The sequence below is a fragment of the Muntiacus reevesi genome, chromosome 20 (assembly GCF_963930625.1).
Source record: "Muntiacus reevesi chromosome 20, mMunRee1.1, whole genome shotgun sequence".
Classification (NCBI taxonomy): Eukaryota; Metazoa; Chordata; class Mammalia; order Artiodactyla; family Cervidae; genus Muntiacus; species Muntiacus reevesi.
Genome location: NC_089268.1, coordinates 19,329,634 through 19,390,581, shown reverse-complemented (window position 1 = coordinate 19,390,581; position 60,948 = coordinate 19,329,634). Strand labels below are relative to the sequence as shown.

Genomic DNA, 60,948 nt, shown 5'->3' with positions numbered 1-60,948 from the left:
GAGTATGTGTGCATGTATATGTGTGTGCATCTGTGGAGTACGTGTGTATGTTTATGTGTGTGTACCTGTGTGTGCACATGTAGCATGTGTGTGCATCTGTGGAGTATGTGTGTATGTATATGAGTGTGTATCTGTGTGTGCACATGTAGCATGTGTGTGCATCTGTGGAGTATGTGTATGTGTGTGTCTGTCTCCATGGAGAATGTATGTGTGTATGTCTATGTAGAGTGTGTCTGTGTGTCTACGTAGTGTGTGTGTGTCTCTGTGTGTAAAGAGTTATGTGTGTATCTGTGGAGTATGTGTGTGGGAGGAGCATGTGTTTTTTCTTTTGCCCAGAGATGAAGAGGGTCCTGAGAGGAAGGATGAACCCAGAATTTGTGCTTGTTTCACTGCCAGGCCGGTCCTCACCCAGTGTCGCCATCGCTGGCAGGAGAGGCTGTTCCTGACTGGGGTGGGTGGAGCCCAGGACCCCCCCGGAGAAGGTAAGTCAGCTCTCCTCGCCGAGGGGCGGGGGGTGGTCAGTCCCAGGGAACAGCGCCGTCAAGAGATGCTTTGGCTGCCTTAACTGGGGAGCAGGGTGCAGGGGCTGCTGGCGTCCCGTGGGTAAAGGCCAGGGATGCTGCTAAACAGCCACAGTGCACGGGACAGGTCTTATGACAAAAAATTATCCTGTCTCCGAACGTCCAAAGGGTGGAGGGTGAGGAACCTGGGTTAAGTGAAAGGCCTAAGGCCCCCCATAGTGAGGGAAGCCTCTGTGCCCTTCCTCCAACGAGGCTCTCCAGAGGCCTCTGCCCGGCTGCCCCCAGGAGTGGGTGTGCCGAGCTCTTGGGATGGGGGGCGGTTTGGGAGGACCACAGAAGGTGCTGGTGTCCCAGAAAACTGGAGAACATCAGAGAGGAAACCAAGGCGATGAGTCTCCCTAATCTCCCCGGAGCCCTCCCTCCGGCTCATCACCCAGCCGAGAGGTCATGGCTCACTGTCCTCACTCCAAACCTGCCTAAGGTCCTCGATCCTCAGTCCACCGGGTCTGCGCTCCTGACGCAGCAGCTGGGCTGGCAGGGAGGGCTCACACACAAACACACACACACACACTCCACCACAGTTATTCCCCAAATGTCTCAGGGCCAGGCATGGGCGAGCTCAGACAGACAGACAGACAAGGCTGGCTGGAGGAAGGCGAGGCGGGTGGCCAGAGCAATATGTGAAAGCAAGGCATGAATAGATAGGTTGATTTTTGTCCTGGGTGCATGTCTTATTTCTCCCATCAGATTGGGGACTTGTAGATTTAGGGGCTAGGTCATGTCCGGCTCTTTGCGACCTCATGGACTGTAGCACGCCAGGCTCCTCGGACCTCCACTATCTCCCGGAGTTTGCTCAGATTCATGTCCACTGAGTTGGTGACGCTGTCTAACCATCTTATCCTTTGCCGCCCCCTTCTCCCTTTGCCTTCAATTTCGGGAAGGGACCCCGATGCTGGGAAAGACTGAAGATTTAGGGACACCACCTTAATTCCCAGAGCAGAGAGTAAATGAAGTAAATGAAGATGTTGTCTAGATTGGGCTTGGGTCGCCCCTCGGCCTACACTTCCCGAGAAGCCTGGAGACTGAGTCTAGGGTGCCTTTTATTTCCCTATTGGCCACGGCCAAGGGGGCTGTCCTCACACAAGCCCACTCTCCAGATGGCTTTGAGAGCAGAGTGGCTGGTCCCTCTCCTCTCCCCAACCCAGTGGAGACAAGGAAGTTGTTCTCCTGAGGGTCTGACCATCCGTGGCCTATTCTTTCCCAGACTGGCTGAGGAAGAGGCCCAACTCCTGAGCCTCGGGAGCGTCCAGTCTGATGGAGGAATCACCCCCAAGGACACACAGCCCCTTCCCGGGGGGAGGCCCTCATCGGCCAGGCACCCGAGTGGGACAAACCCATCAGCGCCTACCTGGAGAGTGCAGCATGCTGGTAGCCTGCATGGTGCTTGACAGTTGAAGGTTCTGGGGGTGGGGCGTTCGCAGAGGACCCCTCCCCCCAGAACTCTCCCAGAATCCCCTGGGATTCCTAAGTAAGTGGCGCGTTTTTAACAGTTGCCTCCTTCCCACGTGTCCCCCGCAGGCTGGTGCTGGTACTAATGGCCCCTTTCTATCTGCCTGGTCCCCACCCACCAGTCCAAGGGCCATCTCCCTGCGGGGACGGAGACTCAGCACTGCCACTCTGGGGGCCACCACCAGTCTGGCTGTCCTCTCTCCATCATTTCAGGATAAGTCTGAGTCCCTCTTTTTTCATCCAAGACTGCCAGGTAGGGGCTGTCCCTGACACTCCAATGGGATCTCTTTTATCTTGAAAGCCTCCTCGATTCCAAAAGCCACTGACATGGCGTTCACCCTCTGCATCTCTGACTTCACATGGCCTTCGCTGTGCCTCTCTCCTGTTCTTATAAAGACATCAGTTGTATTGAATTAGGGACCCATCCTTTTCTAGCATGACCCCATCTTATCTAATTGTTTCTGCAATGACCCTATTTCTACATAAAGTCACATACTGAGGTATTGGGGATTAGGACTTCAATATATCTTTTCAGGGGATGACATTCAACCCATAACATTCTTCTTGGCATGGTTAGGCCACTGGCATGCCTCAGAGCAGGCGAGGGGGAGTTCCTGGCTTAACTCCTTGACCCCTGGGGAAAGGGTCTGTTACCACGCCAGTCATTTTGGCCTATTTTGGGGTCTTTGACTAATTCCTCTCCTTTCCATGTCAGTTTTCTCAGCTGAACTGTACAAAGTTTGAATGAGGCAAGATGTCCTGTCTTTAAGCTCCTATAGCATCCTAGGGTTTTTTCCATCCTGCCTTAGCTCCACTGTGTCCAGGCTGTGTTAGCTGGGGCAAGGGACATCCTGGCCATGGGCCTCACGCTTCTCATCTATCAATTGGAATTGATAGATGGGCTCCTCTGAGGACTCAATGACAGGTCCATCTCATTTCACTGAACGCTGAAGATACTGCATTTTTACAAACTGAAGGTTTGTGGCAACCTTGCTCTGGTCAAGCAAGTCTACCGGGGCCATTTTTCCAACAGCATTTACTCCTTTTGTGACTCTGTCATATTTTGGTATTTTGAACTTTCCACTAGCAAAAACATTACAACTTGTTGAAGGCTCACGTGATGCCTAACATTTTTTAGCAATAAAGTATTTTTAAATTAAGGTATGTGGATTTACTTTTTTTAGAAATAGTGCTGTTGCACACTTAATAGACTACAGTGTAAACATAAGTTTTCTGTGCGCTCAGTTCAGTGGTTCAGTCATGGCCGACTCTCTGCGACCCCATGGACTGCAACACGCCAGGCGTCCCTGCCTATCACTAACTCTTGGAGCTTGCTCAAACTCATGTCCATTGAGTCACTGATGCCATCCAACCATCTCATCCTCCGTCATCCTCTTGTCCTCCTACCTTCAATCTTTCCCAATATCAGGGTCTTTTCCAATGAGTCAGTTCTTCGCATCAGATGGCCAAAGCATTGGAGTTTCAGCTTCAGCATCAGTCCTTCCAATGAGTATTCAAGCCTTATTTCCTTTAGGATTGACTGCTTTGATCTCCTTGTAGTCCAAGGGACTCTGAAGAGTCTTCTCCAACACCACAGCTCAACAGCATCAATTCATCAGCGCTCAGCTTTCTTTATGGTCCAGCTCTCACATCTGTACATGACAACTGGAAAAACCATATCTTTGACTAGATGGACCTTTGTTGGCAAAGTAATGTCTCTGCTTTTTAATATGCTGTCTAGGCTGGTCATAGCTTTTCTTCCAAGGAGCAAGTGTCTTTTAATTTTATGGCTGCAGTGATTTTGGAGCCCAAGAAAAGAAAGTCTGTCTCTGTTTCCGTTGTTTCCCCATCTACTTGCCATGAGGTGATGGGACTGGATGCCATGATCTTAGTTTTTTGAATGGTGAGTTTTAAGCCAGTTTTTTCACTCTCCTCTTTCACTTTCATCAAGAGGCTCTTCAGTTCCTCTTCTGTTTCTGGCACAAGGGTGGTGTCCTCTGCATATCTGAGGTTATTGATATTTCTCACGGCAATCTTGATTCCAGCTTGGGCATCATCCAGCCTGGAATTTCTCATGTTGTACTCTTCATATAAGTTAAATAAGCAGGGTGACAATATACAGCCTGTGCACTGGGAACCCAAATTTGTGACTTGATTTACTGTGATATTTGCTTTTTTGTGGTGGCCTGGAACGGAACCCAGTTATCTCTGAGGTGACTCATAGAAAGTGCTAAAACAGTGCTAGACCTACTGAGCACTCCCCTCTCTGTCTGTCTTGTCCTCTGGGTTGTGGATGCCCAGAAGGCAGCCTTACCCCTTACTGTGCATAGTAGGTCCTCAGGATGATTTGATGGAAGGATCAAGGGTGAGATGCCCTTTGCAGCCTCAGGGGACCGCTGGAAACTGCGCCCCTGCTGGAAACTCAGTGAATCTCTGCTCATCCAGCAACTGGCTGGTTGGTTTCCTCAAACCCTTGGCCCAGCAGCAATTCCAGCCTCAGGACTTTGGGATATCCCTGGGGTACACATTTCCCAAGTTTGCGGATCTGACATACAGGACACACAGGCAATCTTTATCAGGCTTTCCGCTGTTTGCTGTCCTCACTGTTGGCCACTTCTTGGTGACAGTCTGCAGGCCCTTGGGGGTACTCATTTCTTCCTCCTTCTCCGTCTCCTCTGAGATCTCCTCTCCCCTCTGGGAGTTCTTTGACTTGCTTTCTTGCTTTCTGGGTCCTGTTGGTGGGCAGTGGCTGGCAGGTGTATAGGAGGATGCTTCAGGGCCTTAGGGGTCACCTGGTCATGCTCCCTGAGTTTACTGACGAGGAAACAGATTCAGAGAGGAGAGGCAGGTCCCCTGGGGACACACAGCGAGTGAGTGACAGGACCAGGACTGGAGTCCAAGTCCTCTGGAGGGGGTGTGGAGCAGAATGCTCACGGGAAATTTGATAGAGAAGGTGAATTTGAGTTGGATCTTAGAGAATGGATCAGCTTTTAACTGGAGGTTCTCTCTGGGGGTACTACTGAGGCAGGGACAGATGGGCTGGGGGCCAGTTCACTGAGATGCTCAGGAGAACATTTCCAAAATCCCTCCCAGGCTGGCGTCCCTGGGCAAACCCCACACCCTCTCTGAGCCTGCATCCTTTCCCATAAAACAAGGAAAACCACACCTGCTTTGTAGGTCCTATTCATGAGCATAGTATTAATTACAGTTGACATTTATGGGGTGTTTACCTTGTGCTAGGCGCTGGGCCAAGTGGGCACCTGACATATATTATCTTATACAGATCTCAGAGCAAACCCACGCCTGACCTCACAGCAAGCTCTGAATAAATGCTTTAAGAAGCACAGAAGTCACTTAGTGTAATTTCAGGCACATTAACAACCACTCGGTAAACATCAACAATGACAAGTAAGAATGACAGTATTTGGTCCCTTCTTGTGGCCCTATTTTCTTACTCTTCCTCCTCCAGAGCAGCCCGCTAAGAATCTCTTTTTGGAAGCAGCTGTCCTGGAATCTTCCTCCTCCAGGAAGCCTTCCTGGACCAGCGTGGAATCTGTGGCTCTCCCTGGCCTTTCTCCCCTAAATCTCTGTCTTATTTGTGTGACTCTTGGTGATTCAGAGTGTGGGCCTTGGGTCCCTGTTCCCTGGTCTTAAAGGTTCCACAATTTCCTCAGGGCAGGTGGCAGGGGCGGGGTGGGGGGGTGGACATGGGTGCAAGGGGAGGGTGCTGAGGAGGTTGGCATGGTGAATACAGCATGCCTCTGCCACTACCCTCTCTCCCTGATGGAGACTACACACAGGAAGTCTCTTGCCCAGGTCACGTGGGGATGCTGATCTTGCAGGTCCTCCAGACCAAGAGAAGGTGGTTGGACCCCAGCCATGAGGCCAGGGCAGCAACACAAATCAGACAACTGCCTCGGAGCTTTTCATTTTTATTTTAAAGGAAAAAAAAAAAAAAAAAACAACAGTGCAAAATCCCATTTTCCAGTGTCAGCCATGCCCACCCCCTACCCCCAGGTCAGCCCCCTGGCTCAGGGCTGGTCTCTTTTCTCCCACTCAGCACGCTCTCCCCTCTCATGCCACCCCGTAGGGGTTGGAGGCCCCACTTCCCTGGGGCGCTAGATCCCAGCGGGACTTGGGGGGAGGGGAGGTAAGAGCTGGGGGGGCAGTCCCTGGTCCGCTGCCCCCACCAGGTCTCCAGCCATGGCACAGGTACCCCTCTTGGCTCTCATTAACCCTGTCCTGATCATACTCCTAGCCCAGGGGGGTACTGATCTGGGGGAACCCTGTCCACACCCCTCGTTGCCCCGGGGCCGGCTCGGGGCTCTCCTCGCTGAGGTTGGGGGGGAGTTCCCACCCACCCTCCCTCCGTGGTGGGGGAGAGAGCGGTGAAGTCCCCAGGTTTAAATACCTTAATGAAAGCAGGGGATGGGGAAGGAAGGGGCTTTAGATCTAATAAATTATTAGCGTTTTGTTTTTAGTGTCCGTGGGGGGCCGGGCGGGCGGGGGCAGGGCGAGGCCGCCAGGGCCCTCCCTTCCCTTACTGGCGGATCTCGTTCTCTATGAGGCTGTCCTCACAAGACTGGAAGTCTGTGTCCGTGAGGCCGTCAGGCTGCATCAGCAGCTCCTCGTCTTGGGAGGAGGACGACGGAGGCTCGTCCCCCGAGCTCCCGGGACCCCCGTCCCCGTCAGCTTCTGAGTCCTGCAGCACCTGAGCGATGTATTTCTGAAGGGGGACGAGGGGGCGGTGTGAGCGTGGACAGCGGGGGGCCCTTGTGGGGAAGGCGGGGGGGGGGGGGGGGGTCCTCCCGGCCTGTGGGGGAGGGGCAGCAACTCTCCTTCTGGGGGGACATGGAGCAGAGCCCCCACCTGGTAGAACCAGATCCCCTCCCTGCCCCCGGGCTCTGGGACAGGCTGCCCCTTTCCTGGATGACTGACAGGACACCCAGCTTCCTGGGGAAGCCATGCTTCCCACCCCCCACCCCCCGCGCTTGGCCGTGGGGGGGCGGGGCACTCACCGCAGATTTGGGGACAGCGGCAGCATTGGGGGGCCGTCCATTGCTTCTGGGGTCCACGGAATCTGTCTCCGTGTGCTCGATCTTGAGGGCCCGGGAACGAGTCAGCGGGTGAGGGGGGAGGCCCTTGCCCTCAGCTCCCCACCCGCAGCCCGCAGATTCCGCCCTGGGCCGCCTCCCGGCCCCCTGGCTCCCACCTTGTAGTTGTGGGCACTGAGGTATTTGAAGTGTCCGAAGCAGACGTGGCAGAGACAGACGACAATGGTGATCACCAGGACGACGAACGTGAACATGGACGTCGGGGCCAGAAACCCTGGAGGGGCGGGAGGGCAGAGAAAGGGCTGCGACCTCTCCCCCGGGGCCCCCTCCCGGGGGCCTCTGCTCCCTTCTGAACGCAGGCCCACTCCCCTGTGCCGCGGCTTCTCCCAGGCCCCCAGCCTGCGGCCGCCCTCCCCGGCCCCGTGGTCTGCCCGGCCTGGACCCTGGCGGGAGTCTCCTCTGCCCCGCGCCCCAGCCAGCCCCCGAGGGTGCAGGCGGCCCTCACCCGTGCGCATGGTGGAGAAGAACAACAGCCAGAAGAGGCAGAGGATGGGCGCGGCCACCACCTGGTTGACAGCCCCCGAGTGGATCTTCTTGTCCAGCTTGGCCGGCAGGTAGGCGTAGTAGAGATTGTACCTGTCTACCAGGTGCTTCAGCAGCATGTACATGAGCCCTGGGGGAAGCCACACGGGCCCAGTGCTGTCGGGCCTGAGTGTGTCTGTCACGGCTTGTCCCGGGCCTTGCAAGGTCACTGGAGGGCTGGCCCCCCGCTTCTTCTGCCCCAGGCCCAGTAGAGAACTGAGCCCCAAGCCCCTCGCAGGACCACGGAACCTCAGCTTCCCCTGCTTCAACCCCCTCACTCTGCAGCCCCTCACCAGGAATTCACTGTTAGAAATCTACTGGCTTGGGTCAGCAAGCACCCTCCTGCGTGTTGTTTTTTTCCTATTCCTGACCCTAAACAGAGGAGGATAAGGCGGTAAGGTCTCTCTTCCTGGAGGTTGAGGGAACGGGACGTTGCAAATGGGGACAAGGTGGTTAGTTTGGGAGTCTGGAGCCTTCAATAACCAGGGAGGGTAGTGAATGGATTAGGGTGTTAGTGGGGGGGGGGGGGGAAGGACAGATGGGGGGAAGGATGGGGGTGAAGAGAAACTTTGCTTAATTTTTTCAGAAGGAAGAAGGACTTGCCGAGGTCACATGGTGCAGTGACAGCAGGGTATTTCCAGGAGTGGTAAGGACCCAAACCCTCCCTGAAACCCAAAGGTCTTTCACGAGTGTACGGGGCTGTGTACAAGTGTGCCCATGGATCCTGTGTACGACTGTGTGTGTGTGTGTGTAGACTCCTCAGTGGGCAGGTGATCTGTGTCCAAATATACCCACTTGAGTGAAGGCTCTGGTGTGAAGGAATACGGCCGTGTTGGGGAGATGTGGCTCAGGGACCCGCACACGGGCTGAAGCCAGCCTGAGCTGAGATGGCTTTACCCTCCTCCCTCCCAGGCCGAGCCCCAGACTGAGACAGGGACCAGGCGGGAGGCCCGAGGGGCCGGTCTCCCAGCCGGAGCCCTGTCCACTCGGGTGGCCTGCCTTGCTAGAGTGGAGCGGGAGAGGTCCTGGGTCCCCCCGAGCAGGGCCCAGGTCCCGGCGCGGCGGTGCCTACCGAAGGGCACGATGATGGGGCAGGTGATACTGTAGGTCATGACCACCGTGAAGACGCACATCATCCAAGCGTAGGCTGCGCCAAACTGGAACTCGTAGGCCTGATGCTGGGGGGGAGATGGGCAGGAGGGTTGCTCAGGGAGGGGAGGGGAGGGGAGGGGGAGACTGGAGGGGCTCAGGCAGGTGGGAGGAGGGAAAGGGACAGGAACTCTGGGGCCAGGAAAGAAGCCGAGGGTGGGAAAGGAACCCGGTGTCCAGGGCAGGGCAGGGCGAAGCTGATGGAGAGGGGGGCTGTGGCTGAGTTGGAGGTTGGGGGGGTATGGTGATGGGGCCTGGGGAGGGGCCTTCCAGGGGTAAGGGGCTGGCTGGGTGGTGGGTTTGGGAATTGGATGCCCAGAGCCCTCTGTGTAGGATTAGGGCAGAGGGACCCTGGGTCTAGACCCAGACCTCCCCCAGTTCCCATCACAGAACACTAGACTATCAGAACTAGAGGGGCCTTCAGGGTTAGCTACGCTATGTCACTGTACACACGGGAAAACTGAGGCCCCAGACGGGAAGGGGGTGACTGAGGGCCTTGGAACAAGGCTCCCCAGGTCCCGGCCCCCTGGGGCCCCCACGCTCTAGCACGGCTGCTGCAGTTTTTGATTGGGCCACCAGGGGGTGCTGTGCGGGCCGCGGCAGCCCCGGGCGGCCCTACCCGCTTCACGTTGCGCCTCTCGGCGGCCGAGCGCGCCAGGCAGAGCCGGATCATGTACATGAGCAGGCCCGGGATGCGCAGCAGGTCCATGGCGTTGCCGATAAAGGCGGAGGCAATGACGTAGTTCACGAAGAAGGCGCCGTTGTCGGGCAGGAACACGCACCTGCGGGCACCAGGTGCTCCAGCTCTGCACTCTTGGGGGACCCAGAGGCCCCCTGCCCACTGCCAGCGTGCCAGCACCCCCAAGGTGCCCTTTTCCACGTGGACCCTCCAGCTGAGCCCTCAAAGCACCCATGACTCAGGGACCCCTGAATGTGAAAGCCCAGATGCCTCCAAAGTAAGCCGAAGATAACCTCAGTGTGTGTGAGCCCAGAGGCACCGCTAGAACTTGTGCCACATAAAGACCCCTGGAGAGAGTGGAGAGACCCCTAAGGAGACCAGTGTTCAGGGTATGATTCTGGAGATCTCCACGGCCACCCCTCTCCCTGCGAGACCTGAAGGGTGTGAGCCCCAGAAACACCCTGAAGGCTCCCTGCCTTAGATCTTAATTTAACCAAGAGTAACCCCCAGGGTATGAGCCTCTGACACCTCCAGAACTCAAGCTCCAGAGACCCTCCCCCAGAAATCTTCAGAGTGGGGGAGCCCAGAGACCTTTGTCAGTACCCATGATACCTCAAATGTGAGCCCAAGGTGACTACAGATGGCCTAGAGCAAGACCCCTATAGCCTGCTCCCACATAAACAGCCATGGCATGTGTCCCCCAAGACCCCCCTCACAGAGATTCCCAGGGAAGGGGCCCCATAGAGAATTGCACATTCACACCTCTGGGTGATAGCCTGAGACTTCAGTGGTGTTCTCAGAGCTTGTGCCCCAGAAACACCCCAAGGTGTGACCCCCAGAGTCCCCCATGGTCATTGTGAGTGAGGTGTAAGCCCAAGAGCCTTCCAGAGAGACTCAAAGGGGTGGCACCTGAGACCTTCAGGGAGCGCCCTAGGAACCCTCACGTCACTCCCACAGCACAACCAAGATCCCACTATAGACCTTTCTAACACCCCCCAGTGAAGCTCCCAGTTAGTCCCACGATACAAGCCCCAGAGCCCACCATAGAAACCCCCCCGAGTGTAAGCCCCAAAGCCCCAAATATACCCTAAGGGTGACCTCAGATTCCAGAGAGATTCCCAACACAGACCCTGGGACATCCTATGTATGCACCCAAGACAGCCTGTGGGGGCAACCTTTGGGCTGACCATGATATAAGCACCTCCTCCTCCCCACTGCAGGGGTGGGTGCTTTGCTGCACCCTCCCATGGGGGAATACTACCCCCCCAAATCTGGTCTCCTTCCCTGGGGACCCTGGTCACTCACTCAAACCGGATAGCTGCCTCAGCCAAGAATTTCTTGTCAAAGAGCCAGCGGAAGAAGAGGTCCAGGCTGGGGAGGAGAAGAGAGGGGATGGAGGTGTCGGGTGCTGGAGTAGCCAGAACACCAGAGGGGAGAGCATCCCATCCATGAGCTCTGAGGATGCGCCCCAGACCTGGGGCCCCTGTCTGCTCCCCTTCTCGCAGTCCCCCACCCCAGCTCCCTTCCTCCGAAACCCACCTGCTCAGTCCCAGCGAGGGCAGGAGCAGCACCATGAAGATGAGGAAGGTGTAGCACTTGTGCATGGTGGTCCTGTTCTCACCGGAGCTGGGGTGGGAGCAGAGATCAGGCGAGCCAGCCCCGTGCCTGCTCCCCCGAGCTCCTGCAGTCCCAGGAGGGTCCCCTGGGAAGGAGGGGGCCTTCCCAAGGTGAGGATCCCAGTCACCATCCCTCCCCTGCTGGCTCTGGGACTGCCCGGGGCGTGGGGGGTCTGAAGGTGGAGGGTGTGAGCCCAGGAGTGTCAGTGTGTGTGTAGGGGGGTGTCTCACCGTGTCCAGTGGGCTTCAAAGAAGGCAGAGTAGTAGACGATGGTGGGGAGCAGGGCCGAGAAGCACCACAGCAGCAGGGTGGGGAAGAACTGGGTGATGATGGGGTTCTGCAGAGGGCAGCAGGGAGGATGTGTCAGGCAGGGCCGGTTTAGTGGGCCCAGCTGGTGTGGCTTACCTGCCCCCCTCCTCCACTGAGCCCTGGGGCCCCCCAGCTCCCAGGGCCTCATCGGAAGTCCAGAACATTGGGACTTCCCTGGTGGGAAGTCCCACCATGCCCTGCAGTGCAGGGGTAGCAAGTTCAATCCCTGACCGGCGAACTAAGATCCCACATGCCTCAGAGGAACGAAAAGCCTGCATGCTTTGTGGCATGTGCCACAACTAGAGTCCACATCCTGCAACTACTGAGTCTTTTGTGCCACAATGAGAGAATCTGCACACTGCAACGAAGGACCCCGCATGACCCAATGAAGGTCCAGCGTGCCACAACTAAGACCCGATGCAGCCAAGTGAATAAATAAGCCCAGATGCTCTGGGGGCCAGGGCCATCTGTACAATCCCTGTGCGAATTGTATTGGTAGTTAGCATGTATGAACACCTACTATGTGCCAAGCACTGATGATGGACTTTTTTTGGATCATGTACTTTTCATGTATTAATTCTTACAATAATGATATTACCCCGTTTTAAAAATGAGTAAACTGAGGCAAAATAAGTTTCAATAAATGAGACAGTGAGAAGTAGGAGTGGGGGGGGATTTGAACCCAGGCAGCCTGGGTCTTATCTATTATGCTATTACCACCCAGTGATTTTCAAAGTGCCTGCTCATGAACTTTGAGGTTCCCAGGAGGCTTGTAGGGGGAGTGAGGACAGAGGAGCAAAAGCTCCCCCCTACCATGACTACTGCCATCTGAGCAACCTTGCTTTTCCACACTGAGTTTCACGTGAGATTTCCTTGGATAAAGGGCATCAGAATCCAAGTTTGGAGGCTAAGGATCTGGTCTGGCCCTTTACACTTTGGTTGGAGAGATTGAGTGGTTTGGAGGAGGGCCTGGTTCGAGGTTAGTTAGGGATGGACCCAGGCGCTCCCTTCCTGGGGAGCCGCTCTAGGTGAGTGTGAACCGAGGGAGGCCTCTCCCGGGGCAAGGTGGCAGGGGGGGCAAGGTGGCAGGGAGCCCGAGGGAAGAGCACAGAGTGGGTCTGCAGCCCACGGTGGTGTGGGACCTTCTCAGCGGGGCTGGGCTGGAAAAGCAGGACAAAAGCTTGACTAGACAGCAGGGAGCCTGGCTCCACGCCCCTCACATGCCCTTGGCCAGCGAGTATCGGGGGCCTGGGGTCTGTGTCTTGGTGCACAGTGTGGAGGGTTGGGGTGTGGGCCTTACGTTGAGGTACTCCACAGGCTTGGTGACGTTGAACTTGTCCATGGTGGTGATGATGATGGCCGGGGTGGTGAGGAAGAAGAGCAAGATGAAGAGGACGACATTGATGACCAGGCAGCGGAGCCACCAGATGAAGCCTCGGATGGAGAGGTGCTCCCTGGGAGGGCGGAGGCGTCACCCCGGGGCTGGACGCCTGACCCGATCCCAGAGACACCTAGGACCTCTGTCTCCTCCCGTGCCCCACTGGGGCCCCTACTGGCCCCATGGAACCACCCCAGCGTCATCCCCCTCTGCTCACCAGTAGATGTTCTGGGGGTCGGGGGCGTAGGACACGGTCCAGTTGGAGATGTGTAGGGACTCGCTGCAGGACGAGGAGCGGGGCTCCCCGCGGCAGGTGCAGCCCTGGCACTTACACACGTTGAAGTCCTTCAGGATGCTGGGGGAGGAGGGCACGGTTACCGGGGACCCAGAGCCCCGGCCGGTCCCCCGGGGCTGGGGCGGGCGGGCAGGGCTCACATGGCCGTGATGGTCTCGTTGTGGAAGGTGACAAAGGCCATGCCGAGGGGCTTCTCGTTCACTTTCTCCTTCTCCCGCTTGTAGTCTTCCTTCAGCTTCTGCTCCAGCTTCGTGTAGTACTCGATGGCCTCCACCTGCCAGGACGGACGGGGAGGTGGGGACTTGGTCAAGCCGCCGGTCCCCTCCCTTCACCCAGCTGGCCCCGCCCGGGGCCGACTGCAGCCTGGGCACTGCCTTAAACTCTCCGTTCACCCGCTGCTCCTCACAAGCACCCTGAGAGGTGGGTACAAGCAGCCCTGTGTTACAGATGAGGAAATCGAGGCATGCAGCGGTCCAGAAACTTGCCGAAAGCCACAGAGCTACTAAATTCAGCAAGCTGGCCTCTTGGCTGACCTCTTCTGATATGGGTTTTGAAAACTTGCTGTAGGTGTAGGAAACAGACCCAACAGTGGGACTAGGGCTTCCAGGACGTAGGAACAGATGGGAGGGGCTGCCCCTGCCTGTGGTCCTCAGCCCAGCTCTGCTTCCTCGGGGGACCCCTCGACTTTGGGGTATTTATGTGCAAGGCCTGCTTGTGTGTGTTGGGGGTGTTCCTGAGGTTGTGGGACAGGCTCAGCTGGGGGGTGCATCCGTCTCCACTGTGACCTGTCTCCCCAGGACCCCCCATTCCCCCCCCCCAGCCACCCGGAGCCGGGGGGCCCTGAGGCCTGAGCCGAGCCCAGGACGCCCCATACCTGCTCACAGCCGCGTACCACGCAGCAGCACAGATGACCACAGGGCTTGGGGTTGATCATGGTGGGGACATTGTCCTTGCTCTGGAGGTTTGTGAAGTAGAGTTTTCCCCGCTCGGCCTTCTTTCTGTGGGAACCAGGCGCCTGGTCACCCACCCCCCAGCTGGGTCTGCTGAAGGATGGGTAGGTGACCCAGCTCGGGGGTTATGGAGTCCACTCCCCAAGGACAAGAGCCACTGTGCTCTTGGGTTTGCTTAGGGTGCATGGTTCAGACATGTCCCCAGTCCAGGGTCTCCCCATCATCCCCTGAGGGCCAGAAGTTCTTCCCATAGCCTAAATTTCTCACACTGTAGCAGAGGAAGGGTACATCTTCAAATGGGGTGTGGGAGGGACAGTGGAACCCCTTCCTCTAACCTCCAGGACTTGCTCTTTCCAGAGCTGAACTGACAGGCGCTCCGGGGGTGAATTAAAATCAAACGCCCTGGGAAACAACTGGAAGGGGAGCCAGACTCCTGAGTGGCAGCCAAGATGCCCCCCACAGTGGGCAGGGGGCCCTCCCACCCCCAGCCCCACTACCTCTCTGCATCGAGGAACATCAGACGAGCCACGTTGTAACATGGGCGGGCTTCCAGAACCGTGCAGTTGGGGTAGGCCTCCCTGAAACACAGTCCACCATCACCCTTGGCAGGGACCCTGTCCCTCCCTTGTCCCCAGCTTTCCTCCGTGACCCCATCACCTTTCAAGACACACAGCCCCAGTTCAAGCTCCCTCTTTCTGAGTCTGCAAAGACGACAGTTCCCAAGAATAAAACTTTGAAATTGCTCCTCCTGTTTATCCGTGTCGGAGGGGAGTGTGCACAGGTTAGCCTGGGCACAGACCCAGATGAGAGCGCGTACTCACAGGGTGCTGGGGACATCACAGCTGTGGTCTGATGCCTGAATGAGGCTGGGGATTTTACGTGCAGAGAAACTGCCTTTAGTTAGGTTGTTCTCTTAACCCTGCTCCCAGGAGACCTGGTGACCCTGAGTTCAGCACTGAGCCGTGACCATCGACTGATCCTAACTAATCCATAGCCCTGGGCTACAGAATGGTCTCTGGCGCAAGAATGACCAGAGGTTGATCCTGAAACCTCACCTGAGACTGACCTCTCAACACTGACCAGAGACTGATCCTTTATCCTGACCCAACTGACCCATAACCCAGACCCAAGACTGACCTCTAACCATGAGCCAAGGTTGACTCCACCTTGACTTGAGACTGACCAGACAGACTCTCAGTAGCTGGTACCCAGCAGGGCTTGAGGGAGGCTTACAGCCTGCATGGAGGAACACTTCCGTTTTCATCCTGATCACATACTGCTCCCTGATCCTAATTCCTAATCTAGATAGAGGTCCTGCCTTTTTTTGGTTTGTTTAATATTTAAAGAAGGAAATAACAAGTGTTAAAGATGTGCAGACATGATTCTAAAGTAACAAGATGGACCTCACAAACCCATGAGAATTTGGGAACTTAAATCTGGGATGGTGTCCTTGAAAGGCACTTCCCAGGAGGCTCCGGACTCTTCCCCTGACACAGGATGTAGGATACGAATAGTGGGTGCGTGCTCAGTTGTGTCCAGCACACTGCAACCCCACGGACTACAGCATGTCAGGCTGCTCTGTCCATGGCATTTCCCGGGCAAGAACACTGGAGTGGGTTGCCATTCCCTACTCCAGGGGATCGTCCCCACCCAGGCATTGAAACCAAGTCTCTTGCATCTCCTGCACTGGCAGGCAGATTCTTTACCACTGCGCCACCCGGGAAGCCCCCTGGTACTGCCGAGGCTCAAACCATTTCAGGTTCCTCTTCGGAAGGGCTGTCAGCCCTGTGGCAGCCTAAATCCTCATTTTCACCCAGCTAATCTCTAATCCCCTAATCCCTACCACATAGGTTCCCTGATTTTGGACACAGGTCATCCCCTGATTCTTCTGGGTTAGTCCTCCAATCCAGATAGACCCCAGGCCTGGAACCCAGACCCTGGTGGGTAATGACAACTAGCAGGGGCTCCACAAGGACGAGGGCTGCCTCCTGCTTAGCACCACGTATCCAGGTGCTGGGTCAACAGCCCTCACATAATCAACAGTCTTCCCATAGTGGGTGCTCAGCAAACACCCACTGTGCTGTGCTGAATGGATGGGTCAATGAAATAATGCTCACCATGACGCTAAAAACGCCAGTGAGGACTGTAGTCTCCCCAACCCCTGCTTATAGGCTGATTGCTAGATTTTTTTTACATTATTTTTATTTATATTTATTTGGCTGCATCGAGTCTTTGTTGCAGTGTAGTATGAGGGCTCTCCAGTTATGGTGTATGGGCTTAATTGCCCCATAGCACGTGGAATCTTAATTCCCCAAGTGAGGGATTGAACCTCCGTCCCCTGAACTTGAAGGCGGATTCTTAACCTCTGGACCACCAGGGAAGTCCCCCTGACCGTTAGTTTTATTTTATTTTTAAAAATAAATTTATTTATTTTAATGGGAGGATAATTAACTTTGCAATATTGATTGGGATGGTTTTTGCCAATGACCACCAATTTTAGTCGGGCTGTCTCCTAAACAATACCACAGACGGACCCCTGAAACAGACATCTTGGACTGTGAGTTCCTCACGGACACGACTCAAGCCTGGCTCTTTTTTGTCTCCCCGGGACGAAGCACATAGTAGGTGTAGGACAAACGTGTGCTGGATCCATGGATGCTCGACTCACAGGGCTCATTCCCTCACTGCGCACAGGGCTCTGCTCTGAGGCCACCCTGTCAGAGCCCCTGCTGCCCACCCCATCGGAAACAGCAACCCTCCATGACCCCTCGCTCTGCCCCTCTGCCTGCTCTGGTTTTCTTCTGGGTACCCACCCCTACCTGCCAAGGTCATTTCTTTGCCATCTGGTTCTCCTTGTTAGAATATAAGCAGATGAGGGCAGGTTTCCTGCCATACCCCCAGGTTCCTGCTCCAGTGTAACGCAAGATGCTCAAAAGTTACCTGTTACTGGGACTTCCCTGGTGATCCAGTAGCTAAGACTCTGCGCTCCCAATGCATGGGGCCTGGGTTCCATCCCTGGTCAGAGAACTAGATTCCACATACCACAACTAAGACCCCGTGCAACCAAATAAATACATAAATAAAAGAAAGGGTCAATTAAAAAAAAAAAAAAGAGCTATTTCCTTGAAAAAAAAAAAGATACTTGTATAGACTTGTATAGACAAGTTACTAAAGGACTTGTCTGTACAAGCTGACAGCTGACTCCATTTGGACAGTAACATTAAGATGTCACTTAATTCTCAGCACACACTGTCCTTAATCTTGACCCAGCCTGCCCCCTAACGCCGAGTACAGCTTGAACTCCAGATGGGACCCCAAATTGTTCTCTCATACTGACCAATGATTGATGAGCTAATTATAGCTGTTGTTCTGTAAACTATGGGAGGGCAGGACCTGTTTCTAATTGATTTATGCCTGGTACACAGAAGGGGACCAATAAATGCACGTTGAATATAAAAGAGGATTCACTCAAAAACCCTGGTCACAAACCAGTCATTCTGTAACACAGAGGCCTGGGATCCAACCACAATTCCATCCTAACAGCTGACTGCTCATCCAGGCCAACCGACCTCACTAAGTCCTGATCCTCACTAAGTCCTGATCCTCACTAGAGACCAAGCCCTGATCCAGACCGCCAATGGCCCTCGTCAGGACCACTGGCCAACTCCTAATACTGTCCCCAGACCAATCTCTAAGGAGACCGTGGACTGGCCCCTAAAGCTGGCCTCTGCACTGCTAAGCCCTGAGAACTCGATGGTCTTGCATTCATTTCTGTAGTCCCCAGGCCACCACATGGACCTCATTGTGCCTGAGAACATCCGCTGAGTGGACAGATGGACAGATGCTGTATACAGACTGTTCTGGCCACTGGAGGTGGATTTCCTTCCCTTTACTAAGACAGACTTCTGGCTGAAAAGCACCTCGGAGAACATGCAGCCCAGCTCTCCTGGGCTCCCTGAAGATGCACTGTAGGCTGAGGCCCTTCTCCCTGCCAGTCCGCGTGCACACAGTCTCTAGAACAGCACGCACAATTCTGAGAAGGCCACAACCTCAAGGGCCCGTGGACCCGGGGTCCACAAACCATGACCTGGTTCAAGCCAGGAGGAGGAAAGGCCCAGGGACTCACTTTTCAAGTATTTCTCCAGCTCTTTGAGGGACCTGAAGTCCAGCCCGACTGCTAGACCACCTTGGAGTCAGAGAATTCTTCCTTAGCATAACTCCTTACCCTGCACCACAGCCCCCTGAACCCCCCCGGAGAGAGAGGCCTCTGATGATGCTCTTGGAGCTGGAAGAAGGCAAAGAAGGGTCCACAGGTCCTGGGGTTGGGCAGGGGGGAGGAGCTACTCACTCAAAATGCTTCTTGATCTTCTCTGACTCTGCATATTTGGAGATTCCATTGATGAAGAGAGTCCGCTTCACCTGGGGAGTGAAGGGGGCCAGTTTGCCTTCCTGAGGCTTGACCCTCAGAGAGAGGGTGGGGAACGGGGGAGCAGAGAGGGGCAGGTGGGTGGGAGCAGACCTCGGGATAAGCCAGGGGTGGTGTTTCTAATAGAAATCAGACAGTGAGCAGAGTGAAAGCCCCCTGGCCTCTTGCCCCCTGAGGGCTTCTGGGGGCGCGGAGCGGGTGCCACTCGCAGATCCTCAGGGAGGCCCCAGCACGGGTGGCATGGAGTGGGTGTTCAGTACTGGTTTGGGGAATAAATATAGGAGAAGAGGGACAATCCCTCCCACAGTCATTTCCTGCCCCGGGGCCTTCCATGCACTGCCTCACCTCACCCCACCCACCTTGGGAGAGGGACTGTTCTCTCCTCCTACAGAGGAGGGGACTGAGCCTGGAGGAGGTGACTTAACTGGCAGGATGGGGGCTCCTGGGCTGCTGAGCCAGGATTCAAAGCCAGCTGGCCTCACCCAGGGGCTGACCACACCTCAGACAGGAAGAGTCCCTGGAGGGTGGGCTGGGGGGCGGGCCTGGCTCCGCTGCACTCACCAGGTCGTCCTCCTTGTAGCGCATCTTCGAAGTGTGTCTGCGCATGCTGTAGACGGTGAGCAGCAGGTACAGGAAGGCGAAGGAGGTGTGCAGCCATAGCAGGTTGTTCCTGGCGGGACAGAGGGGTGAGTGGGGTCACCGGGGCTGGAACACTCTCAAACACCCCCAACCTGCCAGTGTTCATGAAACCCTGGTGGACTCCCCTGGTGGTCCAGTGGTGCAGAATCCGTCTGCCAGTGCAGGGGACACGGTTCGATCCCCGCTCTTGGAAGATTTCACATGCTGTGGGCGCTGCAGGGCAATTAAGCCCGTGCGCCACACCTACTGAGCCCACATTCTAGAGCCCGCGCTCCTCAACAAGGGATACCACCGCAGAGCAACTAGAGTAGCCCTTGCTCGCGGCCATCAGAAAAAGCCCACAGGCAGCAATGAAGACCCAGCACAGGCAAAAATAAATAAGTATTAAAAACAACAACCCTGGTACAGGGCGCCTTTAGAGACTCGGGTCTTCTGACACCCTCCCAAGGCAGGCCCCACACCCCACATCCTCTAGACCCCGAGACTGTCCCATTCCAACCGCACTGTCCCCGAGAGGTCATCTCTTCACGCCTTCCCTGCTGGGTACACTGCCCTCCAGCCACCACCAGCCAGTCCTCCCTGGGATCTTCTCCTTCTGACTCCATCCCAAGCTCTCAAGGCCCCACCGTCATCTCTGCAGCCTCAGTACCTCGCCCCCGAACGCCCCCCTTTTCCTTGCTCCCCATTCCTGCCCAGACTCTGCCCGCAGACCCAGGCCTCGCTTGACCAGCTTCCCACTCTTACCCTGATTTCAAGTTGGCAATGGTGGTTCTCCCGAAGCTGTAGGCATTGTTCTCTGCGGGGGTGGGACGAGGGAGAGGATGACGGAGGGGTCAGGGCACGTCCCCTTCCGTCCCCTCCTCTTCCCGCTGCGCCCATCCTGGCCCTCACTGACCCAGCAGGTCCCCTGAGAAGTTGACGGGCAGCACGATGCCTACAGAGAGGACACCCACAGCCACCAGCAGCCCGATGATGTGCCGCTGGAAGGACAGGTAGTGCACGGCGTCGCCTCCACACTTATCCCGGATCTCGTCATCCCTGTGGGCACGGGGACAGGGGGATGCGGTGAGGACCAGCATGCCGGAGGGGCCATGGCTCGTCTGCCCTGGCCCACCTCAGCCCACATCCACCCTAACCCTGGCTGATCCGGCAGCAGGATGGGGTTGAAAGAGGGGAGGGGGGCTCTGGGTCCCCCATGTCCTAGGAGGGGATAGAGGAGGGAAAGGGAAGGGGAGGAAGAAGAAGGAAGGATGCAGGGAGAAGGGGAGGGAAAGAGAAAAGAGAGGAGAAGAGAGGGATTGGGGGAGAGAGACAGAGAGAAGAAAAAGAAGGCAGACTGCAGAGAGGAAGAGCAGCAAGGGGTGGGGAGAAATGAAACGGAGAGGACCACCCGAGAAGGGTGGATGAGGACAGAGGCAGGAGGGCGGAGGGAGGTCTGGGAAGCAGTGGTGCCTTAGTGGTGCTCCCCCTCAGATTTGGGGAGCCCTGGGGGCCCATGAGCCAGGGCGGTGGTGGTGCTGACCTGTCCCGGCTTCCTGCCTCTCTCAAGGCTCACTGCCTGCCTGCCGCACTCTGGCTCCATCTCCTGACTTCTGCCTGCAGGAGTACTGGCTCCTGCCTGCAGCTGGCTGGCTGCCCCCAGCCTGCCTGTTGCCCCCACCTGCTGGCAGCACATGGCTCTGGGGTGGCAGCGCCAGCCCCTGCTTGCACAGGGCGGCAGGGGCGGGGAGAGCTGAGGGCAGAGCAGGCCCTCCAGGCAGGGGCGGGGGGCACAGGAGACTGTTGGGGGGTAAAGTGAGGCCAGCTCAGAGGAACAGCAGGGGCCTGGGCCCCCGGAGCAGGGAGGGGAGTGCTGGCTTGGCTAGGATTGCTAAGGCCCTCAGAGATGCCGGCCTCTGGACTTGGTAGGGAGATGACAGGTCTGTTGTTTCTCTCTTTCTTTAGAGCTTGAAGACCGTTCACTTACTTTATCCTGAAGATGGCTGTCAGCCAGGAGCAGAAACCCTGGGGGGTGCAGAGGGCTATCAGCTGCTGTCCCCACCCCACCATCCCCCACCACCCCCGAGCCTCCCTTCCCCCTTCTAGCCTCCCTCCTTCCCCGACCCCAACCTCATGACCACCTCCAGGCTGTGGCTCACCTTCTCAGAGCTCCCACAGCCCCCATGGAAACCAGCTCATCCCAGAGAGGGGCGAGGAGAGTCGCCCAATCTCAGGGAGGAAGAAGGACCAAGGCCACATGGGGTCACCTGTGGACTCTTGGGTTCTGATTGCAGGTCCCCGCAAATACCCAAGGGCAGCGGAACCAGAGAAAAGGTCCTGCAGTTGTGTGGGCCAGGGTGGGGATGGGTGGGGATCGGGGTCCGAGGAAGGGACCTCAAGACCTGCAGCTTCTGCGAAGTGGAGAGTCTGCAACGTGGCTGCCAAGAGCAGAGGAGTGGGCCACGCTGCCCACGGTCCTTCCACCTACCTTCCATGTGCTCAGTCGCTCAGTCATGTCTGACTCTCTGGGACCCCATGGACAGTAGCCCATTGGGCTCCTCTGTCCATGGAATTTTCCAGGCAAGGATACTGGAGTGGGTTGCCATTTCCTTCTCCAGAGGATCTTCCCGACCCATGGATCGAACCTGCATCTTTTGTGAATCCTGCATTGGCAGGCAGGTTCTTTACCACTAGCAGCACCTGGGAAACCCCAAGAATACCCCAGAGGGACCATCCCAGGGTCACTGCGAGCTGTGATCTCCTGCTCTCCAGCCCCCAGGCTTGTCTTCAGACAGAGACCCCGCTCAGGGCAGGGTGGGGCTATGTGGGGAAAGGCTAGGCAGAGAGACCCTGACCCAACTTCTTACTGGGAGACTTCCAGCCAAGATACAGGACCGTGCTATCTGTTGCCAACATCACCTAAGTCTGGGGACCATCTGGACAGCTCTGGCTGGGAGGGGTGATACCTCTGCTTTGCCACTTACCAGTATGAGTCCAACTCAGGAAGCTGACAGGCTTCTTCTGCTACGGGGGCCACAGGAGCTGCTGCTCCCAGGGCCCCCAGCCTAAGCTGGACTGATCAGGGCCACCCTACAGCCTGAGGATTAGAGTTCTGACCAGGGTTAGAGTTCTCACCCTGGCAGAATGACAGGGGGCCAGACAGGTAATGCCAGAGTGTTGGGTCTGATCTAAAGGGGCCTGGGGTCTGCTATGCCTCCCCAAGTACATGCCTTGTCTACAGGGGCCCCGCCCCTCAGCTCCAATCTACAAGCAGGTCAGCTGGCCCCAGATTGCCAGGGGCCACCAGCCTGCAACCTCTGAGCAGCACAATGGATTCTGCATGTTTTGCTAAGCAGGCCTGGAAGGTTCATGATTACTTCCATGTCTAAGGAAAAAAAAGTGTCTAAGGAAAAAGAGGTCCCTAGGATTGATCACTGGAGAGGGGCACAGAACTCTACTAGGGAAAATGACATTTAGAAACCACAGATGTTCAACTTCTGCTGGTTTGGAGGCTGCCGTGGAAGACAGAGCCCCGAGTTCTGGGTCTGGGGGCTACCTTGTGGCTCTCAGATGAGCATCACCCTTGCTGGGCAGAAGGCCCCACTACATAGACCCCTGACTCCATATCACCTGAAGCCAAGGCTGCTGAGCCCACGTGCCCTGGAGGAGGGGGTGCTGAGAAGCTGGGGGGAGGACACTCACATTGTCCCTTTGGTCAAAGTCGACGGAGCTGGAGACAGACGTGAGACGCTCATACCGGTCGTGACTGTCCCCGTGCATAGCCGAGGCCACACTGGGGGTGGGGAGGCGAGAGATCAGAGAGGGGGGTGAGTCTGAGTTCCTGAGGAGCCGGGGGGAGTGGGTGGGCTCCCACTCCAGAGCGCCAGACAAGGCACAGAACGCTCAGAGGCAGAAGCGAGCAAGAGTGACTGCCCTCTCTCTGCCTCCCTTGAACCCGCACCTTACCCTCAGGGGCCCTGGGGGTATGTGGGGGGCACTGATGCAGGGATGGGGGAAGGGTGGGAGGGGGAGTCTTCATCAGCACCCCATGATTGCTGAACGAAGGAAGTCAGCAGGGCCCTGCAGTTCTGGAGCTGACCAGTGGGGGCCGGGGGAGCAGAGCCCACCCTGGGCATAGGGCAATGGTGACGGGGGGGGTGGCACGTGGTGATGGGGAAGGACAGGCTGGACCAAGAGAACCCCAGAAGGGCCGGGGGCTAGGGAGGCTGGGAGGTGTCCCCCAGCCTCCCCCTTCCCCAGCCCCAGCAGCTGCCGCAACTCCAATGCCAGGCCTATAGACAGAGACGGTGACGGACACAGAGGGCCACGCTCAGAGCTTCTCTGGCCGCCCCCCTCCCAGGCCTCCAGAGCAGGTGAGCGGGGAACCCTGGAATAGGAAGAACTAGCTGTTAGGGGATGAGAAGCCACTGGAGACACCCAATCTTGTCTCTGCAACCAACAGGGTGACTGTCGGGTGGGTTCCCAAGGAAGATGGTTCCTCCGCCCCAGCCAACCGGGGCGGTGGACGCCCGCGTGTGCGGGGCACACAGGGAGCCGCTTCTCCCAGGCTGGGAGCCGGAGGGAGAGACGGGGGAGAGTGGCAGAGACAAGCTGGGGAGCCCCCTGCTCTGCGAAGCACACCACCTGCGTTAATCCGAACACGAGCCTGCAGAGGGGAAAACGGAAAAGAGACACCGGCAACGTGGCAGGAAGAGAAGCATGAAAGAGAAGAAAAAGGAAAGCTGGTTTAGTGGGGGCGAGGGGGCTGCTGCCCCACATACTATTCCTGTTCCACTCGGTCTCTCTCCTGCCGCCGGCGCCTGGGGACAGAGAACAGACAGGGTTAGCGGGGGCCGGGATGGGTCTCCAGGGACTGGCGAGGGACCGAGGCCCAGCTGTGGGCCCTGGTGCCCGCATGCCCGCTCTGGGACCGGTCCCTCTTCATCCCCCCCGCCCCCACCAAAGAGGATGAGAGTGGGCTGACTCTCCTCCTATCCCTGAGGAGCGTGGACAAGGTGTGTGTGCATGTGTGTGTGTGGGCATGCGAGTGCGCACACCAGCCTGTGTGTAGGGGTAAGGGGAGGGTCCCAGAGCTTTACCTGTCTGCATCTGTCACCAAGGCCAGCCGCCCGTAGTCCCAGGCCACCTTCCGGAGGATGGAGAACAGGAACAGCAGTGCCTGAGGAAGGAGGGGGTGGTTGGCAGGAGGGGAGGCCATTCCGCCCCTGGACTAGCTAGGAGGGCAGGGCAGAGGGGCAGGAGTTTTGTCCGAGAAAAGGATGACTCTGGGTGGGATGAAGGTCCGAGGCTGAACTTGGGCTGGGTGATGGGGACTCCCACCTGCAGTCACAGGTGGGGAGTCGGGGGCAGGTGGGGGAGTGGTCAGAGTGGCAGGTGTTAGCCAGCTGAGACACGGGGTGTGGTGCCAAGGGTGGAGGGGGCATGTGGGCACTCACAAGAAAGCACATGAAGTCCAGAGCCAGCACGGTGGGGACGCCCCCGAACGGCAGGCCCTGGAGGACGGTGCTGCGGATGCGGGCGCTGTAGCAGTAGTCCTTGGGGTTGCTGTTGTTGAGGGCCATGGTGCCGAGCGTGGCCAGCAGGAAGGGCAGCATGGCTGCTACTGCCTCATGGTTCTCCTGGGCAGAGGGCGGAGCGGTCAGCCGGGCTCAGCCCCGCTCCCCTTCATGGTTCTGCCCGGGGCTTCAGCAGGGTGGGCGTAGGGAGGGGACAGGGAGGACAGATCACCGGGCTGCCTGGGTGGGTGGAAGCTCTGGCCTCTGGAGATAAGGGCCCAGGAAGGGAGGGTTGAGTCACACGGACTTACTTTCCCTGGCTTTGGGGCTCTGGGTCTGGGGAACTCAGCCTGGATCTGGACTGCGGCGACTGGTTCTTCTAAGCTGGAAGATGTCTCTGAGTCTCTAGCAACTTACCTCCCACCACCTCCATGTACACACATACACACACACACCCATTCTCTCCAAACACAAACTGGCTCTCTCTGTCTCTGTATCTCTGTCTGTCTCAGGCAGGGGGCAGAGCTGAATCTTAGGGAAGATGGAGAGGGGTCTTAGGTCTGAAGATTCAAGACTGAGTGGAAGGGTCTCCAGGCCAGGGGAGCATGGGTCAGGAGCCAGTTACCTGACCCTGATCGTCTCTTCCTACCCCTGTTAGAACAGTGGCATGGTTTCATCTGCTCAGTTTTCAACTCAGTTAGCCACCTTCCCGGTATAACTGGCTTCAAAGTGAGATGTTTAACTTGAAAGGTGACCCTCTGTCCTCAGAGTAGGGGTCTGAGGATGGGGTCGGTGGGAAGTCTGTTGAAAAGCAGGACTTCTGCACTTGTGCCACCTGTCTCACTCAGCCCAGCCACACCTGTTTACCCTCATTCTTCTTCCTGGTCCATGGCATCAGCTACACCTTTCTCCCCTCCAGTTTCCTCATCTCTTTCCAATGTTCTCTGCACCTGAGTTGTAAGGACTACAATTCCCAGCGTGCCCTGCTCCTGCCCCCAGAGCAGGGCAGGCTGGGAATGCCGTGCCCTGCAGCGAGCTATTCCACTGATTGGCAAAGGAAGGAAGAATGAGCCGGGGGGCCTCTTAACCAGCCCAAGCTCCCTGCAGCCAGGGGAGTGCCCTCTGGCCTGCTTCCCTGACACTGCCAGGCTTTCAAGCCTCCAACGGTCCCAGTGGACGGGTGGGGAGGAGGGAAGGGGCAGCTAGTCCTGATGCCTGGGTTCTGGAAGTGCCTGGGGACCAGCTGGGCAGCGCTCTCGGGAGGCTCCCGGGGTGGAGGAGATGTGTGGGCGTGGCTTCGTGGCCCCACCCCCCCGTCCTACAGGAGGGCCCCTGGGGGCCCCTTCTGCTGACAACACAAGCTCTGCTTTGTTGGGGGGGGTCCCCAGGGAAGAAAGGAAACCAGACAAAGAAAGAGAACAACAAATCTGGGATGGGTGACTGCAACTCTGGGAGCAAGCATCTCCCAAGCCCCCTGGGTGGCTCAGAAAGTTTCCCCTGCCCACCCACCAATCCCAGATTTTCAGCTGCCCCTTCCTAACATTTCAACTGCAGGGCAAGAGGCACCAGAGGAGAAGCTGGGGTTGTCTGTGTGTCTCACTTGGTTCCAGGGAGTCTCTGAAAAGCCTGGGTTAAGAACGCTAAGGGAATAACTGCCCTGTGTTCTATGTCCGCCCTCTTCCTTTCCAGCCAGCCCATGTTGCCTTAAAAAAAAAAAATTTAATTCAGTAACTGTAGCAGGTGCCATGTATAGAGTGCCCAATGTTTCAAGAAGACATACATTTTTCATTTAATCATTAACTCTTTGGAGTTGGAATGTCATTCCCATTTTAAGATGAGGGCATAGGACTCAGAGAAGTTAAGTAAGTTTCCCAAAGTCACACTGCTCATAAAATAATGGACCTGGGCATCAAACCTAGGTCAACTTCTTTTTTAAAGCCTGAACACTTTTCAGGGCACCTTGATGCTTTTCTGACATGCCTAGAATAGGATGCTGCAGAAGCTTTGTGAATGCTCATTATGTGTTCTCTGGCTAGGGAACACGAGAGCAGTGAGAGAATGTGTGTTTAGGTGTGTAAACTTGTGTTGATATGTGTATCTGTGTGTGTGGAGGTGGGGAGCTGGGTGACTACACAGCTGTCCTTGGAAATGAAGAGAGTTGTTAGTGTCTAAGTGGAGGTGTGTATGCGGGTGTGTCTGGGAGCCTGGGTATGTAAATATAAAAAGCCCCAGGAAAGGTTAAAAGTAGGTATAGGTATCTTAGGGCTGTAATAATTGGGGGGGTGGGCCTCTATACTAGCCTCCCCACCTCTAACTCCCAACTCAAACACATTTCAAAAATTGATCCAGCCCACACATACTCCTTGCCCGTTTGTCTCTGAAATTCCAAGGCTCCCCCAGGTCAGAGTGTAATGGGTACAAACCCCTAGAGTTACATGCCCCCCCTTCTATCCTCTCCACTCGGAGGAAGGTGGAACATTCTGGGAGCTCCTACATAAGGGAACCCAGGAGAGTAGCGAGGGTCAAGGTGTGTGCTTTAGTAACCGAAGTCACCACGTCCATCTGCCACCTCCCTCTTTACAGTCACAAATCACTCCCTCCTCAGTTGCACTGCTCTTCCCACCTGCACCCTGAAGTAAGCAGGGCTCACTCCCCATCGGCAGGGAGGAGAAGCCACTCACAGGGAGGTCACAGGGCAGGAAAGGGTGGAGCCAGGGCTGGTGGCTCAGCTTGCCAGCTTGCCGACTGGGTTACTCCAAGCTCTTAATTGTGGAGGCGGGGTTGCTGGGCTGAATTTCACCCTGGGCAGCTGCTCTCAAAGCCTTCACAGAGAGCAGCTGAGAGAAGGGAAGAGACTGAGGCAGAACATTTGGGGGAGAGAGGGACATTTCATCCACTCTACAGGGTTGTCTGAGCCAGTGGTATCCCAGAATTTCTCTGGTCTGACACTGAGGCTTTAGCTGGAAAGGTGTAGGGAGAATGATGGAGGATTTTATTTCTAGCTCACTGAAGGTTATTTTATCATCAAGAAGTGTGTGCATGTTGCTGGTAGGGGGGAGCGGTTAGGAAGCTATAAATTAAAAGTTTTTTTCTTAAAGAGTTACTAGGGAAGATTTAATTTAGGACTTGGGATCATTGGAAGGCAGTGTGGTCTGTTGGGAGGAGATAAAGATGGAGAATAGTTTTGTTACTATGTAACCTGGGCCTCAGTCTTTCACTCTGTAACAAATAGATATTAATATCCTCACTCCATCCCTACCAACTTCTGAGATAGGGGTAAAAATGTATCCACAAGTGAGGATAAAAGTAGTAGGAAAAGAATGCATTTATCAAATACCTGTTTAATTCCTATTTTATGCAAGCACTGTTCCAAGTGCTTTACAAACATCATCTCATTTACTCCTCATCACAACCTTGGGAGGACGATGAGGTTCAGAGAGGGTATATCACTTTCCCAATGACACACAGCTAGTCTGTGATAGATCTGGATATGGACTTAGGCAACCTGGCTCAAGTCTATGCTTTTAACTACAGCACTTTGCGGCCTCAGCTAACAGAGGAGTCACTTCCATCAGGAGGCTGGGGGTTGGGGATTGTCAGTTACAGCTCTGGAGAAATGCCACACCCTATTTCTACCTGTTTGCCTTCCCTCTTGCTTCTAGCTCCCTGGGTTTGTGATTTTGAGTTCTGAGGCAGGTGGAGGGGACAGGCAACAGAGCCTGGTGGCTAAGAGCATGGGCTCTAGGATGAGATAGATAATGGCTTCTGACCTGAGCACATTACCTCACCACCCTGGGCCTTGGTTCCCTCATCTATAAATGGGGATAATAATTCAGTCACGTGGTTGTTTTGCGAATTACACAAGATGATTTAGGTGAAGCTCTTAGTACAGTTAAAGGCGTAAGTGGATTCTAAAAAAAAATTAGCTATTGTTATCAATAAAGTGTAGAATGAAAGGGATTGGTTTAGTGGAGAACTGGTACAAATCAAAATAAAACAGAACTTTGTATGCTAGAACTCCTCAGTCTAGTTGGGCTTCTTGTCCAGACTTAAGAGCTTAGACTGCTTTCAGGACTCAGCCAGTGAGTGACAGGGGAATGTTTCTAAACTCTTCAAACAAACTGATCCATCCCCAGCAGGCTGGCTGGGGTTGGGGGTAGGGGGAGCATGGGAGGGTGATGATACACCAGGATGGGTCAGAAGTTCAGAGAGGAGAGCTCGTTATTGATCAACTACCAGGCAGGGTGCCAGGCTCTTTACCTGTACTATCTAGATTGATCCCCATAATTAATCTTGTAAGGAGGTGGTAGTGAGCATACTTTTTATTTATTTATTTATTTTGTGAGTATACTTTTTAAATTGACACTAAGGTTCAGAGAAGTTAAGTAACTTGTCAAGGTCACACAGCTAAAGAATGGCAGAGCTGGAATTTGAACCCACATCTCCAAGACTGTTATAATTGGAGGGAACTTGTAAGATGTCTAAAAGGGGCTTCTTCCCTACTCACCATCTGCCTTCTGCCTTGCCACATCCCTCTCCACCCAACCAGAGGCCAAGACCCAACCGGGTGAGCCAACAGCAGGTCCCAGCATGTGCCGCCTGGGGCATGCCAGGGCCTGGACCCTCTGGTACCCTGGAGGACAGTCATGCCGCCAGTACATCCCTGCTGGTAGACCCCGCTGGGTGGGCCACTCCCCTCCTCACACGTGCCTGGGAGGCAGGACTGGGGGCTCCTCCTCAGGAGGGGCTGGGGATGCAGACCCAGGGAGAGGCTGGAGAGTGGTCTTAGGTACGGAAGTTCTGGTCCTCCCCATTGTGCGCCCCCCAACCCCCTCGCCCCCTTCCAGGAAAGTGGAGTGCGGAGCGGCCAGTCCTCCACCCAAGGGACCCAGGCAGGTGGCAGCACAGAGCCGCAAGGGCAGCCGGCCCTCTGACCTCTCCTCTCCACTTCCCAAGGGTCCTTATCTTTTGGGGGAAGAAGGTGCCAAAGCTTTGGGACTGTCCTCCCTAGGAGGTTAAGGAGGGTTAGGGACAAAGCACGCCCCCTCCCCCCAACAGGGCCTTTGCCCCTCTCCGGTTCCGCGAACCAGTCCTTTCTCCACCGCACCCTCCAACGCAGGCCCGGGCGGCTCATGAATGAACTGCACTGTGTGGGGCGCAAGGAGAGGACACGCTCCCGGGGCCAGTCGCCTCCCCAGCCCTCCGACCAGTCCCCAGACCGGCCGAGGACAGCGGCCGGCCTCGCGCCAGCTCTCGCGAACCCTGCCCTTGCCCGAGCCCGAAGCCCCTGCCCCGGGCCGACTTCGGGGGTACTCGGCCCCTGGAGCCGGGGAAAAGATAAAGACGCCGAGGGCATTGGACTTGGCGACCCTGGAATCCAGAACTCGGGGGCGGGGGCGGCAGATTCCCTACCGCGGCGGCGGGCTGATCGGGCGCAGCTGGAACCCCGGAGGGGCGCGGAGAGGAGGCGCACCTGGACCGGGCAGGTAGGGAGGAGAGTGGTGCTAGGGGGCCGGGGGCGGAGGTCCCACCCCTCGGATCTCTCGAGGGGTGGGGACAGAGGGCGGTGTACCTCTGGACCCCAGGCAGGGGTCGGAGGACTCACACGATAGGCTCAGGATGGTGCCGGGGTTGGGGGCAGCGCGCGGCACCCCTGGGTCCCGCGGGCCCCGGGCACCTCTGGGTCCCGCAGGAGGTTGAAAGGGAGGGGACGCGCAGCTGAGATCGGGGTTTTTCTTTAGGGTGGTGGTGGGATCCTCAAAAGAAAAGAGACGGGACTGGGGAAGGGTCGCGTACTCACCCCCAGGCGCAGACTCGGCTCCGGCTCCGAGCCCCGGGTTGGGGCGGGGCGGGGCTGGGGGAGGGGGAGGGGGAGTCGCTGGGCGGCTGGAGCTCCGGGCTCCTGCGGCGGCCGCGGCAGTGTCTGGGGGAGGGGGAGCGGGAGGAGGGAGGGGGAGCAGGAGGAGGGGCGGGGCCGCGCAGGCCACACCCCCACGCCAGGACACGCAAGGCGCGCGCGCACCCTCAGATCGCCGCCCTCCCGGCTGGGTCCGCCGCGCAGGCGCAGAGCGCGAGGCCGCGTGGGGGGGAAGGCGGCGCCGGGCCAGTGGGGCCCGCGGCGGGATATTCCTAGGCGGCGAAGGCGGTATGGAGTGTGTCTGGGGGGAAGGGACGTCACGCTCCTGACTTTCTGCTTCCCGTCTTCCTTTCTTCCCGGCTGGAACCGTGTCGCGCTCCCCCGGGGTGGGTGAGGAAGGGCCGGAGTGCGGGGATCGTGGGCCTTCCAGGGGCAGAGGGTCCCGACGGGGAGGAGACCTCTGACCCGGACCCTGCTCCCTCCCACTCTCCGAGGGCGGCCCCGCTCTCTGGGGCCTCTGAGACCCCGCGCCCCTGGCCCGCGCTCACCTGCTTTTTCCAGGGCTGGGGCGGGTTGCCGCCAGGCTTCACGAGGTGGCCTAGGCCGATCAGTCTGGCGCGGCTCCTCTGGTTTGTCTTATTTCTCTCGTTCTCCCTTTCCTTTCCCGACTTGGGTCTTGAGATGACGTTGTGGCTCTTTTGCCAGGCGCTTCTCTGGTTTGGAAAGTGAGTCCACCGCTTTCACGGTCATGCCGATGAGTGGCTCCCCCGGCTCCAGGGGCTTCCCTGGTTTCTCATTTCACCCGAGGCTGCATCTGCCAGGGATTAAGACTGGAAAGATGAGAGAGAGAGGGGGGTGGGGGGGTGTGTGTCTGCGCGTGTGCGTAACTCCTGTATGTTACCCACAAAATAGATGACAAAGGCATGCGGAATACCAACTTGTTCGTTTAATTGTGGGCTCATGGAAGGCTTTCTTCTCTTCAAGCTTGAGAATAGACTTGCGGACAGAAGGGAAATACTGCTTTACATGGTGGGCAGTAAATGAATTTTGCCACCCTAAGAGATTGATGGACTGAATTTATAAAGAGGTTAATAAAACAGCATATGATGGAGTCACTGGGTTACCGGGGAAAACCTGGAAGGTTGGCAGATACTTGTGGGGTTGCTGGACAGAAGATGGGCACTGCCTATTTGGTTGTGGTTGGTTAGTGTGTCTGCTCTCTACTGGGTTTTTCAAGGGCTCAATAGTAGCTTGTGGAAGGCACTGGTAAGGTTTACATACAGTTCAAACTGAATTCCCATTGCAACTGTGCCATTGGTTAGTTGGAAATCAATTTAGTGGATCATGGCCATCATTTAAGAAAAAGTAAAGTAGAATAGAAAATATCAGTGCATTGTACCTAGGGAGGGTAAGTATTGTTTCTGGACATCTGCTTCAAGTATACACATGTGAAAGTGTGTGAATATATTAGGAGTTGTGATACAGTGTGTTTCTCTGTGTCACAAAAGTTTGAAGTGCGTTGATTTCCTGTGTTCTCCTGTTTGTGGTCTTGCCTTCATCAACCTGAGTTTTCAGTCATTTAAAATTGTCCGTGAGGATGCAGTCAGGACACCAGGGATGTATAGTAAGGAGCAGGGTAGGTTGGTTTTTTCAGGGAGGCTGTGCTAGAGGAAAGTTCACTCTTCACTCATGGAATTATGTACAATGGAAGAAAAAGGATTTTGTTGGAGTAGGAAATGTTACTTAGGAAGGATAGAAAGGGAGATGGGGTTAAGCTATGTTTGGCAGACTGCCTGGTGGGAGAAGTCTTTGTAGGCTTGGATTCTGGGAGCTGTTTTGGGTAGGAGCAAGCAGTTTGGATGACAAGGAATCTGTTCTCTTTGTGTTGTCGTTGTTTTTCCCGTGTGTAGAATTGTCCGTTTTACCCTTAGAGCTTCTTGGATGTGTATTTCCTATGGAACTTTTTACATATTGTGTTGATTTTATGGTAGTGTACCCTTGCCGAGTAGCACTTGTAATGGGGTATCTGGAAAGTGGGAATAGAACCCATGTTACCTGGTTTGGGGACCCCTGAGGATCACTGAAAAGTATTTCTCATGTATTACTATCTTTTTAATAATGCAGTTAGGTATGTTAACATGTGGTGGATTCCAGATCAATTTCTGCCTGTGCCTAGTTAAGGGTCACCACATATTAACAGAGGAGACATTTCAGAAAGCCTGAAGTGAGAATTGAATTGAGTACCCTATGGAATACATGAAGGGATGACGGCCACAATGTTTTCTTATTACCCCTGAATATGAATGGTGCAAACCTTCCCTGGAATTCATATTTCAGAAGGGAGCCTGTTGGGCACCGAACATAATTATTCAGACTCTCCTCAGCATTTAGCATCTTACATGATGCAAGAGTCCTTTGAAGCCTGTCTCACCCCACTCTTGTCTTGGTGTTATGACACCTGGACCCACATAAGATGGATTTTCCTGTTGTTTTTGTTACTAGAATAGTTTTTATGACCATGAAGGGGCTGGGGAGGGTCTCAGAAATCAGGTTACAATTGATCTTCTTTTTTAGAAGCTGATGGTTTGTTCTGGGTTGTGGCTCACCCTGGTGCAATTTTACACCATTGTGTGTTAACAATGACAACCAGCTTGTGTGAGAGAGCTATGATTCAGATCCCAGAAGCTGCTCTGGGATCTCTCCTTTTAAGAAAGGTGCCAGGGGACTTCCCTGGTGGTCCAGTGGTTGAGAATCTGCCTTGCAATGCATGAGACGCTGGTTTCATCCCTGGTCTGGGAACTGGGATCATGCGTGATGTGTAACAACTAAGCCCGTGTATGGTAACTATGCAGTCAGATAAATAAATTACAAAAAAAGGTGCCAGGTAGCCTATTATTCCCCAGTGAAACACAACTCAGAATGGGAAAGTCTCCCTGTCAAAAGCTTAATAAAAAAACCATCTGTGTCATTAGAAAAGAGAGAGCACTTTCCATATCTACCGGTTTTTAAAAAAATTATTAATTTATTTGGCTGTGCTGGGTCTTAGTTGCTGCACGGGCTTTCTCTAGCTGTGGTCAGCTAGCTGCTCATTGTGGTGGCTTCTTTTGTTATGGAGCACAGGTTCTAGGGTACAAAGGCTTCAGGAGTTGGGGTATGTGGGCTTTGTAGTTGTGGCTTCCAAGCACAGCCTCAGTAGTCATGGCACGGTGCATGGGCTTAGTTGCTCCGAGGCATGTGGGACCTTCCCAGACCAGGGATGGAACCTGTATCTCCTGCATTGACAAGTGGATTCTTATCCACTGCGCCACCAGCGAAGCCCTTCTGTGTCTACCTTAAGCTGAAACACACTTTCAGGACTGAGTGATCTTTGACACGCATAGTACTGCCCTGAGAATCGGGGAGTGAAGTTGTTCTCACTGGGCAGAATCCAGAGAGGGATTCCCCTACTTGAAAACAGCCCCTTCTGTGGGTGAAGCTAAAACACTTTCATTTCCATTGCTCTTCCCAATGACCCCTGCTTGACAGAGTCACTGAGCCTAGAGAAGTGGATTCCAAGGTCACGGACTTGGCAGGAGAAGAGGGGTGGTAGGGGTGGAGGAGATACCTTTTCTGTGGGCTTTTCATCCCACCCCTCCCCCCCCCCCCAGCCTTGCCTGCCCATCTGACATCTCCATAAACCTAGCTCCTTGCCACCAGCTTGATAGCGGTGATTAAGTAGAATTTAACTTTGGCTTGTACAATTTTTCTGAGATGACCATACCAAGAATGTTACAAACTTCTGGAACTATAGGTGTTTGCACATCTGTGAGGTGGGGATGGCAGGGGATCAAAGCTATAATAAATTAAAACCTACATATTGAAAAACCAACTTGAATAATCAAGAGCTGTCAGATATTTTTAAGAACCATGATTTTAAATACTCCTGTAACAAAGTGGAACAAACGAATATACAAGTTAATAAACACATACAGGTAAATAAACAGAAGAACCCTGGAAATGTTTTTTTTGTTTGTGAGTCAGCTTGAGAACTGGATGAAATTCCCTGGTGGCCCAGGGGTTAGGATGCCCAGCTCTCACTGCTGAGGGCCCGGATTCAGTCCTTGGTCGGGGAACTAAGATCCCACAGGCTGTGCAACCTCACGGAAAAGAAGCAAACATCCAGGACTTTCCCAAAAGAAAAAAAAATGGAGAGTTGGGGTCCTCGTTGGTAGCCATGGTAGAAACAGCACATTGAGCTATTGAGGGATGTTTGCTTCTTTTTTAAAAACAATTTTGGTTACGCTGCATGGCATGTAGGATCTCAGTTCCCCAGCCAGGGATCAAACCTGTGGCCCCTGCAGTGCAAGTGCAGAGTCCTAACCACTGGACCCCCAGGGAAATCCTGGATGTTTGCTTCTTGATAGTAGAAACTGTGAAAACTCACACTTTTGCGGGCGTATCAAAATCAGCTTCAGAATTGGTCCTAGGCTGTGCTGTGTGTAGAGCAGATATCTATTGAAAAGATGGCTATTTTGAGTTTTAAAAGATGATGTTGCAGCTTTGAGAAAGGAGAAAGAGTACTTGGGCTGTGTGGGGTATGTTCATTTCTGTAAAGTTTATTAGTGGTTAAAGCAGCACTTTACCTGCTCAGGTATTGTGCGGGGTGTGGTAGGAACAGCTTTCTCCCCTTCTTCTGTTCTTAGGACAAGTCACTTAGCACTTCTGACTTAATTTCTCCATCTGCAAAATGGCACTCTGTTGAACCTTCAGAACTGTTCAGAAATCCTTAGTGGAATCAACCCTCCCCAAACGGTTGCTCTTTGTCATCTGCCTCTGTTTCCGTTGGGTGCTCAGAAATGAAGTCAACCAAGAAAGTGATCTGTGTGAAAATACTTTGAGAATTCTGAGATGGTGTATAAACACAAAACTACTGAAAGAGACTCCTTCCCCAGCAAAACAGTAATGAGTATTTAAGCGACAGATAAGAGTACTTTTTGGTCCAGAATGATTGGGGAGAAATCTGCAGGAGATGGGAGGAGCTGTCTGCATGACACACACGGTGAAGGGTCCAAGGAGGTCTCTCTTCCTTTTTTTTAATTTTATTTGTTGAAGCTGCTAGGCCTCAGTGTTTTCCTGCTTTAATGAAGAAGGACATTTATATCTTTATGCTAGGCAGAGTTTGTCTGTTTTGTGGCTGGACCTTGCATTTAATTTCTCTTAGTGTTTCTTTTCACTTCTGCCACTTAACAGAATCTCCTTTAAACTGTCTTTTGTGATTGTGCTGGACTCTGTTTTTTCTCTCTTCTTTAGAACCTGGACCTAAAGAGGGAAATTGTTAGGGTAGAAACAATGTATCAATGTATATGGATCTGTGATACTAAGTACAGTATTTTGCTGATCCTAAAGCTCAAGTAGGCTTCCCAGGTGGCGCTAGTGGTAAAGAACTCACCTGCCATTAAAGGAGATGGAAGAGACCATGGTTCCATCCCTGGGTCCGAAAGATCCCCTGGAGGAGGGCATAGCAACCCACTCCAGTATTCTTTCCTGGAGAATCCTATGGGCAGAAGAGCCTGATGGGCTACAGTCCATGGGGTTACAAAAAGTTGGACATGACTTAAGTGACTTAGCATGCATGCATGCAAAGCTCAAGTAATGGTACTTTCTAGCTTTCTACAAAGCATCCCTCTGCTTTTCTAGTTCAGTCTGTCTGTATTAACATTAGCTAAAAACGAGTTCTCCATGTCTAGTAAGCTCCCCCAAGCCACTGGGAGGCTGAATGAAGGGCATAAGAAAGACCACCAACCCTTTGATATTGAGTCTGTCTAGAGCCAGAGGGTTAATTGCAATTGCAGGTAAATAGTATTCATTTAACAGATACTTACTGAGCTCCATTTGTGTGCCTGGCACTGTTGTAGGTCCTGAGCAGGCAGCTCTGAACAGGGCAGGGACCGTTCCTGCCCTCACAGAGTCCAGTGGGACCCACCCTAACCTGAAGTGATGCCAAGTGAAAAACTCACCTGTGTGACCCTGAAATCTGCAGTCCTCCCTGACCTCCACAACTGAAGGGAGAGCTTAAACCAGGATGGAAAATAAGCACAATTCTTGGGTTATATTAAGTAGTTTCTGTCTGTCTCTCTCATCTTCCTCCTCTTGCCCTCCCATTCCCCCGCCACCAGAGGTTGTGATTCATGTGCTAAACCTGGAGGACAGTGCTCCACGCTGACCAGGAAGCGGCCTGAAAAGCCATATCTGGCACCATAGTCTTCCGAATACTTAGCCACCTCTGCGTGAGAGTGCGGAGGAGGAAATACCATCGGAGTTAGCTTCCTGTGCAAACACAGGACTCAGGATAACGTTGTTTGTGAAACAGAGCAGTATATATAGTCTGATCCGAAGTGGATCAGGGCCTGTGTCTACAGGATGGATTTATCCTAAGGAATAACATCAAGGTCAGTCAAAGTTGCTGTGAAGGAAATTACTGCCTCCATCACTCCTCCCTGATCTGAACCAGTGTTCAGTGGTGGGATGAGGTGTTTTTCCACAGTGGGCAGTGATGGCGCCAGGCCCAGGAGATGATTCCAGGGGCCTGTAGACGTAGCATGGGCTCATTCTCCCTCGACTAACACCATGGGTCTCCTAAAGCTTGTTTGCATGTGATGTGTGGGGTCCTGATAAACAGATAAGATTTCCCTGTGTGGAGCCATGGGTGGGGGAAACTGTCTATTGGCTACTTCATTTATTTTATTCATTAAATATTTATTGCATTCCCACTCTGTGAGGACCTGCTGGGATCTTTTGCTGGGGTGGCTGTGGAGAGCACCACAGCTTTTTTCAATATACAAGTATATTTGGTTCTTTTATGCTTTCAAGTTCATAGGAATGCTTACTGCTGTCCATTGGATGTCTTTAAGTCCTTTGGGTCTGGAGGTCACTATCAGGTCTGCCAAAGACCTAGTGAAAGTCTCTGAATTGGGCCTTGTCTTGTGAAAATGTCGGTGCTCCCTGGAGATGGGAATGTGTTACTCTTGTGTTTGAGTGCAGGACAAATGATCCTGTGTGTGTGTGAGTCCTGAATTCCTGTAGAGAGTTCAGATACCACACTGTCAAGATCTCTGTGGTCTGAGTTTTGGATAGTGAGTAGCAAGAAATGGAATGTTAAGGGATTATCAGCCTTATCTTAAAAAAAAAAAATTCCAAATTTATTCCACGTCTGAGTTTGGTGATGAAAGTGGGAGCCACGGAGTTCCTTGGCACAGACGCCCAGATGTCCTCGGAGTGCAGCAGGGGCGGCAGCGGATGCGGCAGCCTCATAGAGAGCTGCTCGGAGGAGGTGTGTTTGGAGCCAGGGCTGCTGAGTTGGGCAGAGACGAGCCCAGAGGGTGGGAGTGGCTTTGAGCAAGGCGCAGAGAGGGGGCCGGGGTGTGGTTTGTGTGCAGACCGCCCTGCAGACTCCCGGGAGACGCCTTGAATGGGTGAGTTTGTTATACCCAAGGCAGGGAAAATTCTGGGGAGCCCCTGGGCTCCTCTGCACTTGTTGGATTCCCATGAGTACCATGGAGGAAATGGTGCTGAGTGGAGAGCCTGGGTGTTGCAATCCTCGGGAGAGGGAATGTGGGTGCCGCCGGGCTCGCTTGGGGGTTCTGAGGGGCCTCTCCTCCCAGGAGAGCGAGCAGGGGCCCCAGAGTGAGATGGGGAGGCTTGGCCGAGACTGGATGTAGTGGCAACCTGGACCAGAAGGACTGCTCTTTAGAGCGCTCTCTTTTTAAAAAAAAAACAAACAAAAAAACCCCGCCAATTTTCCATTATTGTTCAGTGTGTGGAGCTCTTCTTGCCACCTGCACTACAAATTGTCTTCAAAACCTAAATTGGATAAAAGTGAATAAGTTTCACCTGCTGTTTGTCTACATTTCAGTCGACTCAGGAAGCACTGAGTTGGTGGGGGCTGAGTAAAACATGCCTGTGATAACAGTATTCCTGATGGAACAAAGATGATCTAACGATTGGAAAAACATTAACATTTAAACTGAAGTTACCACGTTTACTCCACTGAATAAGAGAAGGGAAGCCAGCTACTGCCGTTCAGAGTTCCGCTTTTGTCGCTCCTGGTTGTGCAACTTGGGCAGATCACCTAACTTCTGTGGACCTCATTTCCTCAAGTATAAAGTGGGGTGAATAATAGTGCCCATTTCATAGTTTTGGGGAAACTTAAATGAGGTGATAATGGAAAGCACTGAGACACAGTATAGCTACGCTACCGAATACCTTTTCATAAACAAAGCAAGCAGGAAAAGACCAGGTGACCCTCAAAGCTGTCCCTCACCCTGATCCCCTGTGTGAAGTGGGCTTTGTACGGCAGAGTGAGGCCACACAGAGTAGAGGGAAGACCCTTGGGCCAGAGCTGGGCCCACTTCTGGTTCTGCTTGTGCCCTTGGCTAGTTACGGGGCTTAATGCAAGTCCCCATCTCTCTCTCTCAGTTTCCTCATCTTCAAAATGGATGTGATGTGATGACGATGATGATGGAGAGGGCTGATAGGTATTGAGTGCCGGCACTGGGCTCTGTGCTTCGTGGGGTTTACCTCACGACTGCCCTGTGAGTAGGTGTTACTGGTGGGGAAACCCTCAGTTACAGTTGGGGAAGCCGAAGCTCATAGTTCTTGTCCAGGGCCACGGAGCTGTTACGGTAAAGCTGGCGTCATCCGATAGTCTTTGATTCTGTGTGTCAGTTGTTAGTGTTCCGTAAGTTGACCATCTTCTTTTGCATGTAATTTTCTGATCATTTGGGCCACTCCTCCTTGGGTTGTCTTAAGGAAACACTGGATAATAAGCTTGAGCTTTGAGGTTAAATCATAGTTAATAAGCATTTCTGGAGTGTTTAGGTATTTTCTGTGAAAGTAAATAGTGAGTTTTCCCCACCTTTGTTAAATAAAATCTTATCTAAGGTGCTTTGAACTTAGGCAAGGCAGAGCTATGTGTAAATACTACAGTGGTAGAGGCTTTCTCAGCAGAGCTCTTGAATGAGGCCCTCTGTGGCCAAACATTTGGGTGGAAAACAGGCACATTTTGCAGCTGGAATTACCAGTTGGTTGTAGGTTTTTCTTGAACATTCCCTTCGCTGACACCCAGGTATTGTGGAAACCTGGGGATGGTCCATAGTTTTTGGTGCTCGGGAGCCGCGGGGTTGAGGTTCTGCAAGCTGGAGTCACCAGTGTTGGACTGGTGTTTACTCTTTTATCTCCACCTTGTTCTCCCAAACCCCACTTTGAGCTGCCAGTGGGGTAGGTAGTTTCCCTGTGTCATGCTGTCGTTTGGGAGACTGATCCAAATAGAGACCGAGGTCACTGACTTGACAAGGGCGTCCTTTGCACTGCTTTGCCAACCCTGAGCTGTCCAGGTGTCTGGCTTTTACATTTGAGGGAAAGGTGATGTGGTGGCGGACAACCTGGGTGGTTCCTCCAGGTAATCTGCTCTCCTCCTAGGAGTGGAAGTTCTGATTTCAGGAGGCACTTGAGCGTCAACAAGGGACCAGTGTCGTCTATGGAGGATGTGGGAAGTGGTCCCTGCCTGGCTGTGTCCCACGGGATTCCTTTTTTCCTCCTGCCTGTGGAAGTGAGGTAATGGTGAAGGCACTCACTGCGCTCTTGTGTTACCCACAGCGAGAACTGCTGCGGGCCATTCCAGCGCTCTGACCCCAGTTAGAATATGAATCAGCAGAACTGTCGCTGGAGTTCATCTAATCATCTGCCTATCTTTTAACCACTAAGATTTATATTTAGTGACTAATGATCTTGTGCTCAAAGTGCCATCTCCCACACAAGTCCCCAATAGTCTTTAAAAAAAAAAAACAAAAACCAAATACACCAAACTACTGGCTCTGAATAAGGACACTGACTTAGAAATAAATCCTTGCCTCTCTCTCCCTGCAGGAGTTGCCATCTTGGGATCCCATGGCTTTCTCTAGTGGGCTCTGGGGCCCCTGCGTCCACATGAGCAGAGCCTTCAGCCAGCGCTGTTTCAGGTAACTTTTCCTAATGAGTTCTTCAGGCTGTGTCTTTGAGTAAGCCCCCATCAGGACTGGGTATTGTGGTGACTAGAGTGGCAGTGGACCCTCAGGGAGGTGGGCTTGGGGTCTGGGGAGACTAGAGGACTAGATGGAGCTGGGGTTTGGGCAGCCCAGCTGGGGGAGTAGGTAACGGGGCGATGGTGCTGTTGGGGACAGGACTGGGAATGGACCTGGAGGAAGATGAAACCTCCTTGCCTACCAGACTCTTCCAGTGAATCTGCTGTCTCTTGACCCTATTGTTCCCTCAGTGCATTAAAACCTTCTCTTTTAAGAATAAATATCTATATATTTATGTGTGTAATGAATAACTTTCTGTGCATGTGAAATTAACACATTGTACTTCAGTTTAAAACATACATACAAGTGAATGGAAGTAGAGGGCAAAACCCTTCTCTTTTAAAAATATATGTATTTTTACCTCACAGGCTTATTACCACTCAAGCATGATGAAAGTGTGGCAGCCTCCCCCTTCCCGTTTAGATGCTAAGCCAGGACTGAGTGCAGGTTGCATTCTTGTTGGCAAACATGCCTTTTGGCCCTGTTCGTGCACTCATTCTGCAAGCGTTTACTGAACCCTGTGCCTGGGTTTGGTCATAGAGAGATGAATAAGACTTGCTTCCTGCCCTGGCAGAGTTCTCACAGTTGGCCATGGGAGCAAAGTTGGAAACAAATAACTCTAAGAAAAATGTGACCAGTATAATAATAGAGGCTTGTACAGTTCTTTGGAAGGCTCAAGACAGGGGCTGCTAATAGAGGAGGAAGCGGGGGGAGGGGGAAGAGGCGGACAGAGGCCACCTTCCTGGAAGGGAAGTGGGGGCAGGCCCTGTCCCGGCCCCCAGAGAGGGCCGTGAGGCTGGGCAGGCTTGGACAGCTCCAGGGGTTCCCGGCCCCAGGGCTCAGAGTAGATGTGTGAGTGGCAGAAGGTGGAGGATCTGGGAAGACAGGTACGTTAGGACCAGGTTGTTGACAGTGTAGACAAGGGGGACCACTGAACAGTCCCGAGCAAGGGAGTAGCCTCTGTTTTATATTCTAAAAAGAGGTCTTGGTTGGCAGAGTGAGGTGCGCAGGGAGCCGGTTAGGACACAAACATAATGGTTTGGTGTAAGAGTGTGAGCTGCTGGATGAAGGAATTTGTTGATGGGGTGGAGGGGAGGGTCAGAGGTGTTCAGAAGGTGGCGCCAGTAGAGGTTGGATGGAGAGGTTTATGGTTCGTGAGCTAGAGTTTTTGGAGAAGCCACTGTTTAGGCAGAAAGCCCATCAGCCGGAGGAGGCTTGCAGGGGAGGCGATGAGGTCCCTGTGGGACCGACTGAATTTGCAGCCTCTGTAGGACACATGCGGAGAAGGCAATGGCACCCCACTCCAGTACTCTTGCCTGGAAAATCCCATGGACGGAGGAGCCTGGTAGGCTGCAGTCCTTGGGGTCGCGAAGAGTTGGACACGACTGAGTGACTTCACTTTCACTTCTCACTTTCATGCATTGGAGAAGGAAATGGCAACCCACTCCAGTGTTCTTGCCTGGAGAATCCCAGGGACAGGAGAGCCTGGTGGGCTCTGGGGTTGCACAGAGTCGGACACGACTGAAGTGACTTAGCAGCAGCAGCAGCAGTAGGACACATGAGGAGCTTGGAGTAGAACTACAGGACTGGAAGATAGGCGAGGCATGGGGCTGGAGATGGAGTTTACTAGTCAGAAATAACAGGAATAGATGACATCGCCCAGGGCAGGCATGTAGAACGAGAGAGGACCCCGGGTCGCCCCAGAGAACCAGCACTAGGGTCCTAGTGACAGAGGAAACTAGAATTCCCACTGTCATCAGGTGGCTTAATAGTAGCTCATTTGCCTTTAATAGTACTCTTTCTAGTGGGGGGAAATTAAAAGAGTGTTAGCTTATTTTCAATTTCTGCTGTGCTGTGTCAAGGGACTCCCTAGGCAGACATACCCACTCGGATCTAATGGTTCCAGCACCAAGCAGATGGGACATCTGGGAGTCTGTTTTCTGGGGGAGCAGGTTTTGCAGGCTAGGCAGGGGCAAGGCCTGGCCTGTAAGGTATTCCCTTAATCCTCCGAGGCCTGTTGGAAACCAGAGGCTTTAAATTAGGGCTGCCATGCCGTTCACCGTAACAGAATATTGGGTCCCCTTTAGAACCCATCCAGATCAAGGTCCTGACCCGGCAGCAGAAGCTGTAAGGAACTTCTTACGGTGAGGACACCTCTGGTGTCAGGGCTCTGCTGATCTGCGTGCTGCCAAGCTGGGCCTGGCAGAGGCCGTTGCGCCCTGACTGGCAGAGCTGCAGGCCTCAGACTTTCTTCCTCTTCCACCAGCACCACTGGCAGCCTTGGCGCAATTCAGAAGATGACGCGGGTGCGTGTGGTGGACAACAGCGCCCTGGGGAACACCCCTTACCATCGCCCTCCTCGCTGCATCCACGTCTATAACAAGAACGGGGTGGGCAAGGTGGGCGACCGGATCCTGCTGGCCATCAAGGGGCAGAAGAAGAAGGCGCTCATCGTGGGGCATCGCATGCCTGGCCCCGCAATGACCCCCAGGTTTGACTCCAACAACGTGGTCCTCATTGAGGACAATGGGAACCCGGTGGGGACCCGAATCAAGACACCCATCCCCACCAGCCTCCGCCGGAGGGAAGGCGAGTTTTCCAAGGTCCTGGCCATCGCTCAGAACTTTGTGTGAGCGGAGCCCAGGCACCGGCCGCGGGAGCTTGTGGATGGAGCCGTTCTGAGAACTGTGCCTCTGCTGAGAGGGAGCCCGGGAACAGTGTCCTGTGGGAAAATAAACGCTTCCATGTACGTCTCTTCCTGAACTTTCTGGGTGTGGCCATGGGGTAAATGGCACTGGAACGGCTAAAAGGTGCCACTCGAGATGGTTGGTCTTTGCCCTTAGTAGCCTGTGAGCTCACCCGGGATCATCAGGTGCTGGAAAACTGAAGTAAAAGCTGAATGCGCCAATTTGTAGATAAACATTAGAACCTCACTTTCTAGCCAGGCAGACTACTTACTTGCCTTCCAGAATGTCATCTCCCTGCATCAGAGGGCTGGAGGTGCTCAGTAAAGATGACTGGATTACTGGGTGAGTGTGAGTGAAGCAGAGGACTGATTTCTCCAGTGGACCGTGAGCTCCCAGCTCTGAGAGAACCCGCCCAACCTGCCTTCCTCCACCACGGGTTGCCCTCTGCTAGGCCCCATCTGCTGCTCTGGGCCCAGAGAGGACAGCTGGCTGCCCTGGTGTTTGCAGAGCCCTTGGTGGTAGGGCTGTGCAGAGGATTCAGTGATAGTTTAGCTCCCATTTGTTTGCTGGTGGTCTCCTTGTGGAGGTTCGGGCAGGGCTCATTCCATCCATTTAAGTGGAATCTTTTCCATTCATTTCTACAGTCACTCTGCACTCCCATTGCAGGGGAGCTAAGATGCTGCATCCCCACGACGTGGCTAAAAAATAAAGTCACTCCTTTATTCATTCAAAATGTCCTGGGCACTTCTCGTTATTAAACATTCCAGTGGCCTCTAGAGGCAGAATAGCCTGATGATTAAGAACACAATGCTCTGTTCCTGACTCCACCACTTGCACTTAATGCCTTTGGGCAAGTTATTTCACTTCTCAGTCCCTCGGTTCCCTTGCCTGTCAAGTGAGGATATGATGATGGTATATGCTTGATTGGGTTGATGTCAGACTTCAGTGAGTTAGCACCTCTGAGTGCCTGGCAATCACAAGCACGTGATAGGCATCCGTTGTTTTCCATCCTCACTGCTCCGAAGCTCCCAGTGCTGGGAAACAAGGTGAGGGTAAGCAGAGGTTCCTGTTCTCCTGGGCAGATCGATGGCCGGTCACCTAATGACTCCGACATGCACAGGTCCCCAGGTGTAACAAGTGCGTGTGATGGCGGGGTGAGACTTTTTCCGTGGGACTGGAGGCAGTTTCCCCGAGGAATGGTTGCGTTGGCTGCCTTCTGAACGAAGGGGCGTTGTGATACGAGTCAGAACAGCAGTCACCTGGGGGGTGGGGGAGGAGCGTAGACTGCTAAGGTCACAAGGGAACCTTATGGTTTTGAGAACGTTCTAAATCTAGATCTGGGTGGGAGTCACATGAGTGTACACATCTGTAAATAATTACTGAGCTATGTATTTCAGTGCACTATATGTACTTTATACCTTAGGAAAAATAGTTGGACAGGCATTAGCTTAGTGAGAGGAGGGGAAAGTGGTCCAGACTCAAAGGAAAAGCCACTGTGGCTGCAGCAGGTGAGAAGGAGGGAATGTGGGGAAGGACAGGGCTGGCTGGTCCTGGGAAGTCTGCTGCATCCTGAGGGTGCTGGGATACTGGTGTAGGGTATTTAGCAAGCAGGGTTGGAGTGGTGGGAAGGAAGATACAGTGAGACTGACTGTGGAGGGGCGCTGGGGGAGGCCAGAGTGCACCATGATGTGCTGTTGGCCTGGGGTGGAGGAGGGGAGCAGAAGCCTTTAGTGGGTGCAGTTGACTGGGCTTGGTGATGCTGGGGAAGGGCCAAGAATGGGTCCCTGGTGTCCGGCTCCCTTTGCTGGATGGTTGGTCCTGCAGAACGCTGACCTGGGTGCTCGGGGAGAGGCCCAAGGGTGGGGGAGGAGGAGCTTCGGGGGATCTGCACGGAGGCGCCTCTGAGGTGTCCCGCAGGTAGCTGGATGTAAACAGTCTCTCCAGCTGGGATGGCGCTTAGAGTGTGTCCTGAAAGCATTTATGTGGACGTGCATTTTTGGAGTTTCTCATGGTCCTTAGGTTTGGCAGCCCCAGATCCTGTGTTTTCCACAAGGACTTGCCTTTCAGAAGTAACATGATTCCTCAGGGTGATTCTTGCAACTAGTAACTAGTCTCAAGGGCAAATCCTATCAGTGACTTCAGCTCAGGGGGTCCTCCCATGACGTCTTGGGGTCTTTCATGGTTGGGGAGTCCTCGCCGTCTTGAGCAGAGTCTCACCGGCTGTGAATCTAGGTGATGACCGTCTGGTTTTCCCAGAATCAGTGGCTTCACTTGGAGCCTCACCAGCTCTGCCTTGACTGCTTGGAAGCAGAGGCTCTTTGTTTCCACCTTTCTGGTTGAGGTGTTCACCGGTCACCAGGGCTCCTCTGACCAAGCCTGATTCAAGGGCCTCCAGGTGTTTTAGGAGTAACCGCCCTCTTCCCGGGGCCTTTTGGAAGGGCTGGGAGACTGGCTGAGGTCTCTGCCCCACACTGGGGCCTGCTTACTCAGTGGGGAGTGTCTCTGCTGCAGCAGCTGCTACTCAGCAAGCCCTTAAGGCCTCTGCTTTCTGGGCTGCTTCCCAAAGGGCTGCATGAGAGAGAGAGACCCCTGTCCCGAGGGAAAGGAAGGGCAGACTTGTCCTCAGCCTGGCACCACCTGCTCTGGGCATCGCCTTTGCTCTGACCAGGGCAGCTTGACCAGAGCTGCCCTCTAGCTTGGAAGGGCGCTTGCTTTCTGGGGTTGGGCTCACTTCTCCCCCTGTCCTTAGTCAGCAGAACGAGTGTCCATCCTTTCACGGGTCTGCAGGGCGCCGGCCCGCCTCCCCGCTGTTGAGGTTTGCCCAAGTCATTCAAATGACCGTCCTGCCGCCCACTCCCCGCCCGCTCCTCCCCCCCATGCCTGCCTCCCAAGGTGTTCTGTGCTGACCCTGGGAAGGCGGTGGTTTCCAGGGGCCGGGGGCCAGAGCCGGCGCCCTGACCGTGACCGTGACGCAGGGCCTCCGGTGCACAGCCCAGAATAGCCCAGGCTGCGCTCTATCCCAGCCGCCCTATCACTTTGCAAACTGGAATCTAATTTGCTGTCCACCCTCCCCACCCCAGTCTCTCAGTCCGTACCGCTTTCTTTGCTCATGAAATATTTATAATCACAGATTATGTTTCCCTATGAGTATAAACTTGCTTTTGTTCTTTTCCCTTCTTCGCCCTTAAGAAGCTGCCTCTGACAAGTCAAAGAGCCTCATCTCTCTGGGTTCATAGACCTCATCCACGAGTCTGCTGCAGCCTCCAGCTCCAGCCCCGGGTTGCCAGACAGACCTTGAACATCGGGGCTTGTGATTGGGAGACTGGCTTCCAGTCGGGCCTGTGCTGCGAACTAGCTGAGTGACTCTGGGCGAGTCAGCACCTCGGGGAGCTGGCTCCTCCAGTGGTGGGCGTGCCTTCGGGGTCACCAGGCATGGCCCTTGCCCCAGCCACCTGGAAGGGTGTGCCCTTGGTGGCAGATGTGGACCTGGCCAAAGAATGTGCAGGGATCAGCCTGTGGCCATGAAGACTCCTGGAGAAATAACCCAAAGCCAACCACCTCCAGCAGGGATGGTGAGGCCACATCACTGCCTGGATGGCAGGCAGTCCCTCAAACCCTCAAGCCCAGCCTTGCTTTAGTGAAGTAGGGGGATGGGGGGGTGGGCACTCGTGGGCAGGACCTGCAAGAGGCCGGCCTCCTCCCCTCTGCAGGGGAGGGGCAGGGCGTGGCTGGGCCTCTGCTGATCACAGCCTCCTTGGCCTCTCTGCTCCATCCTCCTATTGCCTTTCTTGGCCTCTTATGTTCTCTCTCAGCTGCTGAGAATTCTTGTTTTTGATGAAAATTGCATGATACTGGAATCAGATGCTTAACTGAAATTTAAATCTGTCCCAACAGCTCCTTTTCTTTCCTTCCCCTAATTTTGTAATTCAGTCTTTTACCAAAAAAAAAAAAAAAAAAATTCAGGATGTCATTTTATTCTTTTCCACCTGGAGGCTGGATCACAGTTCAGTTCCCCTCAGTATTTTGGACATTTGTTGAATTGTTTTTGCCAAATGCTAGTAATTTCCCAAATTAGTTGGACTTCCTAGGCTCAAAGTGAAAATGAGTTCGCTTCTCCATTTTTCACCATCAACCCAGTTTCTTTATGATTTCTTGAAGCCAGTAGTTTCCAGCCAGATTCAGTGATAACCAGATGTCACTTGCTTGATATTATGACAGGCTATCTCATAAGACATACCACTAGCTTTTTAAAATTTAATTTATTTTTATTTTGTTGGCCGCACTGTGCAGCATGTGGAATCTTAGCTCCCTGACCAGGGAACGAACCCTTGCCCCCTGTCTTGGAAACGTGGAGTATCAACCCCTGGACAGCCAGGGAAGTCCCCCCCCCCCTTTTTTTTTTAAAAAGGAAGTGAATTTAAACTTATTTTGAGAATTTCATCAGAGCCCTTGGATAATTGGGATACCCCTGGGTATTATGAAACTGTGACTAGAAGTTGATTTTAGGCCAATATTTACATGACAAATAGAGGCAACTCTTGGTCAGCTGAGACTGATGATCTGGTGGGCGGGCGATCAGAGCCACCCTCCCGGCTCCCTGCTCTGGGCTCCTTGTTGATTCATCTCTCTCCTGAGGAAGAGGAAAGAGAGACGTTCTCTCCCAGTGCTGGCCTTTCCTGGGGATGCTGGGTCGGGCCTCCCACGATTTCCAGGGCTGGGAGTGGGCAGTGCTGCCCCAGCCCCACAGGCTCACCCAGCGCCCTACCCAGCTGGCACAGAGCAGAGCTTCCATGTGTTCATGTACCTTACTGGCACTGTCCTTACCCAGTTACACTGACTCATCGGTTTGCCAGTTCTGGTGAAAGGTTTGCTCGTGAAAAAGAATGAAACCCTTGCTTGAAATGAGATTTTAGAGTTGTCTGCGAATTCTGTTTCCCCAGGCAGGGTTCCCACAATAGACAAATGATTAAGAATTCCTTGCATGGGTACTCATTTCGCAGCACATATACTAAAATTGGAACAAGACACAGATGTAGAGGGTAAAGTTGTGGTACATATACACAAATGGATACCAAGGGGAGAAGGGGGAAATGGGATGAATGGGGAGATTAAGACTGACATGTGCACACTGCTATGTATAAAGTAGTTAACTGTTGAGAACCTACTTTATAGCACAGGGAACGCTACTCAGCGCTCTATGGTGACCTAAAAGGGAAGGAAATCTAAAAAAGAGGGGGTGTATATATTCGCTTCCCTGGTAGCTCAGCTGGTAAAGAATCCGCCTGCAAAGCAGGAGACCTCAGTTCGATTCCTGGGTCAGGAAGATCCCCTGGAAAAGGGACAGGCTACCCACTCCAGTATTCTTGGGCTTCCCTGGTGGCTCAGATGGTAAAGAATCCACCTGCAATGTGGGAGACTTGGGTTTGATCCCTGGGTCAGGAAGATCCCCTGGAGGGGAGGGCATGGCAACTCACTCCAGTATTCTTGCCTGGAGAATCCCCATGGACAGAGGAGCCTGGTGGGCTGCAGTCCACGGGGTCACAGAGAGTTGGACACAGCTGAGCGACTAAGCACAGTATATATATATACATATATCTATATATAAACTCACTTTTCTGTATAGCATAGCATTGTAAAGCAACTATACTCCGATAAAAATTTTAATATATTATGTGGTTATCCATTTATTTGAACAGTGTTTGCTGCAGATCTGCTGTCCTATCGGCTTCCCTTTGTAATGAATTAAATTGCTTTTTAGTAGGTAACTGCTTGCAGAGTGATAGCCCACTTACATGTATTTTTTCTTCTGTTACACATAGAAATTGATTTTAGTCTTACCCATTCCCTTTATTTATAAGATGTATTTATGGTTTTAAAAAGTCTGATACTGAAGCAAGACTTCAAGATCAGTACTTCAAGATATCTGAATCATGATATCTGATATCAGTGTCATGATATCTGAAAGAAATTACCAACTGACATATGATGAGGAGTATATGTTGATTGTACTATTTTTTCAACTTTTCAAAAATGCTAGGGATAAAAGAGATAGAAAGGAATGACTTAAAAAGAAAAACACACTGAAGTCTAGGGACTTCCCTGGTGGTCCAGTGGTTAAGAATCGGCCTTCCAATGCAGTGGGACACAGGTTTGACCCCTGGTTGGGGAACTAAGATCCCACAGGCCTTGGGTAACTACTGAGCCCACGTGCTGTGGAGCCCTGGCGCCACAACTAGAGAGAAGCCTGTGTGCCGTGACAGAGAGCCCACATGCCGCAACCGTGATGCAACACAGCCGAAAATAAATAAATACTTGGAAAAAATTCTGGGAGGAGAAATCAAGATGGCAGAACAGAAGGACGTGGAGATCACTCTGTCCCCCACACACACAAAATTCTGATGAACACCAAACCTGTGTTCCAAACATGTTTGCATTGGCCAGGACCCTGGCTGGCCCCGAGCTGTGGCTCTCTACTGGCCGATGGGGACGGGATGGTCCCGGCGGCAGGAGCTGTGGCCGCCAAGTCCACTCGCAGCTGCCCACGCACCAGCTGCTAGCCTGGCCGGTCTCACCTCCCTCCCTGCGCTTGGGCCAGGGCTCAGGTCGTATTCTATACGAATATGGCTATAGTATTTCTTTTCTTCTTCCTCTTTTTTTAAAAAAATTTTTTAGTAATTAACTTTAATTGGAGGCTAATTACTTTACAATATTGTGGTGGTTTTGGCCATACATTCACATAAATCAGCCACGGGTGAACATGTGTCCCTCATCTCGAACCCCCCTCCCACCTCCCTCCCCATCCTATCCCTCTGGGTCATCCCAGTGCACTGGCTTTGAGTGCCCTGTTTCATGCATCGAACTTGGACTGGTCATCTATTTCACATATGGTAATATTCATGTTTCAATGCTATTCCCTCAAATCATCCCACCCTCGCCTTCTCCCACAGAGTTCAAGAGTCTGTTCTTTATATCTGTGTCTCTTTTGCTGTCTCGTGTATAGGGTCGTCGTTACCATCTTTCCAAATTCCATATATATGTGTTAATATACTGTATTGGTGTTTTTCTTTCTGATTTACTTCACTCTGTATAATAGACTCCAGTTTCATCCACCTCATTAGAACTGATTCAAATGAATTCTTTTTAATGGCTGAGTAATATTCCATTGTATATATGTACCACAACTTTCTTATCCATTCATCTGCCAGTGGACATCTAGGTTGCTTCCGTATTCTAGCTATTGTAAACAGTGCTGTGATGAACATTGGGGTACATGTGTCTCTTTCAATTCTGGTTTTGTTCTTTCTCTCTTTTTTTTTTTTTTCTTTTTTTTCTCTTTTGTTCTTTCTCTTTTTAAAAAATATTTATTTGGCTGCATTGGGTGTTAGTTGTGTCATAAATAAGATCTTGCCTTGGCAGGTGGGCTCTTAGTTCCCTGATCAGAAATTGAACCCGCATCCCCTGCATTGCAAGGTGGATTCTTAACTCCTGGACCACCAGGAAAGTCCTGCTATAGTATTTCTCTTAGCTCTGTATTTCCAACACCTGGCGCATAGTAGACGTGCAGTAAATGTCAAACTAATAGATTCCCCGTGTTCGAGTTGGTGGTGAGTATTTAAAGGAGAGGAGAGCTTTGTGCTTCCAAAGTGTCACTGCTGGTGGAGAAGTAGTTTGTTTCCGGGAAGGCGTAGGGTACCTCTCTCACCAAGGACACGTCACAGCTAACCCAGCTGTGGCCTGAGTTCATTTCCAAACAGAAGTGGAGGGACTCATACCCGTGTGGTTTGAGCATTTCAGTATGACTGTGTCAATCTGGCGGCAGAGGAGCCCCCTGAATTTCACAGAGGAAAGCAGCAGATTCAGTCGGAGCTTGGGTTTTCTGGGGCCCAGTCCAGTTCTTTTCACCTCACAGCACCACTGAATACTTTCTTTCACCACGGAGTTTAGAGACATGACAAACTTTCTGAAAAATACATTTGCCTGGGGCTTTACGGTACCCAGCCCGCAGGGGTAGGAAGCCACATTGCTTCTGAGAAGCTTGGAGGATTGGGGCTCCCCGGTGACCGTGATATATCCCGAGGCATGGTGTGCAGTGGTGATGGGATTAGGAGGAAGCAGGCTTGTGTTGCTGTGGTCTGAAACCTTCCCTCCAGCCCTTCATATACTCACTGGGTCCCAGGGCTTCAGAGGCCCCTCATGGCCCTCTCCTCCCCCTGAATAGCCAGGAGCTTCCTCACTGGGGTCAGTATGATCTCTGCACTTCACTGAGGGCAAACCTCTACTTCTGCAGTCCTTTGGCTGGACAGATGTCTCTACCTTTGTGATCTTACCTCGTGCCTACTGTGAACGCTTCCTGCAGCCTCGATGATGACGCTGGGTGGTAGGCAGCGCTGAGGTCCCTATTTTATACATGGAGTAAGTGCACAGTGGAGTTGAGTCCAATATCCCTTCTTATTACTCTATGGGGCCTCTGCTATGCCTGGTACCAATCCCCCCACCCCAGCACAGTGCTGTCACACCTCTTTGTAACTGATAATCCCCCTGGGCTCAGAAACAGCATCTGTCTTGTTCGTGGCTGTCTCTCTGGTGCTCAGCAAATGCACGAAAAAAATATTGAGAGCTCAAAGGTTAAAATTTGGATTCTCTATTTAGGAGTCAGTACAGGTGTCTAGCATAGGAGTTGGCAGACATTGACACTTATGATATATTTCCAGGGACTGGTGCTGGACAGGGTTGCATGCATGCATGCTAACTCGCTTTAGTCGGGTCTGACAGTTTGCGACCCTATGCACTGTGGCCTGCCAGGCTCCTCTGTCTCCTCTTGCCTGGAATTTCCCAGGCAAGAATACTGGAGTGGATTGCCATGCCCTCCTCTAGGGGATCTTCCTGACCTAGGGATCAAACAGGTTCTTTACTACTAGCGCCACCTGGGAAGCCCACAGTTTTGCATATCTGCATGGAGATCTTTCCCCAGTGGACTTTGCCCACACTGGCTGGATGCCCAGCGATTCCTGCTCATACGCTATCTTCCCATGCCAAGTCTGGACTGATAACCCTGTTAAGCTGGACGCAAACCCTGTTTGCGTCCAAAGAATCTATATGTGCTTTTCTGGAGAAAACCCATGATGAAACGTGACTTTTGGCCGTACCTTGGATATATCTTACCAGGATTAGCGAGGCATGAACAAGGAACCCTTAACTGGAATTTGTTTTCTTTCTTTTCCAACTATAAAATATTCCTAAATTTGCTTTCAACCACACACAAAAAATTTTAAATATCTTTTCAAACATTTAGAAAACAGTAAAGATAGTTACGAAGCAGTTTATGAGGCTGTGGTTTCTACAGGGTTCAGAGGGCAGCCATCCCTTCAGGCAGGTGAATGGGAATTATCACGAATCATTGGTTCCCAAATAGCAGTGTAGAACTGTAGGAATGAAACCCACATAGAACTTGTGCAACTCTGCACTTGACTTCTGTTTATCTGCCGATTGCCCTGACTTGAGCCCTAGTGGTAGAGCAGGTGATGGAGGATCTAGAAGACTGCAGCTTGTTAAACGGTTGAGATAGTAGAGCAGCAGAGTCAAGGCCATCAGAGCACTGGGCCCTTTGGCTCGCAGATGGAGGGACTTGGTCCGCAAGAGATGCTCTGGGCTGGGAGTCAGGGTCAGCTGATTGTGGGGTGGCCCGCAGGTTGGGTCACTTTTGTTTAGTCACTAAGTCATGCCTGACTCTGTGACTCCATGGACTACATGTAGGCTGCGCCAGGCTCCTCTGTCCATGGGATTCTCCAGGCAAGAATACTGGAGTGGGTTGCCATTTCCTTCTCCATGGGTCACCTCGGTGAGTCACTTTTCCCAGAGCTTTGAAACCCTGCTCATTCTCTGTGACTGTCCTAGCAGTAACCTTCCTACCTTACAGACTCACAACTTTGGGGTCACTGTGGGGTTTGTCTCGCTGTTCCCTGTCCGGTTTTACTGATGGTTTTCCCAAAGTGCTGCCTATTCCCTTACAGCACAGTGGTCTTTCACCCCCATCCCATCCCAGGGCCCCATCCTAATTCCCCAACCCAGCCTAGGCACGCTGCTGCCCGGTTACTGCCAATATCCAGCCACTCCCCCTGCCCCCAGAGGCAGCTCTTGGTGTACAAGCGCCATCTCTTCATCCACCACCCCATCTAGAGGCCTGGGGTCTCTAGCACTTGGTAGCAGGGGCAGAGACCCCAATGTATTAAGAAAAAGCAATGTATTAGGGGCTTACTTGGTGGCAGTTTGTGCCAGGCACTTGATAGATTCTGTCCCAAGCAGTCCTCACAGTGATACTGCGGTCCCTGTGCCTGAGATCTGGCTGAGAAAGGCTAGCTGAGAAGGGTCAGGGGACAGGTGGTCAGGCGCAGGCTGGGGTTTGAAGTCGGCGCATCTGACCTCATCGTTCCTGCTCTTTCTGCGGCACTGACTCTGGTGGAAATATTTTTTGGTTACATGCCCTCGCTCAGCTATTAAAATGGTCTTCCGGAAGCGCCAGCTGCATGAGCGCTGCGGACGCTGGCAGTCACTCCCGGTCGCCTCCTAGGCCAGCTCCCTCCAGCCGGCCAAGGGCAGCTCTTCCCACCGGAGGCCTGCCGGGTCTCTGCAGTTTCCTGTCCGCTGTGGCCCCCGGGGTCTATGCTGCGAGGAAAGCAGGAAACGGGCCTCTGCCTTTCATTGCGTTTGCCCAGCTGCCCGCGGGCTCCTTGGTGGTACCCTGTCCTGAGTGGGTTCCCAGACAGAGAGTGTGGGTCCTTCCCCACCTCCCACCAGCGACCCCCTACACCCAAGGAAAGGCTGTCTCTACTTCTCCAAACCCATCCCTCAGTTGGAACACCTAGGCAAAGCCAGTGGGGTGGGAGGTGAGGAACGGGGCAAGGGGACTTCTCCAAGAGGAGAGGTGGGCCATAGCTAGAGCCCCCACCCCAAGGAGCTTTTTGTTTATTTATTTGTTTTTAATTGGAGGATAATAGCTTGACAGTATTGTGTTAGCTTCTGCTGCACAACAGGAATCAGCCTTAAGTATGTTATATGGCCTCTCTCTCTGGAGCCTCTCTCCCACACCCATCCCTGCCCCGTCCCACCTGTCTAGGTTATCACAGAGCACCAAGCTGAGTTCCCTGTGCCACAGCTGCTTCCCAAGGAGGTCTTTGGTTTGAGAGACCTGAGCACCTCTTTGCAGACATATGGGTTCTCCCCTTGCTGTGCAGGGTCTTTGGTAAGAAGATGTTAGCAAGGTGAGTACCAGGAGGTCACCTTAGCAGCAGGAGAAGACCCGCATGTGGGCCTCCAGGGACGCCCAGGCTTCAGGAAGTTGACTCCCATCCCTTATAGGACAGCGGAACAAAGCTGCCTGGGGGAAGTTGGGGCTCTGGGGGAAGACCCCAGGAGGGAAGGATTTAGGGTTTCATCTGACTTAGACTGAAAGATGACTCAAGGAGAGCAAGCCATCACTTGGAGCCATCCCTGGTCTCTGCATCCCTGATCACCCAGTGATCATTCAGTGGTGCCTTCATGCCCTTCAGATGCTGGGGATGTGCCCAGGGGCCAGAGCGACAGTGAGCACTTTGAGGACCACTCTCTGCCCAGCAGCCTTCTTCCAATCAGTTCATGCACTGGCAACTTGACTTCCCAAGACCCTAGGAATCAGGGTCCAATAGTCTTACTGGGTTTCACCCTGTGCTACAGATGCAGGAATTGAAGCTCGAATTGAAGGAGTAACTGGTACCTGTCTAAGGTGCCGGGGCCAGGAACTGGGGTGTTCAGTCTCCATGATGCTGCTAGAAGGGAGGGCGGGGGAACTGATGGCCAAGGCCCTGGGGCAGGCAGGAGGCGTGGGGCGGGATGCCTGGCACAGGTGATTTTATTCTGTCTTCACAACAACCCCACCAAGCAGGTATTAGTCATCTGACTTTGTAAAGTGGAAACTGAGGCTCAGATATTACTTAGTTGCCCACAATGAGGGTTGAAGCCAGACTTTTGACCTAGATCTGACTTGAAAGGTCATCTCAGCACTAGATGGAATCCTTGTTGGCACAACCTCTGGGAAGGAATATACTTTATGCCGCCCGACCTGTCCTTGTGAGCTAATCACACGGTATTATGCAAAGACACAGAAGGTAGAATGGGACAGCACTTTATAGCTTTTATAAGGCCCTTTGGAAACCTGAAAACAGTGAGGTTTTCTGGGGACCCTCTCCCCAGAATAGACCAAACACATAGATAACTCTAGGTGAGATTTCAGGGGTTCGAGGCTCCCCAAAACCTTCAGTGGCTCCCAGTTGAGAACTCCTATGACACGTGTTGTTAGAAGCGGTGACTGCCCACACCCTTCACAGGACACATCATAGCACACAGGGACATCTGCATGTGAATGGGCATTTCAGCCTCATTTTAATTTTTTTATTTTTATTTTATTTATTTGGCTGCCCTGGGTCTTAGTTGTGGCATGCAGGATCTTTGATCTTCCTTGTGGCATATAGAATCTTGAATGGCATGTAAACTCTTTTAGTTGCAGCATGTGAGATCTAGTTCCCTGACCAGAGATTGAACCCAGGCCCCTGCCTTGGGAGTTCGGAGTCTTCGCCACTGGACCACCAGGGAAGCCCCTCAGTCTTCTGTTTAATCATGAGAACTGTTAACAACATGTAGAGGGGAGTTCTGGAAGCAAAGTCCATCTTTGCCACGAAATAACACATGCCAGTTTCAATGAACGATGGCAAGGCTCTAAGCAGGCGCAGCTCCCCAAGACATATCATTGAGTGGGGAAAAGCACGTTGAAGAGTGATACACAATGCACACACATCATTTATGGAAAATCAAAAACACTCAGCAATATTATTTATGCCCTACACATGCAGAAGAATGCCTGAAAATGCATGAAAAATGGGCTTGAATGATATACAAGATGCTGCTAGTAGTGGGATTCTTTGGGCAGAGTGGAAGATCCTGGTTCCAGGTGACACAGCTCTGTCTGAACTGCTTTAACATTTTTATAAGGAGACTATCCCTAAATTATGTGTATACCGAGAACGAATTTTCAAATGCAGCACACCCACGGGGTATATGGGGGGAGGATGATGGAGGGAAGGGATTCTGAAGGAGGTGGGGTAGGGTAGGGGGAAAACATTTGTGTCAGACAATCCTGTATTCCAGCCCTGACCTTGACAATTACCTGCCTGTGACCTTGGGCAAGTCACTTTAAGTCTCCAATTTCTTCTGTGAAATGTGGATGATAAAATCTGCCTTCCAGGGCTCCGGTGAAGATGAAGTAGGATAAAGATCTCTTAGGACACAGTAGGTGCACAATGAATCACAGCCATTATTGTTATTTTAAATTTTAGCTCCCCAAATATTTGAGTTCTTACTAGGTGGTAGGTGGGTCAAGGGCTTCAGGAGCATATCTGGTTCAATCAGAGGTGGCTTTCTGCAGGGGGAGGAGTTACAGCTACTTGAATGTGTGAGAAGCAGGGCATCAGTGAGTTAGAGAGGGCTGTGTGCAGCAACCAGGAGGGATCATATCTATGTGCCAATTATCGGTAATATTACTATCTCCATATTACAGACAATATGAGAATCTACATAGGAGAATACAGAGAATCTAAATAAGTTGCCCATGGACATATAGCACAGAACTGATCACATGGGAGGGACGGGCTGATGCAGAGACCTTGGGGAAAATGCAGAAAACTGGAGTGGACCAGCCTGGCCTTGGTGAGGCTGAGCAGAGATAAGCAGAGCAGGCCATGGGAGAGACAGCAGGACCTAAGGTCTTATAATCACAAGGCGCTCTTTTGTTTGCCGGGCTTGAATCTGGACCTTGGCAGTGAAGGCAGAATCCTAACCATTGGACCGACAGGAAATTCCGCAAGGTGCTCCTGACAGAGGCCGCCCTCCAGCAGCCCTCCAACTGCCCTGAGGCCCAAGAGGAAAGAATTTGGGCCAGCCCACAGGGAGGATGCCAGGCCACATGGTCCCATGAGGCCGCAGACTTTCCCCAGGAACCTTCCAAGAACTGGGTGAGTTGAGAGCTGGCTGGAGGTGTGCATTTAATTGTCAACGCATGCCCTGTGACCCGGCAGTTCTGCTCCCTAGGTTCTCTGGCAGGGCCACAGGGGACACGGGCAAGGGAGCTCCTACAGGATTGTTGAGGGGTGTTGAAGGGGACGTGGGTGCCTATCACCATCAGAGTGGGTAAATACATGTGGAGGGCACACACCATTGCAACATGAGTGGGTTTTAAAAAATATGGTGCTGAGTAACAGTGAGAATATATGGTGTATTAAATATGAAACTAGAAAATACAGGCTGAGGTTTTCCCAAGAACACATGCAAATGTTGGCTATGAGGGGCAGGAGGTGGTGAAGAATGGGGTTAAAAGTGAGAAAAACACAGGGAGTGCTGTGAAAATTCATCCCCTCTGCAGGTGAGGGGGCAGCTCAGCGGTCAAACCGCGTTTCTGTGTGCATCACGCCACCTAGTGGGCACAGGGCCTCGGAACACCCTGGGCCGGGGCGTTGCCTGGCTGGGCCCTGGAGCAGAGGGGTGGAGGGCTGGCTGGGGTTGGTTGCGGGCCTGGCTTCCAGGTCAGGGGTGGGAAGGGTTCAGACAGCCTTGCCCTACTCCCAGGGGGGCCTTCCCACATCACGTGAGCTCCTCCACACAGCTTAAACTGTTCCAGAAGCTTCTTTGGGTTCTCATTGCCTGTGAGTCAGTTCGTGCATCCTTGGTGACACTCGTGGTCCCTTATAATCCGGACCCCACCCTGCCTTCTCATGCTGTGATGTCTACGCTGCACAACCCTATTGCCCTCAAATAGGCCACGGACTTCTCGCTTTGAATGCTCTTCCTCCCACTTCTCCACCTGGTTAAGTCCTCCTCACACTTAAAAAAGTTTTTTTTATTTTGGCTGCACCGCATGGCTTGTGGGCTCTCGGTCCCACACGGGGGATTGAACCCGGGATGCAGCAGTGAAAGCACTGAATCCTAACCACTAGACCACCAGGGAACTCCCCAGAGTCCTCCTCACTCTTAAAGCCCTCGTTCAGTGGTCAGTTCCTCCACAAAGACACCCCTGGCAAACCGGTCACCCCAAAGCCCCTGCCATTAAACCCACGGTCATTAATCAGGTACCAGCTCCCCACGGAACAGCCAGCCCAGTGCTGTTAATGGGTAGAGCAAAGAAAACAGGGGGGCTTTGATGTCAGATTAGGTGCTGGAGTCTCAGCTTGGCCACTCACCAGCTGTGTGACCTTGAGCAAGGTAGTTAAGCATTTGCTAAATGGAAATAAAGCCCTTATCTTGTTGTTGTTCAGCCGCTAAGTCCTGTCCGACTCTGTGACCCCATGGACTGCAGCCTGTGAGGCCCTGCCTGACCTGTCTCCATCCTCTCTCCCCACGGCTGCCCACACTCCAGCCTCACTGCCCCACCCTGCTCTTCCTTGAACCCACCAAGCCCCTTCCTGCCCCTTGGCCTTTGCACCTTCTGCTCTCTGCCTAGAATGTTCTCCCTTCGCATCCCCCTCCACTTCATTTCCAGTGTCACCTCCTCAGAGAAGCCCTCAGCAACCCCCCTCGAAATCCCCGCCCCCGCTCGACTTTGTCTCACCTTCTGTGTATTTTCTTCTAGGGTTTACCGCGACCTGGGATTTCCCGACTTTTTTTTTTTTTAATTTATTTTTGGCTGCGTTGGGTCTTTGTTGCTGCAGGGGCTTTCTCTAGTTGCTGCACGCGGGGGCTACTCTCTAGCTGCGGTGTGTGGGCTTCTCCTGCCATGGAGCAACAGGGACTCCTCTGTAGGGCACGTGGGCTCAGTAGTCACCCCATAGCATGTGGGTTCTTCCTGGATCAGGGATCAAAGCTGTGTCCCCTGCATTGGCAGGCAGATTCTTAACCCCTGGGCCCCCAGGGAAGTCCCATTTTCTGACTTCTTGGTCGTCAGCTCTGGGTGGATGGGGGTCGTGAGTCTGGGATTATGGGAAATAAACAGACTTGTAAGGTGTCACTTCTGACCTGGGCTCTTCCCTGGGTCCTGCTGCTCACAGAGAGCCCCTCAGGGCAGGGGTGTGTCTCACTGTCTCACTCAGGTTTCCCTCGTAAGCACCCAGCCCTGTGCCCCAGCCGGCGCGGACCCTTAGTCTGGCTTTCTGCCTGTCGGTCCTTGTTCTTGCCCCCTCTTTCCCCTTTGCGGCTCCTCATGGCTGACAGTTCCTAATGCGGGTCAGGTTTGAGCCTCGCATCTCCCAGAATGGGAGTGCCCTGAGCAGGACCAGCTCTCTCTATCACTTAGTTTCCAAGTCAAACATAGGATTTTTAAGTGGGGAGTTTGGGTTCCATTCCTGACTGGAGTTTTAGAGGTCTTGGGTGGTAAGACAGTGACCTAGAATGGTCTGGTCTAACCCGAGGGACTTAGAGAGACCAGGAGGTCCCAGTGATGCCCACCGACCCCTCTCAGGTCGAGGAGCTTGGACTGTGAGTTGCCCAGGCTGAGTGGGGTCCACACAGTCTAATGAGGCATTGCTTGGCCCAGAGGCAAATTGGTCCCTGAACACAGCTTGCCCTTCCTGAAGCTGAACCAGAGGCCTGGTAAAGGCGGCAGTGCCATGGCTGTGTCACCCATGCGGAGGCTGGAGGACAGCCCCTGGCACCAGGAAGGAGGACGCAGCCTGCTGGTACCCAGAGGCTGGCCTGGAGTCAGTCTGCTGCTGGGGGGGGAGGGGTGGAGAGAGCCCCGAGGGTCCTGCCATCTACCAACCCACCGAGCAAGTGAGGCAGGATTCATACCCTCCCCTCACAGATGAGGGGTACTTGTGGGGGTGGGGGGTGGGAGGGCAGAGAAAGTCATCCTCCTTGAATTTGAAGGTTTACAATAAAATTTCAAAAAGTCACTTTGGGACCACTGGCACCTTATTTTGTTAAGTGAAGACATAAGGATAATTTATGAAACATACATTACTGTGTGTAAAACAGATAACCAGTTCGAGTTTGATGTATGACTCAGGGCACCCAAAGCCGGTGCTCTGCAACCACCTGGAGGGATGGGGTGGGGGGAAGGTGGGAGGGGGAATCAGGATGGAGGGGACACGTGTATACCTGTGGCCGATTCACGTCGATGTATGGCAAAAATCATCACAAATTTCTAAAGTAATTATCCTCTAATTAAAATAATGAAAAGAATAATTTAAAATTAATTTTCTATTATCATATCCTAAAAGTTGAGCATTGTCATACCAAAAAAGGAGAAATAAGAAGTAGTCGTTCCCCAGAGGGACATCCCTGGTGGTCCAGAGGTTAAGACTCTCCCTTCCAATAAAGGGGGTGCAGTTTCGAACCCTGGTCTCCAGAACATCAACAACAGAAGCAATATTGTAACAAATTCAGTAAAGACTTTAAAAATGGTCCACTCAAAAAAAAAGAAAGAAAGAAATAGTATTTCCTCAGAAAGATTGATAGGTATTCTTATGCTGACATTTTGAGCTGTGGGCAGGTGAGAACACAGCTGGGGATCAGCTCTTGAGAATGTTGGCTTAGCGGTTTGAAGGGGTGTGTGTGTATGTGTGTGTGTGTGTGTGTAGGAAAGAGTTGTGGAAGCTGGTAGCTGCCTAAGTGGTGTGATTAGGGGGAAAAGGGAGCGCTTCCCACAACCTAAATAGTTCTTGGACAAACCCGCAATGTCTCTCTTTCT

The 60,948-nt window shown here is 53.2% G+C and overlaps 2 protein-coding genes and 1 non-coding gene across 9 annotated transcripts; 1 reads left to right on the top strand and 2 right to left on the bottom strand.

Moving 5' to 3' along the window:
* Positions 1-6,499: 6,499 nt before the first annotated feature.
* Positions 6,500-31,499, bottom strand: TMEM63B (transmembrane protein 63B). 3 transcript variants are annotated; one of them, XM_065913205.1, is made up of 24 exons: positions 31,009-31,498; positions 24,544-24,726; positions 24,187-24,266; positions 23,869-23,907; positions 22,790-22,880; positions 21,075-21,112; positions 20,004-20,146; positions 19,853-19,904; positions 19,031-19,139; positions 18,392-18,462; positions 14,541-14,621; positions 13,968-14,091; positions 13,234-13,367; positions 13,016-13,153; positions 12,721-12,874; positions 11,342-11,448; positions 11,034-11,120; positions 10,800-10,865; positions 9,435-9,597; positions 8,739-8,844; positions 7,590-7,757; positions 7,243-7,358; positions 7,049-7,129; positions 6,500-6,756 (listed from the first exon to the last, which is right to left on the bottom strand). In XM_065913205.1, exons 2-24 carry the CDS (start codon positions 24,700-24,702, stop codon positions 6,571-6,573), a joined length of 2,493 nt encoding a protein of 830 aa, XP_065769277.1. In that variant the 5' UTR covers positions 24,703-24,726; positions 31,009-31,498; the 3' UTR covers positions 6,500-6,570. The 3 variants fall into 3 exon arrangements, with proteins under 3 accessions (XP_065769277.1, XP_065769278.1, XP_065769280.1); XM_065913206.1 differs by lacking the exon at positions 31,009-31,498 and adding an exon at positions 30,404-30,457; XM_065913208.1 differs by lacking the exon at positions 23,869-23,907 and having other exon boundaries at positions 31,009-31,499.
* Positions 30,630-43,306, top strand: MRPL14 (mitochondrial ribosomal protein L14). Of its 5 annotated transcripts, none has more exons than XM_065913210.1 (4): positions 30,640-30,748; positions 39,917-40,051; positions 40,364-40,455; positions 42,824-43,306. In XM_065913210.1, exons 3-4 carry the CDS (start codon positions 40,385-40,387, stop codon positions 43,188-43,190), a joined length of 438 nt encoding a protein of 145 aa, XP_065769282.1. In that variant the 5' UTR covers positions 30,640-30,748; positions 39,917-40,051; positions 40,364-40,384; the 3' UTR covers positions 43,191-43,306. The 5 variants fall into 5 exon arrangements, with proteins under 5 accessions (XP_065769281.1, XP_065769282.1, XP_065769284.1 ...); XM_065913212.1 differs by having other exon boundaries at positions 30,650-30,748; positions 39,938-40,051; XM_065913211.1 differs by having other exon boundaries at positions 30,737-30,846.
* Positions 34,765-34,837, bottom strand: TRNAA-UGC (transfer RNA alanine (anticodon UGC)). The gene has a single exon. It is a non-coding gene; the product is annotated as a tRNA-Ala (tRNA).
* Positions 43,307-60,948: the final 17,642 nt, after the last annotated feature.

Excerpts from the sequence above, each read along its gene's own strand:
- TMEM63B (XM_065913205.1), bottom strand. The coding sequence starts at position 24,702 with ATGCTGCCCTTCCTGCTGGCCACGCTCGGCACCATGGCCCTCAACAAC. Across the intron at positions 11,449-12,720 it reads AGCCTGTGGAGTACCTCAAC|AACCCCATCATCACCCAGTT; the intron begins GTAAGGCCCACA and ends TGCCCTCTGCAG. Across the intron at positions 8,845-9,434 it reads AGAGGCGCAACGTGAAGCGG|CATCAGGCCTACGAGTTCCA; the intron begins GTAGGGCCGCCC and ends TCTCCCCCCCAG.
- MRPL14 (XM_065913209.1), top strand. The coding sequence starts at position 40,385 with ATGGCTTTCTCTAGTGGGCTCTGGGGCCCCTGCGTCCACATGAGCAGA. Across the intron at positions 40,456-42,823 it reads TTCAGCCAGCGCTGTTTCAG|CACCACTGGCAGCCTTGGCG; the intron begins GTAACTTTTCCT and ends CTCTTCCACCAG.